General features: G+C 34.6%; 1 protein-coding gene across 2 annotated transcripts; it reads left to right on the top strand.

Moving 5' to 3' along the window:
* Positions 1-18932: 18932 nt before the first annotated feature.
* On the top strand, positions 18933-37618 carry LOC142344889 (calpain-B-like). Of its 2 annotated transcripts, none has more exons than XM_075396933.1 (5): positions 18933-19468; positions 29085-29293; positions 32946-33111; positions 34275-34540; positions 35405-37618. In XM_075396933.1, the coding sequence occupies exons 1-5, from the start codon at positions 19437-19439 to the stop codon at positions 36736-36738; spliced, it is 2007 nt and encodes a 668-aa protein (XP_075253048.1). In that variant the 5' UTR covers positions 18933-19436; the 3' UTR covers positions 36739-37618. The 2 variants fall into 2 exon arrangements, with proteins under 2 accessions (XP_075253048.1, XP_075253049.1); XM_075396934.1 differs by lacking the exon at positions 18933-19468 and adding an exon at positions 19736-19937.
* The last annotated feature ends 27226 nt before the right edge of the window (positions 37619-64844 follow it).

The raw sequence follows: 64844 nt of genomic DNA, 5'->3' as shown, positions 1-64844 counted from the left end.
AGAGGTGGAAAACGGACAGAAACTGGCATTACGTGAACTCTCTTTGATAAGTTTTTCAATTTTCGGTGCAAAAACAAAAACAGCAACAATCGTACATGGAACCATTCAGAAGGTGATCAATTCCTAACGAACTGTTTTTCAATATGGTCAAAGGAGAGTTTCAGCAGAAGTTACGTAAGGAAAAAGACAAGCTCCCTAATACCAAGAGATATGAAATTGATCTGCGGAATCAATGATAAAGAAGTTGACGAAATTCAATCTCTCAAACAATTAATATTATATCATCAGCAGTGCATACGGATCTAATGGCTCACATCATACTTTGAAATAGAAACTTTGAAATAGGGTCCAAAATAAACTTCACAGAAGGAACTTTAGAGTGTTTGGAGAACTGGATCTTTTCCTTTTGCCCCCCCCCCCCCCCAGCTTAGTGGGCGCATATTATTTGCACCCCCAGACGCACGGTCCATATTTTTACATAATGATTTACTATGTAGTGGCACGTGCTCTGAAACTTGGGGGCGCATAACAACGTACTGGGGCGGCACAAACAAAAAAGATCCGAAGAACTTATGCCCGATTAATGGCACAAAATTCCCTGCCTAGCCATATGTTCAAATAAAAAAAGGCTACTATGAAAACCATTTTGCTTGCGTAAACAGATCTTTCAAATATGAGAATTCAAGAGTTTGTAACACATAAACAGAAAAAAACTAGAAGGTAGCAGAGTCAACGTCTTCACATAATTATGTTTTGCGAATTTGTTGGGTTCAAGATTGAAAAATCACAAAGCTGTGAGCATCTGATTATTTTTTAAAATTTTTTTTGTTAACTTCTCCATTGAACAGTGGTCCACTTAGTTCTTGAATTCAATTCTTTTTTCTCTAATCAACATGCTCTTTATTCAATATTTGAAGAAATAATAACTTTTTATGGAGATAGCATTACCTTTTTTAGAATGCAAGAGTTTTTCGGTCATTTGACTGATATCAGCCAGTGTTTTCGCTTATGATCGAAGCCGTTGACAATTTTGAACAAACCGTCCGAAAATCTGAAAATTAAAAACTGAAAATACGTTTAATTTATTGACAAGTTTCAGTTTAACGTAAACTTATAATGGTGCTAAAGAAATATTTTCAGAGCTTTCTTCTTAAATTGGACGTATATTACAGGTATTCTAAATGTCTAAATTTACACAAATCTGGTTGGTTTAAATTTTGTAGTTTACGTATATTCACTCGTTTACTAGTTAGTAACGATTTTAATTTTGAGTAATTGTGTTCTCAGCGTCTAAAGGTCCGCAACAATTGTTGGAAATGGGCGCACAGAATTAGTAATTTTTCACAGAGCACGTCAGTAAGTATCAAAGAATAATTATTAAAATTATTTTTTGACACATTCGAAGAATGTCAAAGAAAAACGATGAAAATAAGGGGAAAATGGGGTAATGGAAAGTAGATTGGGATCTATTCTGTCCCCCCCCCCGTGTTTATGAACTCCAGTTACAAATTATATGTTTTTATACAGCACGTTACTATGTAAGAAAATAGCACGTGTGCCTGGGGGTCAGAAAAGATTTATGCTCACTAAGCTGGGGGGGTACAGAATAGATCCGTAAATTCATATAGATAGGCTGTCAAGAATTGGGCAAGCATTGATGCTTTAGAGGCTAAGAAGAACCAGCTGAGGGTACACAGGTTGCGAGTTCAAGGCTGTCAGTCTTCGAGTATGAGAAGCTAAAACAATGTAAGATTAGGGTTTCCAAGGGGGATAAATACGCCCTACTCTGCATTATTTTACCCCCAAAATTAACCTCTACTCTTGTACCATTATACACCCCCCCCCCCATTACTCCCTACTATTACCCCCCCCCCCCCCCACACACACACACACACACACACACACACACACACACACACACACACACACACACACACACACACACACACACACACTTGCATCGAATTATTCCCAAAAATGATGAAAGAATTTTGAGGTGAGCTTGCTAAAAATTCCACACATTACCCTCCTAATCTTACATCTTTTTGTGGTAAAAATTCGACAAGGGAAGGTCAAATTAATGCCCTAGTAGTCAAACGGGTGAGAAATCATTTTTTGCGAAACATTAGTGTAATTTGATTGTAAGCAATCTTTTAGAGCTTTCAATTCTTCCATTTTAGGTTAGATTCTGGATTCTCGTGTGCTTTTCTTGCGATTAGCTTTAAGTCAATGCCGATAAATAAATTAATGGTACAGGCCGTGTATTTAACGACTGGGAGGGCACACCCCAGTAGGTATTTGCCAAAGATATTTTGACCACCTCACCCCGGGGGTAATGTAATGCTGTTTTATTTCTCAGAATAGCCGGCCTGGTTAGTAGTAGTGAAAATGCCTGGTTTGTAACGGGGGGGGACCTGTCCCCCCGTTACAATACAGGCATGGCCTTTTTTACGTATCCTTTTCGAAAACTTGTAAAATTTCTCGAAAATTTTGTTTCTCGAGGTTGGCAAAGACTTGTAATTTTTTTGAGAATTTGGTGTTGTGAGAGTGGTGGAACTTGTAAAACTTTTGGAAAAAAATTGCTGTGGTGAATGAGTGAAACTTGTAAACTTTTTTCGAAAATTTTGAATTTTTTTTTAAATTCTGAATCCTATTTCTAGTCTAATGAGACTAATGAAGGACTGAAAAGCGAAAGTGACTAACCTGACGGAATACTGAGGTGAGGGAAGAAAAAAGATAGTTTAAAATTGATAAGTTTCTGTTCCAATGTAGGAAATTTATTAGTTTTGCGAGTCTGAGACCGCACAAGTGGTATTAATTTTATGGGTTTTATTGCCCATATATTTGAATTAACAAGCAAGTGCCAAGTAATGAAATTGGAATTTTGTTGAATTTCAAGCCTGGACAAAAATTTTAAGTAGAGTTTCGACTGAAAATAGCGCTTGAGAATGAATAGAGGACAAATTATCGTGAAAATTGACTGAAAAATAGAAGAAATTGGGGTTTAAAATTTGTCTGAAAATTGGTTAAAAAAGTGATTTTATCGCTTCATTACTGTGTCGGGAAATGCTTGATATGGGGATCAATTGAATTTTAGTGAAATTACGGGTTGAAAATAGTTTGAATGGAGCGCTTAAGGTGTATTTTTAAAGCCATTTTGCGTCAAAAACAGACAAAATTTTGAAAAAAAGTGCAAAAATTGCTGTTTTTTGGTAGTAAAAAGTTAAAAAAAAATTGTTTTTCGCCGCCAATAAGCGTTTTTATACATTTAAAAAACTGTTAAAAATGGTGCGAGAAATACTGTCAAGGAATCGGGTTTATATTAAATATTATTTAGTGATAACTTGTAACTACATTTTTTGGATTTTTTGATGAAAAAAGGCCAAAAATGTGCAGAAATTGTTAATTTTTGAGGCTAGAATGTAGAATAAAATGTTCTATGCTAGCTATAAAGGAGTGGGCAACAAAGTTTTATAAGGTGAAAGTTTGCTCGAACAATTAATAAAGAGTAATTGGGTGTTGTTTGCATGTTACTTTTTGTTAAATTTTTGTTATTTTTCGGCATTTTTTGACAAAAAAGTGAAAGAATTGATGTTTCTTGGCCGTAGAATGTAAAATAAATTAATGTTTCTTAGTTGAAATGCAATTAGCAATGAAATTTTTTTATTTTAATCACTTGGCAAAACAAATAATAGTGATTAACTGGGTGCTGATTATTTGTTTTTTTTTGTTATTTTTTATGTTTTTATTTAAAACAATCACTATTTTGTGAACCAAATGTTCTAGGAGAACGGTCGGCTAAGATAGCTAACTTCCAATTGTACAGTATTTAGTGTACAAGGTCATTTCAATCATTTGAGCTGAACTTGTGGATAAAAAAGTGTGAGAGATTAAGAACGAAAAGGGCATGATTTGGACAATTTTGCCGGCGATTAACACATTTATGTATCTATGAAGACTTCTTTGAAGTGTTCATGTATGACTTCATTACATGTTAGACAAAACTTGGGTGTGGCAACTGGGCCGAGTTTGAGTTTGAGTTCTATTTTTAGCATATCTGTGCAATCGACCATGTAAAGCCAAAGTGAGGAAAATTGGTCTTAATTAGTTTTATTGGTATTGCATTTTCTTTGCGATTCAATTCAAAGCAGGCCGCAGTTTTTTTAAATTCCTCTTACAGCGTGTTGATACCATAGAGAGTGTATTTCTTGTCCACAACAGAAACAAAGTTATGACTGAAAAATTTTCCTTTCACGATAATAGTGACTTTTTCCACGAATAAGATGAAGTGCTTTTTTTGCTAAAATTTGATACTTGAAACAAGCATATTTATCTGAGATTTCAATTATCAAATAGCAAAAATTTATAAAGTCGGCTTCACAAAAGAATGTCGCACACTCAACAAACAATATCAACAAAGGAATAAGTTTGATTTAGTTTTCATAATTGAGACCGATTCTTCGTTTCTTTGTTGCAAAACACTTGCTCACAGGTGGAGTCGCAAGGCTTCCACTGCTCGAAACATCATCTGGTTTGTTTTCAGGTTTGTTTTCAGTTGTACAGACAATTGTATCATGAACCATGGCAGGTGTTGGTGGTTCGCTAAAAGGTTCTGGGGTCTCAATATCTGGTTTCATTTTCCAAATGCTTTCAACCAGTTCAAGATCTCTCCAGTAGCCCTCTTCATTTTCATACAGGGGGATTTGTTTCACGTCATAATCGTAAAAAATTTTTCGTACTTCCTCGTCCAATGTGTCTGGCTCGAATACAAAATCTCTGACATAAGAAGTTACAAAATCCAGCAAACATTGAGCTCCTTTCATAAGGCATTTCTCAAATCAAAATGACTGAATAAAATAAAAAATCACAATAGGCACAGCCATGTGATTTACTGTAACCCACTTATCTAACTGATAGTCCTGCTGTACAATGATAATAGTCTGTTTTCTGTAAGTCTCATAAGCAATTGTTCGGCTGTCAGGCGTCGATCCCGCCTTTAGAATGATGCTAGAGGAGACATTATAATTATTTCTTTGATTATAGCAGACTTTTGGTAATCGAATAGAACAATAGGAATTTGTGGTCAAAATCCAGGAACAGTTCTGCTAATAAAATTTGGAATTGAGCAAATGAAAATTGAAGCGAAAATTAGGAAATGAACAGTTCAGTTATAATTCTGAACTAAGGCGTGTTCAATCAGTTCCTTCCATTTTTGTTGTAAAAGGTCACTCAAGTAGCTATTACACTTAAGTTCGGTACACTCAAATCCTTGTATTTTAAGTGAACCTTAGTATACTATTCGTTTTATCGTTTCCAATCTTTCCGTGCTAGCTGTACACACCCAATTTTATTACTTTCTTTTCTAGAGCAAATAATAAAAGCAGTATGTTGTTTAAATACCAAACAGCGTTGCTCTGAGGAATGCCATGTAGATCAAAAGATATGAAACGTTTTAAGTTTTGTTAATGTCTGGGACTTAACATGTGTTCTCGCAATAGTGTTTTGTTACACTCGCAGGTTTATTAAGTTTTGGAACCAAACTTGACCTCACTGCTTTTACGCTACCTTTCGTGTCTGCATAGCACTCAAACGTATTTAATACTTTCTTATCAACGGTAATCAAAAGTATAACGTTAACATTTTTGTATGCATTTGGTTTGTGTGTGTGTTTGTGTGGTTACTAGCGTATTGTGTAAATTATGTATGAGGATACATACACACTAAGACCAGCATATGCTAGGAAAATTCTTTTACTGCTTCCTTATCTTGAAACAGTTTCAAAGGAATTTGCTTTTATATGATCAAGGTTAAGTATATGCTTAATAAATCAAAACCCATTTTGTCTGTTGTTAATAAATTGTTTTCGCGACTCAATGGTCAATAATCCATTTTCTTATATTCCCAATCATTTTGTTGCGCAACCAGGCTAGCAAAAAGAAAGTATGCGTCTTGAAAAACCAATTGTATGCAGAAACTGTTTTAACAAGATCCACGAAAATTATTTATCGGTTTCATCACTATACCCAAACAACAGTGTAAGGTTAAATTGTTTTCTGGCTACAAGTGCATATTTTAGTGAAATTGAAGGGTTTGATTTTGATATAGCGCTAAAATTGAGGCCCTACGGTGGTATTATCGGCCTAGATAATTCTTCAGTAGATAAATACTTGAAAATCTCAAAAGTTTTACGTTTGCACGCTATTTTACACGACGCAGGTGGTTTCATATACGAAATATATAACCAAGGACCTGGCTACTCTTATATGCTTCCGTGGAAAAGCAGCAACTGTTTTAGCGGACATTTGTCATGAATATTGTTTTTGCTTATACATAAAGGTTTTTCATCCGTCAATTTTTCATTTATTGGAATGCTGAGTAGCAAAACAGTTGTGTTACACGTTGAAGGGTTTCGTCACAGAAACAAAAAATTTATTGTTAAAGAACTTGGTGTTTGCACCGACGACTATCTTGACTGCGTGTCCTTTTTACCTCCAACAAGTTATAGTGAGTTAACAACTCAACAAGATCAATCTTTCGGTTGGTTGACTAGAAATTTGCACGGTATTGAGTGGGACACAGGAAACTATCCTTATATTTATCTTACACAAATAATTCAAAGCGTTCGCTTGACGAATCCGGGTGCAATATTCTACGCTAAGGGAGAGGAAAAAGTAATATTTTTGTCAGACTTGCCTGAGTGCTCTATCATTGATCTGAATTCACTTGCGTGTCCTTCGATATCTGTGAACTATTTTACACAAAACTGTCAAAATAATTCAAAGGGCAAAAACATTTTCAACAAACATTGTGCAAAAGAAAAAGCCATATTCTATTTCAACTGGTTAACAAATGAGAGAGGAATTGACGAAGGTGGAAGCACCCTTGTCACCGAGTTCAACAATTTGCGCCTTGATTACGGGGGACGGGAATCTGAGTCTTTTAATTTCCAAAGACGAAACAATAAAAACTGGAAACCAGTTTTTACAGAGAAAAGTTTAATTGTTGCTGACTGATGACGAAATTTGCTCATTTACTAATTTAGTATATTATATTGAACCTTTCTTTCAGTGGAGAAAGCAGAATGTCAAAAACTCAACCCAGAGTCTGTCCTCCGATACTCTTACTGATGTCAAAACACCCGGTTGGTGAAAAAATTGACAAGAATGATCCTTCACTGCCAAAGGAGATTCAACACTTGGTGAAGGAAAAAGGGTACATAAAATTGTTCATTATGACAAAACTGAGGGACTCTCGGAGTGCTTTATGGTTCATATGAAAGACTTTCTAACTGAGTTCAGTTGCTATGAATTGTTTTATGTAAAGTGATTTTTTTCTCAATAAAATTTTTAAAAAACTTTGTTTTGTCTCGAGATGGAGGGAGTAACAGTTGATCAAGTTCACGCTGTTGTAGAAGAAAGTTTTTTTGAAAAAGAAAGTAGCAGCAAACCTTTATGGAAATTTTGCAATCAGACATCGCTGCCACGGTCAGAAGTTGTGTTTTTCGTTCAAATCTTTGTTATTTTACTGCTGATATTTCTTTGTATTGTTAAATTAACCATTTTAAAACCAAATTGTGAAGAAACTTCAGTTTGGATATCAATATTGTCTAGTTTAGTTGTTTGCATTTTACCAAATCCAAGACTATGAATAAAATTATATCTACGCAAGATAGAGTCTTCATGGCCGTTGTAGGGCCTTCAGGTTGTGGCACAACAGAGTTAATTTTTAAAAAGTTGATTGCAAACACAATTTACCCAAAATTTAACACCATCATATTTTTATACAGAGAAATGCAACAAATATACATCAAAACGGAGAAAACACTTGGTGTTACGTTTAAAAAGTACGCCAATTTAGAATTTTTGAATAGCCTTGCAAAGTGTCTTCTGATAATAGACGACTCGTGCGAAGAAATTTACAATGACAAAGAATTTGTTAAATTGGCCATTGCAGAGCGTCACAAAAACATTTATGTTATTTATATAAAGCACAATCTTTATCAACAGAGCAAGTGGTCTCGTACAATAGACTTGAACACAACACACATCATTTTGTTCAAATCAGCTCGCGATATTCAACAAGTCGAATTTTTAGGCAAACAATTGAACCTTGTTAAATTCATAAAACATTGCTATCAATTGACAACGAAAAAACCGTTTGGGCATTTGCTGATCGATCTTGATCCAAAGACTTCTGATTGTTTACGATACTGTTCAAATTTTACTGAGCCAAGCCCTTCAGTTTTCTATCTTCCATCTGATAAAGCAGAAACAACTCCTCTAAACAATGAAAGAGAAAAAATTATCTATACTGAAGCAAATGGTGCATTTACAGCCAAAACAGTTAAGAAAATATTTGCGTAGTTGTGATAGTGATGCTATACTGGTTTTGTGTTAATGTCTTCACAATGTTTTACTGGGCCCTGTTAGAGTGAAATTAAGAGACTTAGAAAATTACAGACACATATTTGAAAGTGTTCTCAAGAAAAAATTATCAACGGATAAACGGCGAGCACTTCTACTTAAAAAAACGGGTTCCGAACTGATTCAACTCATTATTAAATTTTGTTTCATCCATTTGAGTTAAGCAATTTCAACTGCTGAAGAGGTTATTTTGATTCCCAAAAATAGGTTTTTGAAGGAGCAACGATATTCCTCACAAACTCTAACTGATCCCAGAGTTCAGCATAGAGGTGCTCAACGAATGAGAAAAAATTGTTTGAGTTAAAATATACGAAAGGTCCCGCAGCTAACGGAAGCATAAAAAATCTACAAAAAACACAAAAATGAAACCAAGTAAAGTGAAGTTGTTTCTAGAGGGTAAAAATGCCCACACAAAGCATAAGAGATATAGAAAAAGATTTTCAACACTCAAAGTTATTGCTTACGACATAAATGAGATTTGGTCGCTAGACTTGGCTTATGTGGATAAATTAGCAAAAGAGAACAAAGATGTAAAATATTTATTGGTTGCGGTGGACTGTCTCTCACGTTATCTACGAGTCGAACCCTTAAAATCAAAATACGCCACAACAGCAGATGCGTTTAAGAAAATGATAAAGAGCAAGCGACCTAAAAAAGTGTGGGTAGATGCTGCTACAGAATTTGAGGGCTCCTTCAGCACTCTTTGTCAGAAAAATGAAATTGAAGTTTATAATACTTTCAGCGATAAAAAATCAGCATTTGCGGAAAGAAATATACGATCACTCAAGAATCTGATATACAAGTATTTAGAGGACAAATGGACATACTCGTATATTAATCAATTGCATAGCTTTGTACAAACCATTAACTCTAGAGTCAACAGGGTACCGAAATTGGCGCCGAATAAAGTGACAAAGAAAGACTTCCCTTACTTGATATCATTAATTTTTGATGCGTCAACAAAACTAGTTTGTCGACCAAAGTTTTACGTTGGGGACTTTGTGCGAATATCAAAAGCGGATCTTCCTTTTAGAAAAGGATACAAGCAAACATTTACCAACGAAGTTTTTGAGATTTACGATATACCTACAACAAATCCCCCTACTTATAGTCTCATTGACGCAACCCAAGAGCCAGTCAAAGGAAAAATTTATGAGTTAGAGTTGGTCAAAGTTAGAGACAACAGTAGTGAAATAACAAAACATGAATGAATTCACGGTTCACTTAGTTTCATCAGCCTCAATGAATATTTTCCCTGAAAACACTTTGTCCTCATTCAAAAATTATTTCAATGAAAAAATTTATTTGGAGGGGGATTGGCGAGTTGCATTAAGTGAAATTATCTTCCCGGCAAAAATAAATCAAGGGAACAAAAGTGATTTGAAGATATTTTCTTCTGAAGGCCTTAAGTTTTATGAGAAAAGTATTCCTTTTGATGCAGTCTCCAGACATTACGGAGGAGAACGAGCTATCATTGGAATTGGTTCCTATGAAAACCGTGACCATCTTTTGAGATCCTTAAAAACAGCTAGCGGATTGCCTCAATTTGACTATCAATTTAACAAAATCAACGGAGTTTTATTCCTCTTTTTTGGTACAAACGAAGGAATTACTTTTCCGGATAACAAAAATCCGAGCAGACTGGTTATCATATTGGATACAACATGTTGGACACTTTTGAAAATCTGACCATGGCAGATGACGAAGAAAAAACTTTTGCTGGTGATTATCCTTTTGTTTTGTCTGCAGGGAAGCAACTGATTTTTATTTACGTTAACATAATTGAATATCAATACGTAGGTGATACTAAAGCTCCGCTTATTCGAGTCATTGATTCAAAACAACGCCTGAAAAACGGTAGCCCATGCGAAATTGAGCCAACACACATAGTTGATTTCAGCAACTTGGAATACAAAAAGTTACTATCAAATTATTTTCAGTCAATTGAAATTCAATTGCGGATAGAAACAGGACAATTAGTTCCATTCGCTGGAACAAGAAAAGTTATCTTGACATTAAGTTTAAAAAATTCAACTAAATGGAAGCCTACTATCAACAGCAATCGGAATCACCATACTTTTCAGGACACTATCGCCAACGAGGAATTGGTTTTGGAGCTGTAGCAGCAGGTATTGGCAGAGCTGCCTTGCTGATTGCCTGTAGCCAAAAAGATTGGACATGAATTAATTGTTCAAGCAGCTCCTGAGCTGGTAGAGGTTGTTACAAGGAAAAAGTCTCCAAAACAAGCAATAAAATCGACTGTGTAAAAAACTGTAAGAAAACAAGTGGGCGGATCAAAAACAGGAAGAATGCGTAAATTAAAAACTAACGCGGAAAAACCAAAACAAGGCATTCGTAAGGAGAAGCCTTTGACTAGAAGTCTGTGGAATTTATTTTCTAAAGTTCAAAATGATTACTAATTTACTGGCCGCAGAGGCAACACACAACACACTTGATTTGTTTGAAAAACAGCCTCTAATTATTACTTTTTACAATGCTTTTACTCAAAAAGTTGGACCATCATATTCCCCGGACGGTCCAATGCTTGAGTTTGAATTTTTGGAGGGCGATAGGAACAATTTCATAGATTTACAAAAACTTCTCCTTGAAATTAAATGCAAAATCTCCCGAAACAATGACGGCGATTTAAGGGCAGGAACTGATGCTACAAATACAGAGGCGCCATACTTTAGCAACAACGCATTACATTCTTTATTTTCAGAATGCACTGTATCTGCTAACGGTGATAAAATTTCCAACACAAACGGAAACTATGCGCACAAAGCATTCATTGAAACGGAACTTTCTTCAGAAAAAACTGCAAAAAATACATGGCTAGTTTGTCAGGGATATTATTACGAGGATGAGCCAGCTAAAATTGATGGCACTGACGGCCGCGCGGACGACGTGGCGGCCAGAAATGCTCTTGTTGCTAATTCCCAGGAAAAACTTTTTCATTGGAAAGCCGGCGAGTGATATTTCATTTTGCGATGAACACTTACTTAGTGGTGTTACTCTGCGAATTTCATTTAGAAGATCTACAAATACTTTTGCTATATTTTCAGAGTCAAACAAACATCACAAAGTTAGAATAATTGAAGCTAATCTCTACGTTAGAAAAATGAAAATAGCGGATCATGTTTTGACGGCAATTGAGAAAACTCTACTAAAAACACCTGCCGTGTATCGCTACACAGAAGTATTAACACAAACATATTTAGCTACAACTGGAATAAGAAGTTGGAGCCATGAGAATATTTTCTCGAAAGAACCTGCACGATGTATGATAAATGCGATGGCAACAAATCAAACATACCTCGGAACTAATCGCACTAATCCTTTTCACTACCAGAAATTCAATTTGAGCCAAATTGTTGTTTGTAGAATTGGTCAACCTATTGTTGGAACTCCGGTCTCAACAAATTTTAACCACCGCATTTACTTCAATACTCTGGAAGCCCTGGATTTTCCTTGACAAAGGTGGGCATGGCATAACTCTGGAAATTATCCCAATCACTTTAATCTAGTTTTTGATTTAACTTCAACGCAAGAGGCTTCTCATGATTTCATTCATCCAGAATTTACAAATTGCTCAATTTCGGTTCAACTTACATTTGACGGAGCATTGGCTGCCCACGTAGAAATTTTATTTCTGGGCGAAAGAAGCTCAATGTTTTATGTTAATCGGAACGAAAGCTGACAAAAAACTCAATTATCACTTACCCCACCGATGGATAGTGATGAAATACGCTGTTTATTGGGAAAATGTATTCATTTGAAATATTGTCTTTACGGAGTTTTTGCAGCGGAAAATTTCCCAAAGCTAACAAGAGAAGGTTTTATTATAGTTAATGCTTCACCAGCGCAATATGAAGGAAGTCATTTGATGGTTAATTTGTTTTACGAAAACAAAGTTTATATAGCTGACCCGCTTGGAATCCCGATACAAAACTACCAAATATTTTATTCCCGTCTGACAAAGATTTACAATGAAGTAACTCGAGTACTCAAACTTAAGCCAGTTCAAAATCAAAACTCAAAACTATGTGGACTTCTATCCTTTATTGTTGAATATGAACGATAATGATTTAATACGCTTTGCTAATCATATGCTCTAAAATTTTTAACTAATTTTTTTTTGCTCAAATCTTTCTTCAAAAACAACAAAGAACACAATTATTAATTCGAAGATTTCGACTCCATATTAAAATTTATCAAAATCAAACTATTGTCAATATTGAAACAACCATAGCCACTATTTAACATATCAAGTATTTTTGAAAGCTCAACGTACAGAACGCCATTATAAATACTATATAATCTATCAATCGTACAAGTAGGCAAAAAATCAGTTTGAGTTTGAACAATATTAGTAAAAACACAATCAACGTTAGGTAATTTTCTCTTAGAGTTTGCAAAGTTCAATTGGTGTTGCTCGTTGTAGTTCACCGCTTCGTCAATTTTGTTCATTATTTCTCCACAAAAAACTGTATTTGTTAAGTTAGTTTTAATAAGTAGTTTGAAACAGGTAAAGAGACAAGGTATAATGAATGGTTTGGATGCTGTAGACTTGAAAGAATTAGGAAGTTGATCATTGGAGGCAATAACATGATAATGAGATCCAGGTACTTTACAAAAATCGTCATTCATATGCAAGCTGTAGCCAAAGTTCTGTGTTACTGTATGGTCGAATATAGGCTCACTTCGACATATAAAGTAACGATATTGTTTGGAATACTGGCGAAAATATTCCGGTGTGCGCTCAACCATTGCCTCCACCATTTTGCTAATTAATTTTCTTTGTCACTTTCATTTGCTTAATTTGTTGTTTTTTGTCGTGCTTTTTTGCTCCTCCACCTTCGCACTGAGGTCTTTCTTCAAAATCACTTTCACAAACAGATCTTTGCCTTCGTTTATTTTTCTTTGCAGTTCCTCGAGAAGATAGATCTTGAATCGTTTTTAATTTCTGGCCGAGAAGACCGAATTCAGCAGTTAAGAGAGTTATTCTTTGGTTAAAACGAAATTCCTCGGAATCTTTTTTGAAGAGTCGTAGAGTAACATATGTTCCCGTTGTTTCGTATTTTTTCACTGAAGCAACAACAATTTGTTTGCTAGAACACGAAATTTCGTGGTAAAAGTCACTATTATCGTGAAAGGAAAGTTTTTCAGTCATAACTTTGTTTCTGTTGTGGACAAGAAATAAACTCTGTATGGTATCAACACGCTGTAAGAGGAATTTAAAAAAAATGCGGCTGGCGTTGAATTGAAGCGCAAAGAAAATGCAATACCAATGAAACTATTTAAGACCAATTTTCCTCACTTTGGCTTTACATGGTCAATTGCACAGATAAGCTAAAAATAGAACTCAAACTCAAACTCAGCCCAGTTGCCACACCCAAGTTTTGTCTAGCATGTAATGAAGTCATACATGAACACTTCAAAGAAGTCTTCATAAATACATAAATGTGTTAATCGCAGGCAAAATTGTCCAAATCATGCCCTTTTCGTTCTTAATCTCTCACACTTTTTTATCTACAATTTCAGCTCAAATGATTGAATTGACCTTGTACACTAAATACGGTACAATTGGAAGTTAGCTATCTTAGCCGACCGTTCTCCTAGAACATTTGGTTCACAAAATAGTGATTGTTTTAATAAAAAACATAAAAAATAACAAAAAAAAAACAAATAATCAGCACCCAATTAATCACTATTATTTGTTTTGCCAAGTGATTAAAATAGTAAAATTTCATTGCAAATTGCATTTCAACTAAGAAACTTTAATTTATTTTACATTCTACGGCCAAGAAACATCAATTCTTTCACTTTTTTGTCTAAAAATGCCGAAAAATAACAAAAATTTAACAAAAAGTAACATGCAAACAACACCCAATTACTCTTTATTAATTGTTCGAGCAAACTTTCACCTTATAAAACTTTGTTGCCCACTCCTTTATAGCTAGCATAGAACATTTTATTCTACATTCTAGCCTCAAAAATTAACAATTTCTGCACATTTTTGGCCTTTTCTCATCAAAAAAAAAACAAAAACTGTAGTTACAAGTTATCACTAAACAATATTTAATATAAACCCGATTCCTTGACAGTTTTTCTCGCATCATTTTTTAACAGTTTTTTAATTGTATAAAAACGCTTATTGGCGGCGAAAAACAATTTTTTTTAACTTTTACTACCAAAAAACAGCAATTCTTGCACTTTTTTTCAAAATTTTGTCTGTTTTTGACGCAAAATGGCTTTAAAAATACACCTTAAGCGCTCCATTCAAACTATTTTCAACCCGTAATTTCACTAAACTTCAATTGATCCCCATATCAAGCATTTCCCGACACAGTAATGAACCGATAAAATCACTTTTTTAACCAACTTTCAGACAAATTTCAAACCCCAATTTCTTCTATTTTTCAGTCAATTTTCACGATAATTTGTCCTCTATTCATTCTCAAGCGCTATTTTCAGTTCGAAACTCTACTTCAAACTTTTTTCCAGGCTTGAAATTCAACAAAATTCCAATTTCATTACTTCGCACTGGCTTGTTAATTCAAACATATGGGCAATAAAACCCATAAAATTAATACCACTTGTGCGGTCTCAGACTCGCAAAACTATTAAATTTCTTACATTGGAACAGAAACTTATCAATTTTAAACTATCTTTTTTCTTCCCTCACCTCAGTATTCCATCAGGTTAGTCACTTTCGCTTTTCAGTCCTTCATTAGTCTCATTAGACTAGAAATAGGATTCAGAATTTTTAAAAAAAATTCAAAATTTTCGAAAAATTTTACAAGTGTCACTCATTCACCACAGCAACTTTTTTCCAAAAATTTTACAAGTTCCAACACTCTCACAACACCAATTTTACAAAAAAAATTACAAGTCTTTGTCAACCACGAAAAATAAAATTTTCGAAAAATTTTACAAGTTTTCGAAAAGGATACCTAAAAAAGGCCATGCCTGTATTGTAACGGGGGGGACAGGTCCCCCCCCCGTTACACACCAGGCATTTTCACTACTACTCTGGTTCAGGTATTTAACAATTATGTTGTTCTAGTTTAATAGTGACTTAAACTATTGGATGACAGAGGGAAAGGAGCAAGCAGCATTAGCTCGTAACTCACGAATCGAGGCAGCTCTCCGCTGTTTGAAGATGAGTTTCGGCTTTGTCAACTCTATTCTGCTAATTGTACTGATTCGACCATTTCAGGAGCCGATTCTAAAACTAAGAAGCAGGATTCGAAAGAAGATATTCATATCTTCAGGCCGATAAATGAGGAATGGGACGACGAAAAATGAATGTTTTTTTCTCACCTTTTGTATATGAATCAAGTTTTTCCTTTAATCCTCTGTTCAGCACTTGTGAATAGAAGTTTTCTGCCACTTTTTGGGATGAAAAACTATATGATTTCAAAAAATATCCACATTATCCATAGTACATAGATGAATTGATATTATGCGAATAGGAAGTTTAATAAACATTGTTCTTAACTTCCAAAGATTTTCTTGGCAAAAATATTGGCTGCAGAAAACTATTCACCCGGATCTGAGTCACATGAAATTTCAGCACTGATTCATAGTAATTCCATTATAATTTGTACTCTGCCAAGAGTTCTGATCATGGCACTTATTAGACATTTCATGGTAAAATTCATGATAAAATTCTGAAGTCTCTCTGAACATAATGACCCCTTTTTCTTTAAAAACTATGCATTGACCTGAGAAGTCAGATTTAATTAGAATGTTCAGAAGAGAAACATTTTGTGTCGTGGAACAAACAAGGTCGTCCATATAAATTGACAAGACAACGGTCCACAAGACGGCAACTGAGCACATAAATTTCACTAAGTATGCTGCATATCAGTCTAATAAATCAGAGAAATAGAGAATTTTCGAGATCTAAGAATGCAATTTAAAAATGCAATTTCAGCATCTCTCAAATTCATTTAACTCAATCGAATGCGGGCTGAATATCTATACTAATTAATTCAATCTAAACACAATTAAAGTGATGGCTGCTTTATTGTCATTTCTTTCTTAGAATTCAAGTTCATATAGTAAAATACCATCAACTGTATTCCGAGTAAAAATAACTACCATTTTCTATCGTTCATATTACTTCCGACTAATTTCTGGGCTATGAGCGTTCTCCGCCCTAATTTAGACAATTTCCTGGTTATTTTTACGTATTCTTACCTTTCTGGGACGTTTTTTAGACTGCTTTTTTTTAAAGAAAACATGCAAAACTTAGACTTTCCCAGTAGTTAAATCGACTTAACATTAGATCAGTGAGCTTTCTCTCCCTCTTTTTGTTCATGCATTCTGTTTTTTGCCACTTTAAAAATATTTGCATCTTCACAGCTTAGAAAACAGGCCATTGAAAATTTTGCTCAAATAAGTTTGATTTTACTCTCCTTAAACGCTTGTAATGTAACCCCGGAGTAGAATTATTTGAATCCACACAGGGAATGCTTTCTATAAGAATTAATACTTGATAAACGACGGTTTCTATTTAGCTACAAAAAACTGTATTCACTATAAAATTAATTGGAACTGCAAATTAGCGTTAACAGAAAAGTTGAGTTCATCTTTATTTGAAGGATGGAGTAAATTTTAAAAATAATTGGATCGACTTTTTTTATCTTGGTAAGATTATTAACAAGATAAACAGAGCTTTCATCATATGACAAAAAACATTGGTTTAGGACGATAAAACCTAATACCAAGTATCATATCTTGAAGAATTGTGCTTCCATTATACTGTCGTTTTGAATCAACTATAAAATTAAAAAATTGTTCTCAAGTATGTAAAAACAAACAACATTGTTCAATGAGGTTTATATATACATACTCAAAAAGCCATCAAAAGGCAAAAAGCCTAGTCGTGTGATGCCTTTGGGAAGCAGTTTGTTAGCAAATAGTGGTGGGGGTAGGGTGTTGATATTGGTTTGTTTTTAAGGTTTAAATAGATTGAGTGACAGCAAGTACACGTGAGGAAACAGTTGAGTTTTTGCAAAAGGATAAAAATAATTTAAAAAAATTTTTTTTGTAGACAATTGCTCAAAAAAAACTAATAAAAAAGTTCTATAATATCTTTTCCTTGTATAAAATTTTCAAGAAAAGTATGGTGGTGTGTATTAATTCCAGATTTGTATCAAATCTTTATAAGGTGAACATATTTTGAGTCGAAATTAAGTATATAATGTAGCAACTTCCTTATTCGCATTCCAATTCTCTGGGTTGATACCTGTAAATTGATTGCTAGGTTTTAGTTTCTTACTTGTTGTTCTTTTCTCATCTAGCCTCACAAGCTCTGAATCCTCAATAAACCTGTTAAAAACTTCGTTTTTATGTTCCCGCCTAATTGTTTTGGTTAAAAATTTTAAAAGCTCATAAATATGCAGCTCTTTCACCAGGAAGATTCCAAATTTTTCCCGTTCGTTCGCTGTTGATTGATGACTTTGTTTCCTGAAAATAAATCGCGTAATGTGTTTAATTTTCACTTCGATAAACGTCAGGCTTGTCTTGTTTGCAATTCCGTAAATAAGCACTCCATATTGTATAACCGGTTGAACAAAAGACTTATATACTAAAACTAAACTGTGTCTGACCAGCTGAGATTGCTTGTGAAAATGTTTTAATTGAAGAAACACATTCTAAGTAAAGCAAAAATTGACACACCTTGACAAATCTTATATTTGTCCTGCCTCAACTTGAAATGACTTAACGAGAGCTTGTCAATGAAATTCTTCTTGACAATTATGATAAAATCTCATAAAGTTCTTTGTAGCCCTAGTTGACCTAGCACGCCTATCTTGATGGAAGATACAATCGAGTTAATTAGTTGGAGGTCAGTGGATGTTAGAATCAAGTTTCTCTGGGTGAAATTTTTTTTGTATTTCTTTCGGCAGATTTAATGAATTTTTCGGAAAATTACAATTTTTTGCTCAAAACTGGCTTTTCAAATCTGAATACATGAGGAAATACACTCTAATCAAAAAAAGTTGCGAAAATGACAAGTATTATCCTCTACTTTAATTACGTAAGCGGAACCCAAAAGCAATGGTTCGGCGCAATTGGGCAAATTAAATTTAGCTACAAATCTATTTTAATATGTGGTCACATTGTTCCTTAAGAACATAAAAAATGACACACAAAAATGCTGTGTATAACCATTTCCCTCCCCAGTAGAGGTTGAAACTATGATTCTTCATTATTTATTTGACCGCTTAGCTAAATCCTGTCACAATCTGTTGAGCATCAGTTATATTTCACAAATATCACTGCTTTCCTGATAAACATCATGTGCTTTTATATCCACTTGGTCACGCTTTTGTTCCGTGCAGAAAAAAATTTATTTTGTATTTTCTCCTCTTAGTCTCAAGCTGTGTGTTAGTTTTGATGCTTGAACGAAGGAACAGTAACACACAAACCGCAGCAGAAAAACTAAATCCTTACCAAACGCTGTACAGTATAGCAATGGTTCTATATCTCTTATTTGCTTACATAAACACAATAGGAATAGGAGCCAAAATTTTTATTTGCTAAGATGAATTTTTGCAAAAAAAATAGATTTCACTCTAGCGTGTATAATTTTTATAATATAGAAAACAAACAAACAATTGGCGTTGTTTTTTTCACAAATTTGTGCTAAAGTACAGCTTTTTTTGTACCGGCTGTTGTTAATGTGCTGAATTATTTCCCCCTGATTAGTTATAGTTATAACTTTTGATCCGCTATTTGACCATAAACTTCTAAAACTGAAACGAACTTAACTTTGAAAGTTGGTGTAACTAATTAACAATCACCTTTTTAATATTGTTTCTGTTTAAAAGAAATTATTTTTGCTCTGGTATTATTACCCGATGTCGTTTGCCGCCTGAATTGTTTATATTGTTTATTATTACATTGTTAGACACAAACCGTGAAAGCCGTGCGTTCAAGTTAATAAACTGAAGTTGATTTAAAATTTTTTTGAAGAGTTTACAAGTTTAACGCAACATGAAAAGGCCGAACTTATCAGAGTCAAAGAGGTTAGTTGGTTTGTGATCAATTCTGCGTGCTTTCAGCAAATTTTATTAACTTTTTATAACTACAACCGTGTTTTATGAAAAAATAAACATTGTGTTGAAAATGCAATGCTGGCAACGATCGAAAACAAGAATGAAACAACTTTAAATTAAAACCAAAACTGTGTAATTATTGTGTGCCGCGTTTTGAAGGCATTGGTAACTTCATCAATGTATATGCATATAGTAATGAATAATGGTAAGTCGCAGGCCATAACGTGATAAAACGAAGTTTGAGCTAGCCAAAAGTAGATCAAAAACGTGCCACCATTCTCGTTAATGGACTGTATCTATAAAGTAAGAACTTATCTTAAAAGCGTACACTCATTCTTTATTAATCAACGCATACAACATACCACCTCTTTAAGTTTGATAGTTATAACTTGGTAATTTACAGACGTAGAAAGTGCACAAAAATGGAGCCTTCTCAAAGGTACGTACACTACTATACTGTTTTCTTTTTTAAAAAAAAAAGATATATAAAGGTGTGTACGTTCTGACAAATAGAATCACCAAAATTTGATACCTCTCATCCCCAAATCGCTTTTTTGATAACTTTAACCCTAATCAGGTGCCCGGTTTTAACCTTATATATGATCTCGGTTTTCTTAGGGACATCTCGAGATTAATTTGAGAAACTGTTTTGCTGGTTAGTTGATTTTTGAAACAGTTCCCATAAATAACCTCTCAGGAACCTTCTGAATATTCTACGGAAAAGCTTGGGAAATGATAAGTGGTTACTATTTTTAAAATTTTACGGCTAATTCCATCATAGCCAAAATATTTCCGGATGAAAGATCTTCGTCTTAGCAAATTTTAGAATTTGAGGGCCTGTAAAAATATTTATTCAAATGGCCATTCTTCATCATTATATAATACAAAATAGTTTATATAAGTTTTTAGAATATTTGCAAAATATTGACAAAATAAATTAATTTACCCAGAAAAATTAGTAATCTTAGACAAATCTTTCTGAAAAACTAGAATTTTTTGTGCTGAAATGTAATCGTGAATTTGAAAAAGCGAGACTGAAAGAATACCAAAATTTGTTTGCTGTCAAAAATCTATAAAACTTTCTTCTAATTTTCTGAATTTAAAACGAGGAAAATCAAAAAACCGGAAAATCAGAAAACTACTGGTTATGATCATTGTAAAAAACAATAAGTTTTAAGTAAAAAGCATCATCTGCAAGCAGCGCGAAAGTAGATATTATGAATTTTTCAAGCTGCCAGCAGGCACACAAAAAATGTACACCGAGGTTTTTGAACCGCCCTAGACGAGCAGGGATGATTATCTTACAAGATCTTGCAAGATTCTTGCAAATAGCGTTTATCTTGGAAGATCTTGCAAAATTTTTGCGAATAACGGTAATCTTGCAAGATGCAAGATCCGGACGCTTAACTTGCAAGATAGACGTCCGAAAAATTTAAAGAAAAACAATTCTAAACCCCAATTAACTGAGGGGTTCATAGTGTCTTGCAAGATGATGTAATAGTGTCTTGCAAGAAGAGGGGTGCATAGTATCTTGCAAGAAGAGTCTTGCAAGATGATGAATAATGTTGCAAGGTTCTTGCAAGATTCGTGCAAGATCTTGCAAGATAACCGTCCTCAATCAACTAGGGCGTTCATGTGTCGAAGATTGGCAGACTTAAAACCTCCAGGCAAAATTGTTTAAAATTTTGCTACTAATAGTACCAATTTCTGTCACCAAAACCACAAAAAGTAAAATAAATTTCTTCAAACTGAACTAAGAAGAATATGTTTTGGGTTAAATTTAGGGGTTAGTAGATGAAATTGGACTCAATTTAAAATTGAAATGACAAACAATAAAACTGATTAGATTTGTCCTTTAGCGTGACATTTCTCTAAAACGAAATTTTAGTTACATAGCCCCTTAACCTTTTTTATTTTACTTGCTTTTTCCGGCTGAAAAACGTTTTTTTTTAGCTTGGCAAAACATGAGGCTACTGAAATCAAATGTTTTCGTAAGGAATCATTTTTTAGATTTATTTCTTCACCTTGATGGTTTCACCAGCGTCACGTCTTTGGTGAGAACATTTGCTTTGCTACTGTGAGGTTCAATGAGGCAAAACGGTAAGAGAAGAAAAGTCAAACTTTTTTTCTCACCATGAGAAGAGCGATTGATGAAAACTCTTTTTTAAAAATTAAATTTAAACTGATTTCAAAACCAAGCAAGCATATTTTTTCCTTAATAATGTCACCATGCCCGCAAGAAGAAAACATCTGAGTGAAAATGGCTTGAAAACAACTATAGTTAAATTTGTATGAGAAAAATTTTACAAAACTTTCACGAAGGAGGTGTTTGCGAAAACTACGACCTCATTCGATGTTTTTTTCTAATCTATTAAATGTTCCCCATGAGCTTGATGCTTGTGCAAAAATAAATTAAATAAGACAATCCAATGTCCCATCAGATAGCGCCAATAAAATCAAATCCTTGCAAAAATTGAGTTTTTGGAATTTTGGTCAGATTATGGCGGCAATTAATTCAACAGTTTAACTTGTGCTGTTCAATTTATGAGCTTTAATTCACTCCAAATGCTGAAAAACTGCAAGCTAAGCGGGTTTTTGATAATTCATGGCTTTTGTATTACTTCTGTGTTCGTTAAAGTCGAAAAAAAAGCAAAGATAAAGTAACCACGTGCAACAAAAATACTTTAAAAGGCTTCCTATATTTAAAAAATTGAAATAAGAGATATAAGTTTCAAATTTTATTTAAAGAGTGATTATTGAACATGTTTATTTTTAAGTGAGTTGATAGAAGTATGACCAAAGCAATTCAGACGAAATTTTGTGATCCATACAAATGGCCTTTAATAGTCAATCATGACAAAAAATTTACCATTACTAGAATTTGATGCTGTGATTCGAATTAGCTAAGATTCCGCTAATTGTGTTTACTTTTTGGTCTTGTGGGATTATGCGAACGTTTGTGAATACGTCTCGAAAACTGCACCAAAGAGGAATTAAGAAACTTTAGTGAGATGAAAAATATGTGGCAGTAGAAATTTGAACCGTATAATTTTGGTGAAAAATGACCATGAGCAGATTGTCAGGCAAAATGCTTCAGGCACGAAGTCAGAATTCGAGAAGTTCTGCGCATAAATACTAACGCAACTTGCTTTAAAATTTGTGAATCTAGGCAGCATGATTTCAGACAGCATGATGGGAAAACGCGCGACTCTGATCAGCTAAAAAAATTGTTAAATTTTGTCAAATTATAGTTTATGTTCTTAATGTTGCACTTTCCGCAATATCTGAAGTCGGGAGCAATGAAAATTTTAATCAAAACGTCCAATAAAGCAGATGAATATCTAGAAAAACGAACAAAATCCAAATGAACATCACATTTTGTTTCAATTTTGCAAAAAAAAGTTTATGAGTCAGAACCTGTACCTTTTATATTGTTACTTGCGCTGATAAGTTATATGATCTAACTTTCTCAATTAGCTCATGGATTTAAAGAAAAATTTGAATTTAATAATTTAGTTTTGAAAAACTGGCTTCATGATTAGAATTGCAGATTTATGAGTCGAAGCAGCGGGGGTATGAGGCAGAAATATTTTTACCCTCATTCAAAATAACGGGTCTTTGGGGTCTTATTGATCAACATAGCGAGGTAATAAATCGAATGAGTGGTGTTGTCATTCCAAGTAGCGATCTAACTATTTAAAATAGTGAGTTTTATGATTCAAAGTACTGCAAAAAAGTATGATCAAAACCGTGTATTGAACTTTTTGCTAAGGTACCCCAACCCAGACAATAAATTAACGAAAAATCTGAATGTACATCGACCGCAAGATGAAATTATCTAATCTGCTTTAATTATTTTTGTTAGCATACTTTTGTGTTGTATCCATGCTTTGTTACTTGAAGGGAACTTCAACCAACTACAAAGTAAGTGCGTTATTTGTTACCCAGAGATAAATGATATGGGATATTGTTGGAAAACCTATATGAAATCTACCCTCAAATTAGAAGAGTGTTGCCAGCAGATTGTCGTGTTGCTTTTTGTCCCAAAGAATGTTTACCATTACTTGTTGAACTTTGAATTGCATAGTTCACTTTTGTTTTTTTTTCAAAAACCATCTGACTTCCCTAACTTTAATAGAGACTATGAAGGTCTCACGTGTTGTAAAGAAATTATTGACTGGACGGGAACAAATGTTTGTCACAGCGAACTGTCCACAAAAAGTAAATTTGCTGTTATTGGAAAATCTTATTCAAATTTTCTCCCGACTTGAATTTTTTGTAAAGCAATGCTCGATTACATAGAGAACAAGATGGTTGTGTTGTAAAATCTTGCAGGACCCAGTTTAAGCTGTGTCTTAATTATCAGACCAATTCATACTAAAATCAGAAATGTTCAGACTATAGCTCGTTTCACACACTTGCTCGTTTTTGCTCATTTTGCAGAAATCACTGTTTTAACTAACTTAAAATCTTTACACATGTAGATTTTGAAAAAAAAAACGGAGAAAAGTACTTAAATTTACTCGTTCAACATTTTTCAAATAGTTGGTGTATTTAAACAACCTTACTTAAGATTATTCAGCATTACTTTAGACCACTCTAGTGATGAGGGGATTCAAATCTTCCAAGAATCTTGCAAGAAAAATACAAAATCATGCAAGATTCTTGCAAGAAGAACTCAATTCTTGCAAGAATCTTTCAAGATAAATGGAAGAACTATGCATTATCTTGCAAGATTTCTTGCAAGATTCCTGCAAGATGTTGAATTCTTTGATCACTAGGGCATGCACCTCCATGCTTAACTTTGACCCTAATATAATAAAAATTAGCATTAGACTCATATTTTATATCTTTTGATTTGTCCAGGCCCTATCGCGAGGGTCTCGGATCAATATTTTTGTTTTTCGCTTAGGAAGCGCATTTAATCACTGCTGGGACAATCTTATCAACTTTTAGGGAAATTTACTTAATTTATCAGGTAAATTTACCTAAACCGTGCATGCAATTTGGCGTTCTTGTACACAAACTGCACGCACGGTGCCTGAACAGTGGCTGCCTTGGAAAAATTTACTTGAAATTGGAAAACACTAGGGCAGGTTTAAAACAATTGAAATTTGAAGTCTACATTCATTTGAATTATCCGAAATCTTTTTTCTATTGACGTTTTCAACTAAAACGCAAAACAAAAACAATTTCAATTTAATCGGTCCAATAAATTTTCTTTAGATACTCCAGAAAATTTTACAGCAAACCAGACATTTGTTTTACCAAACAAAGAATCTGGCTCTTCCTAAATAGTTGACTTAAATGCTCCACTGTACAAGGATGACACCGGCTGATCCAGCAAAAACGTTCGATTTTTAAACCTACCACAACTTGTTGATCAAAGTGTCACCAAACAACAAATTCAGTGTATAAATTATTTTTTTTCTGTTTCTTCTCTCACGATCAAAAATACTCAGTTATGTTTGCGTTGAACGAAAACAAAAATAAAGCAAACTGTCTCCAAAATTAGTGAAGTTTCAAATATTTTGCCAATTTTCAGCTTTTCCTATTGAGTTTTTCAGAACCCCTCTTGCTCTAACTTCCTGGTCTCCTTTTATTGCTGTGTTTGTTCCAGCCTACTGTGTGCAACTCATATATGATCTAATTACAGTTGTGACTTCGAACTTTTCAAAGCTGGAAAGAATTAAAGTTTTCACTTTGTCTCAACTGCGGTCACTACTTAGCCAACGAAATAAGCAAATAGGATGAAATAAAAAAAATGATCGACGAACTGATCTGTAATTCTGTGATTTTGTTTCTAATTTCGATTTAATCGAATCAATTCACCGCTTTAGACAGTAAACAATGAAAGTACACGGAACAAACACAAACAAACAAACAAAAAACTAACGCTGTATAATTATCTAGAAAAGCTTACAGTGCTTAACAAAAAATGTGCCAATAGCTGCGCAAAATTAATAATGGTTCTGTTGCAGCAGAAGTCTTGTCTCAGGATGCGCGCTTGAGGTCAAGTAAATAAGTTTTTTTTTCAATAAATGCATAAAAGGCGTCAGTCAAAGTTGATTATCTTCAATCTAAGAGCAAACATGTGATCAACAGACACTTTAGTGAATGCCAAAATAAGTCTTGGCGAACCAAATGATAAGCTAAGCTCCCCTAAAATGAGGCCTTGAGACTAATTATAGAAAGCTTTACTCACAGTACCATGCGACAGTTTTAAAGGCTGAGAAATAGCAATACAATGATTTGAAAAATAACTTTTATGAACGTCATACTAGCACCCTTTTTTGATAAAAGACAAACATTTGGGACAAACGAAGTCTGATCAATTTATGTGAGGCCCATTTTCACTCTATACAAATTCATATTTTTTTAATTTAGCTTTTTCAAGTACCAAAACGTCAGTTTATTAAAAAAAAGTTTCATAGTTTAGCATGGGGAAGCAATCCGAAATGACCTGAACTACAGTGGTCCACATAAGAAATTATTGTCAATCATGGCTTTTTTTCTAGAACCAGTTTTTTCATATCAATTTATGATCTCTCACGCTGTTTTCTTAGCAAACTGTGGTCGAACAGGGTCTCTTCATTGGTCGAGCAATTGTTGTTGTCACAAACAATGGATTCCAGAGCGATTTTTTAATGGGTCTCGGAATTGATTGATTTTGTGATCAGCAATACTCTCGTTTCTTATCTTCTTCGACACCAAGAAGCTATCATTGCAACAAGCAATTCAAGTTAGAAATCAGTTGAATTTCTTGTGGAGAAATCTAAGAAACAATATTTTTAAAAAAAACAACAACAGTTGTTTTTTCATCAATAAGAATTTTGTATGATTATACCTGTTATGATTGAAAAATATGAAACCTTTAATATTTTTATAAAGTTTTTTCTTCTTTTCCTTTATAAATTCCTGAATTTTGGAAAATTGAAGGGCAATACCTCTTGACCAGAATATATGCAATAAAGGAGTCTGCAACTGCAAGTGAAATTTTTTGGTCCAGCTCAAGTCCAATTGGGTCCAGCTGAAGTCGAGTTTACATTTGAGTCAAGCATAGGGCCAGCAGAAATAACGCTGGTCGAGCTACAGTCGAGCTAACCATAAAGTCGGGCTCAAGTTTTGTCTTGGACAACTTGAATTGAGAAAGGTCTTGTCATAACACCAGACCTAGACTATGGTCATGAAGCGCATTCGAAACAATTTCAAAGTTGTGCCACATTCCACAATTATACAAGAGGAAACCTTTACAGTATACCTAAAAACAACACGTGACAAAATTGATATTTGGTTTCCAAACGAAAATCGACTGTACAGAATTGTTATTTTTCAAGACATAATTTCAACGTTGCTACCATAACTTAATTGTTTATTGATTTTGTTTTTACGCCTTTGTGTCATATTTTTGTGGCGAAGAATTTGTATTTTTCTCTTTATTGACTCCCTCTGATGAAAAAGTCCAGTGAGTGAGGGCTTTTGTGAATATGTCGTGGTGAATTATTATTCTGCACCAGTGCTGCTGACTGTTCATTATTATTTGACCGAGTTCGTTCTTTTATTTAATCTCTGTCTGTTGAACATGGTTTCAAAGTCCGGTTTCGGTTTGAAAAAACCACGTGGGGTACTTAATTTTTGATAGGAAATAAACCCTCATCGAATACTTCCACGGAAATAAACAATCACTTCGGTGTTAAAGAGCCTCGTATTTATCGCGTTTCGCCATAGCCCGTAGGCCTGTATATAAAACTTTCATAACCGAAAAAATTATCGCGACCAAAATTAAATTTTCGTGATATATTTACGTGGGTGTTTCTTTCTTTGGGGGTTTATTTCCTAAAACCTTCGAAATTACCATTTGTTTGATAACTTACACCTAAAATGTAAAATTACGTGGCTGTGGCTGTATTTCAATCAAATGTCCAATTTAAAAACGATTGGATTGACAACTATCTCGGTAAAAAAACTCCTTTTTTTTTAAAAAAAAGTAAATTGAAATTATAACCCAAGGGTTAAATTTTACAAGTTCATAATAATTTATAAAAAATTGGTACAATGTTAAAATCAAAATTAGTGGTTCTGTTTTTTAAAGGTAAAAATAACTTTTGAAGCCACCAACGTTCCTTTCCAACGGTACAAGTTTGAATTGTTGTAGCAGATGTTTTTTTAACATGCGTTTAAACTGTGAGCGTGATTTGATAATCCGCACTTCACGCGGAAGTTTATTCCATTTTGGATGCTTTTTTGCAATGATCGACTGCTCGACCCTAAGAGAATTAGATGTTCAGTTCTGTTGTTTTTTCGTAATAAGACATTACAACTTAGAAAAAGAACTTTCAGTGCCATCTGACTTCAGTAATTAGATATCATTCCTAAGTTTTGAAACGCTCATCTGGCTTATGAAATGTTTGCAGCAAAACATCGGATTTTACTAAGAGATCCCATTTTTCAATTGAGGAGTGAATGCATTGCGAAGAAATTCAAGTCCTGAAAAAATAGAGAACTGAAAGTTAAATGAGAAAGGACTAGGGATTTGAATAGTATCTATCGTGCTTTCAGAGGTAACTGATAACGTATTAGGTATATGGATCTGATCCCTGTGGCCATATTTGATAGGACTTTGTTGAGTTGTATATGAAAGTTTAATTTAGAATCAATCATTATACCCAAGTATCTGCAGTGACTTTGTGACTTACTTTACTGTCCCCGACAAACTATTGGATCAAAAATTTGATTTTTTTCGAGACGCAAAGAAGTTCAGTTTTAACAGTATTCATGATTAATTTGTTTTGTTTTAGATAATTAGTTGTTTTCTCAAGTATTTCAGGCACACATTTTTCCAGTTCGGCGACATTGTTTCTGCTAGAATGGAAACTTGTGTCATCAGCAAATGGAATTATGTCGAAAGTTCCTTGTACTTTTTCTCGAAATTTATTTTATTTCATTCCAAATCAGTTCATTTGTCTTTGACAGCTCATATAACTGGCTTTTCTTTTAGTTTGTTGTAGTTTTCAATCGGGTCTTCAATTAAATTTTAGGCAGTGATTTTTTTTCCATTTTCAAATGATCAAGGAACAAAAAAGGAAGTTGCCATAAAATCTACTCGATTTTGTTATTTACTCTCAGGCGAAGTTTGAGAGCCAAATTTTTTTTGCATTTTTTTGCTCGATGGTCGTATTTACGTCTAACTGGATTGTCTTTTCTTTTAAATTAGCCAGATAAGCTGGTAAAACCCGTTGGCATTAAGCGATTGTTTAGTTCCATAAAAATTTTGTAAGTCTTTAATGGGAGGTCTTATCAAAATTCTAAGGAATTAATGACGCATAAATTTTAGTCTGACCCCACCACCCCCCTCTCCCACTCTTGTGCTCCTGTACCTAGCTACAACTACTTTCAGCCCATGCAAACTGTTTGAGAGCATTAATTCTTGGTTTAGTCAGTTTCTGTTATTACCGCGGAATGTTGCATTGTAAAAATAATTGATGTTTGTTAATTGATCTATGCCACAAATTTTTATTTACAATTAATTGAATTCTTCGTTTTCTTTCGAATATTGAAATTGTGATAATATTTTCTTCAATTTCAGATTCAAGCAGATCAAACACCACCACCTGAAAAACAGGACTCTCTTTGAAGACCCAGAGTTCCCTGCCGACTCCAAGTCTATCGACCCTGGAAACCCCGGAAAATATGATAAGTATGGGATTGAATGGCTGCGCCCTGTGGAGCTGTTCGAGCACCCTGCCATGTTCGTAGATGAAGCTAGCCAGCTCGACATCTGCCAGGGCATGCTAGGTGAGTATTTTTTGAGCTGAAATATTTGCCCCTATCATTACAAAAAATGGCCCGTCTTTGTCAGTTTTTCGCCGAATCCAATCAAAGCTTCTCTTTTGTCGAGTTGAGCGGTTTTTATCAATTTCAAACAACAAAATCAATTTATTTCGATTTCGACGATGCTTCTGACAGCAAACTGAAAAAAAAGTCAGCACTTCTTAAAAACAAAACCAGTGACAATGAACAAACATAACCGACTAACGTCGAGCGAATTGCTCTCAAACGACCGGCGAGCGGTTGGCTTCGTCAGTAGCTAGCCACGGTTTAGTGAGGCTAGCTTTAGCTTAATTGAAAAAAATGAGACACTTTAAGAACATGCAGCTATGCTCATTTTCCGTAACTCAGTCTGCGCTTTTCAGTTAATTCTGGCCAAAATTATTATCAAAATTTAAAATCAAATTTTAGCCAACAAAAACTGGTGACCATAATGGAGCTGAATTGAGAAAGAATACAAACAAAAATTTCTGACTTAAGAATTGAGCACTTCTTGTACTTCTTTAAAAAATGTATGAGTATTGCGATATTTATCATCACCGGGATATCAAAGTTCGGAGCGAAAACCATATATTGAATAACTCATAGAGGCTGATAAACATAACCGACTGAATTCGGGCGGATTGCAAAAAAAACCAAAGATAGGAAGGACCCATTTAAAAATGAAGTTACGATAAAACGATAAATAATTAAGAAAACACAATTCCTAAATACAAAAATTTGAAAGATTTTGAATTAAAAGCAAGATTTTGGGTCTGCTCCATATTATACTCCACCTTATTGATTTCATATCTTGAATAAAAAAGAGTTACTCCTGTTTTGTACAAATTGCGGAACGAAAGCAATGGAAACATAGCCGACTAACGTCCCGCGAATTGCTCGCAAACGACCGGCGAGCGGTTGGCTTCGTCAGTAGCTAGCCACCGTTTAGTGAGGCTAGCTTTAGCTTAATTGAAGGGGCGTAATTGAGCGCAGCGGGGGGGAGATGCACCGGAGGGCTGATGGGGTGGCAACAGTGGGTGGGGGGGTCAACCTCTAAGAACAGCCCTTCGCACTATAAGTGTAAGTCTCCGAACAGATTCTGTGAATCGCATACTTGAAGACTAGTGAGCTGAAAGACTCTAAGAGTATTTAATGCCCGCTGGGTGCTACCTGTTTATCCCGTTTTTGAGAACGAAAAGTCAAAACCTCAGACAAAAAACTGGTCAAGTGAAATATCGCATAAAAAAGACCCACAGGACTAATATAATTGCTACAAACTTCGTTTGAGAACAATTAAAAATGGATCAGAAACATCGTTTCTTATTCGCCCCATTTTCTCAAACGCTTGGTACAATTTTCCAGCCTACTTGCCCTACTGAACGTTTTGTTTTTTTGCGAATAAACTATCATCAGAATTAAAATATAAATGATAGTTATTAGATTTAGATGTGTTCTTTATCATTTTAAGCAATCTGTTCCAATTGGAGACAAAGAGCTGCTATAAGCTGCTTGCAACCAAGTTTGATTTTGTTTTGGTGGATAATTGCATGTTTCATTTTGGTGAATTTTTTGACGAATGAAGAATGTACCAATTTAGAGAACTCAAACAGTTTTTTTGTAAACGTTGAAATCTACGTGTTAAAAATCAGTAAATGAAAATCTTTGAATAAATTTTAAAATATTCTACCTTAATTTGACGAGTTCACTAAAACTTTGTCACTAAAACTTTGGTTCAATAAAACTTTGTCAAATTCTGATTAGCAGGGCTCTAGCATGTTGAAAAATAAGTTTCCCTATTCATGACAACAAAATTTTTTTTTATTAAAATATTTCATGGTTCAAAAAAGAGACTTTTTAGTACTATTGATCTTCTAGTGCCTTGTTTTTGAAAAATTCTGAAAATAAGTTTTGAACAAGATAACAAGAGTTTCTGAAGCCAATAAGATCTCATCTAAAAAATTGCTGCAGTTCTTTTTATATTCAATGGTTTTTTTTCTAGGTCCGATTGTGAGCCTCATGACAATTTCCATGAGGCGTAAAACTTCAAAAGAGGAACCCTCATCATTTTAGCTAACCAAAATCAATTAGCTAACCAAAATAATAGTCCAGTTTTGTCCAATATTTGTAGCATTATATGCTGACATTAAATAAAATTTTAATCCAATGGGCCTAAAATGGTATATAATTTCAAGTGAAATACTTCACTTCAGTGAAGTGTAGTTGCAGGTGTTGGTGGGTTTTTTTGCTAATCCTAATACGTTCCTTGCAACGTTTTAAGACTGTAGTCATCGTCCTGCTCAAAACGTGCATCACCCAAAATTTCAATTTTTTTTCGAAATTTTCAAAATTTATTATGATTTTGCTATGAACATCATGGGAACCAAAACCAAGAATGCTCAGTCTATTTTCAGAAAAAAAAGTGTATCTATGCGAATATACTGCACATAATGAGGTAGCAATATACTCTTAGGATACACTGATAAAGTACTGGGCCGACGATATGCAATTGGAATCCAATGTTTCAGCACTGATTCACTATGGCAATAAGATCCGGGGTTCAAGATTTTGAAATTGCATTTAGTTTAATGTCTACGTTGCTAATTGCGTGTTGCATTTGCTTTTTCGAGATCTTTGTGAGACCAAATAGTCAAACTATTTAATATTTAAATATGACCGATGACTCGCTTTTTGTGTTATTATATCTCCTTTTGTGGATAACTGATTTCCTTTTGCACCGTATAGTGACAACTCCGTTGTGCACAATCTCAAAGTCTCAGGCTTTTGAAATCGAACTGTTTTTTTTGTTTCTTATTTACTCTCCTGTAAACTAGTATTCCGAAATATTGCGCCTTTGTTTGTTAGTTTATGGTAGGGACGAGCATGCTCTAATTTCCCGCGTGAAAGGCAAGAAAACAAATGAATTTTTTGTGCAAAATTTGCAGATTGCACCCGAATGGAAATAAAAATTGCGCCGCTATAAGAAACGAGATCGTTTTTTAAAATCCAACTGAATTTTGATATTTGGGAAAAAATACGAGTCGAATAGATACAATATAAGTATGCAAAAATTTTCTTAAGGAAGCGGGTTTAATTGCTGAGTATTTGCAAGTCATTTTGTGTATTTCGATCGACCGACTAATATTTACAGTTGATTACTTTTGATAACTAAATCAGTTTGTCAAATCACTCAAAAACAATTCATCTCTCAAAATGATCCAATTAGTTATGACATCCATATAGCTACAAAATGACCCACACAATCAGAACATACTGACTCTAAGATGAGCGGAACAGTCATGCAAGTTCAATTCTTGCGTTGATTGGGTCACACACTTAGAAAAACACATTTGTTTATTTGAGTTTTGATTATGAGAAAAGTAACCCGGATCATAGTAAAATTGTAAATAAGCACTGAATCAGAGTATTTTCACTCTGTATTTTACTATGAACAGATTATAATCATTTTCGCTGTTCAGACAAAAAATCGTAGAAAAAATTTTAAAATGCTTATTGTGGATGAAAATTTGTTTAACCAGTTGTACCTGTTTTTCACTTTCGGAATACCAGGTTTTCATTTAAAAAAACTGAAATTAATTTTTTCACCAAAAGAAAACATATTCGTTTATTTTTTTCCTAGGTGACTGTTGGCTGCTGGCTTCGATTGCGAGTCTTACGCATGACAAGGAGCACTTGAACATGGTGGTGCCCCCTGACCAGGGCTTCGAGAGGGGACAGTACTGCGGGGCATTCCGATTCTGCTTCTGGCAGTTTGGAGAGTGGATGGAGGTCATCATTGACGACAGGTAACCATGCAAGGATAATCTCGAGTTGATCAAACTTGCATACCGTAAAATAAATCATTTATGTTGCACAATTAAACATAGAACCGTCCATACATGGTCCATCAAAGGTATATGGAATGCCGATTATGTTCTTGCTATGCTTGGCGAGGTACCCCGTATGGTCCGTTTCACGGCAAATAAGTTTCCATAAAAAATTAGATCAATTTTTCAGCTTTACCATATACACATAAACGGTACTTTTATATGAAAAAATATATATATATGGATGTACATGTAGCGTTTTATGGAAAGTAATTTAATGCGTCTTTTGGATAAATTATCGGTCAAACTCTAAAATTTTTGCTATTGATTTATGGTGAGTTTCTGTGAAATCTATACCCTGGTCGCGGTTTGGCGGTGAATTTTCGCAAGAAATTCGGTGAAATGCGGTGAAAAAAATGTCACCGCGTATTTCTTACATCTTTTTGCGGTTAACTTCTTATTCCACTGCGCCAACAGTCACTTGATTCTATGACATTTCTTGTGAATTTAAATCAGATATAATAAACGTAGGAAGACAAATGCGGTGAGTTTTTGTAAGAAATGCGGTGAATTTTGCGGTGAATTTTCTTAAAAAATGGGGTGAATTTCAGTGAATTATTTTTTTCCACCGCATACACGGCAATCATCGCATTTCTTACAAAATTCACCCGAAAACCTTGACCCAAAAACCTCAAAGTTCTTTTCATGGCCGTCATTGAGAGGTATTTAAGATCACAGTAATAATAAATTGTTTCCAGCAACCATTCAACATCTTCAAAATCAGTTATACAAATACATTCTCCAATTTTGACTGTGGTAGGTCACTATCGGGTAGTAGACCATTCTCAAGTTTGTCACCCGGTTGGCGAATCAAATTTTAAAAAAAAATTTTTCTGAATTGTTCGAATCGGTATCAGAACTTTTGAAAAATAAAACAAACCTTGAAAAATTGAATAAATTGTTTTTCACCCAGGTTGAGGTCCAGACCGAAATGGTCTCTGATCAGACCGTCCCATACAAAGCTGATCTCTGATCTGGCCATCCAGTACCGAATTGACCTCTGGTCAGACTATTGAGCGCTCCAAAAATTTTATATAGTAATTATCATCTTTGGAAGTGCAATTGTTTATTTTTGTTTACAGATTGCCGACGTACAATGGCAAACTGATATTTGTTCACTCCGCCGACCATGGCGAGATGTGGTCTGCACTTCTTGAAAAGGCATACGCGAAACTCTTCAAGAGCTACGAGTCTCTTAAAGGAGGCCAGATTGGGGAAGCTCTGGTCGATTTCACCGGGGGTATTGCAGAAGATATCAAACTGGACAAACCACCCCCTAACTTGTACAAGAGGGTGAAGAAAGCCCACGATAGGAAATATCTGATGGGTTGCTCTGTCGATGCAACAGGTTATAACATAACTATATTATAATATTAAACATTACAATATTAGACATTCGAACCCTATTTGGTTAAATATATAAAAACAATCCAAATAATAACATTTTTCAGTTTATGATAAAACCGTTTAAAATGCAATATGAAATGACATCAGGTTGTGTTGTTTGATTTTTTTGATATTTTGAATTCACTCCTAAAATTTATGTTCCCGTTCTTTATGGTGAGATTTAGACTCACCTTATCAGGACTGAGACACATAATGATGATTTGCATGATTTTTTCAAAACCGTTTTTTTCAAAATGTTTTTTTTCTTTTGATCGTAGGTGCAGGGCGCAGGCTTAACTTGTGAGGTTTTCCACCTGATCACAAATTTTACTAGCTTTCTCTATTAAGTTACATCTTACTTATTGTGATAGTAACTAATAAAAAAGTTTGGTGTTCAAACAATAATACTAAGCTTCCTAATCTGAATTTAACATTGGTTCGTGGATACCTGTTATCATGGGTTAAAAGGGTTGGGTAAGTTGGGTTAATCGGAAAATTAATGGGTAAAATAATGGGCAAGTTGAGTAAATGGGTTGGGTTAATTGACATTGCGTAAAATGGTAGTGGGTAAAATGGCAGGTTCGGTAAAATGGTAGTGGGTGAAATGGCAGGTTGGGTAAAATGGTAGTGGGTAAAATGGCAGGTTGGGTAAAATGGCATTGGGTAAAATGGAATTGGGTAAATTGTCCTGACACCGTTAAATCAACCCATAAAATTACATAAAAAATAGTTACATAAAAAAAATTTTATTGTTTTCTGTTAGACGTTATTTTTGTTTCGATGCCACAAAAATTAAAAACAAAAACAAGCCCTTATAATTTTGCAGGCGTAGTTGAAGAGAAAATGGACAATGGTCTGGTAAAAGGCCATGCATACAGCGTCACTGGGGTTTCGACCGTAAATGGAACTGACCTGATCCGAGTTAGGAACCCTTGGGGCAACGAGCGAGAGTGGAATGGACCCTGGAGCGACGGATCAGACGAGTGGAATCAGGTATCGCGTCGTGAGAAGGAGGCACTCGGAGTCACTTATGATCACGATGGTGAGTTCTGGATGGCATTCGATGACTTCACTCGAGAGTTCAGTCGCATCACAATTTGTCACAAGGCCTCCTTCGACTCAGATTCGAACACGCATTTCAACGTTTCTGAGAACGAGGGAAGTTGGGTGAAGCGAGTGACTGCTGGGGGGTGTAGAAACTTCCCCGAGACGTTCGGGACGAACCCTCAATACCGGGTGATTCTGACCGATACCGATGATGACGATGACGATGTTTGCACATTGACAGTATCCTTGATGCAAAAGAATTCCAGGGGGTTCTCCAACTCTGCTTTGACGATCGGGTTTATGATCTACCCGATTGCCGAAGACGTGAACAAGTATCTCGAAGACGGCAACCGTCTAATCAAGGATTACTTTTTGTACCACAAATCTTGCGGTCGCTCGGCCAGTTTCGTCAACTCCCGGGAAATTGTCCAGACATTCACACTTCCTCCCGGGGAATACGTCATAGTTCCTAGCACCTACAAACCCAACGAGGAGGGCGACTTTTTCGTGCGTCTGCTCACTGAGACTTCGGCCAATCAGGGCTCAGAGTTGAAAAACCAGATTGATGTCGATGATCACATGGATTCCTACACCGACTACGATAACGAAGACCCAGAGATGGTAAGGAGACTTCGACCGACGTTTGACCAGCTGGCGGGCGAAGATCGCTTCATCTGCACTACTGAACTTTTGACCTTGCTCGAGTTCATCAGCGCTGACGTCAGCGAAGAAAAACCTGACATAAGTCACGCTTACGCTCTTATGGCTCTGTTTGACAAAGACAACAGTGGGAAATTGGATTTCCACGAATTTATGAAGTTGTACCGATACTTTGTAACATGCAGCGAAGTCTTCAAGAAACATTCGGAGGATGGAAAAGCCAGTCCTCTTGAGCTGGACAAAGCACTGCAAATCATGCATGTTAGGCTTCCGAGGAAGATCTTGGGAATCGCTGTGAACAGATACGGCGATGAAGAGTCAAACATATCATTTAGTGACTTCATGGCCATCACTAGCAAAGCGAAGAGCATCATCGGAACCTGTCAAGAGGACTCTTCAGGAGTTCCTTTGAAAGTTATAGAGAAGCTGCTAATGGCTACTCTTATCATGTAAATATACTCAAACAAAAGGTTTCTTCACTTAATTCTGACAAACTGATGTTGACAACTTTTTCTATCTTCTTTCTATCGACCATTTATTTACTGATTTACGATGTAAAATAATAAGATAACAATAATTGATACACCAGACACTGATGGCAACCGAAAATACTCAAAACTGATCCTGTGCTTCCAGTTTTCACAATTTGGGACTGTTTCTTTAGTTCTCAGATACAACATTCCATGCTAACTACCTTAGGAAAAACTTTGAAAAATTAGTAGGCCTTATACGGTGTAATAGAAAACTTTGTACAGTGCCATAAAATGTCTGCTCACATTTTATAAGATCTCATTTTTTCACATTTTTCTTGTTGAGACTTTATAACTTACAAATCTTTACCTGGTCGTACTACGGCCCGTAGAAAATTTAGCAATATTTTAGAGTTCCATTTTCATCGATTATAGACTTATGCTGTACCGTATTACGGTCTTAGTAATTTTCCGATTATGATAAACCGGGGCTGTTACAAGTATATACAATAATTATCATAATTATTTTAATTAAATTAATTAACAGCACTTTTTCGTAATTTTGGATTCATCCAAAAATTATCATGGTAGCAGAACGCGTTATATTGTTCACTCATGATTACTCGACCTAAAGTTTTAAGAGACAAGCGATGGACAACAAGAAACAGTTCCAGTAAATTTTCTGGAAAAGATGTCATCATTGATCTTCTCTAATCTGTACCGCTAACCAAATAGATATAATGCATAATTCCTATTAACAATGTTCTGGCGAAACCTTAAATAAAATGAGTGTCAATAATTATGTATTTCGAATTTATACAAAATATTTCATTAATTAAATTTGAAATTTCTGCTAAATAAAAGTTTTCTGCTAAATAAAAGTCTGAAACACGAAACACTATCCACTATTTTAGAGAATGTTCTAAAGAAACACTTTGAGCCCAATGAAAGTGCACAATAAAGGCCATTCAAAGGCGATTCAAAGGAGAACATAAAGTGGTTGATTGTTCTCTAGTCCTGGCCTTAACTTCTGTTATACTCATACACAAGGAGTATAGTCAATTGAATCGCAAATGGCTTTGCAAGTACTGAGATAGGCACTTGCGTCGCGAATGGCAGGTTTAGTTGTGACTTTCAACTAAATTCTTTCTAGATTGGGCAATCGCGGTGCGATTGACTCTAACTGAACTACTCAGTTAAAACGAGAAGTATTTTGCAAGGATTAAATTAAACTGAGCGTTAGCGCTGCAAATTGGAAAATGAAAGTTAAAGATAATACAGATTATGAAAGAAAGTTTGTTCAGGTTTTAATCATACATAAAGGAAGCAAAGTTTGATTTGTTTATAACGTGAATGAATATATATCCGGTACAGACAGGATGAACAGACTTAACTGCAAAAATGGGAGGAAGTATATAGCACTGAACTAAAAATGGCATTCGCCCTTCAAAAGGAACTTACAACAATAAATTAGTTTAAAATACGGATATGGATACATGAACGGTATCCATTGTCGTATGACATTTCCCCCTCTTGGGGAAAAATTAATTTACTAGATTAAAATCAGAAAATTAATAAATATTCACCGGTTAGTAAGTAATAAAATATTAAATAATAGATAGAATAAAAGTTTATGAAAGTTTTCTTTATCAAAGATCACTCGCTGTCGCTATTTTCAGCAATTTCGGCCTGGAGAACTGTCATCTCCCTTGGTTGGTTTTGCGAGTACTCATCTCCTTCATTTGATCCTCCCGCAATGCCAGTGTCTTGGTAATCAGTGTAACCTTCTGTGTTACGGACTTTTTCGACAATTGTTAGCGATTTTTGGGATTTCTTTTTCAATGTCCTTTTGCTTTTTCTAATAGAAGACGTATCCGAATCCGATGTATCACTGACCGTGATTTTGCGTTTTGAAGTCTTCCGCAAGATGGGCGTAGGTTGTTTTTGAGCTGAGGAGGTTGTTTGTGTTCCAGATGGCCCTGCTATATCAGACGATACCACTTGCGGCGCTATTGGACTAAAATTTAATATTTGTGTAAGGTCGGGTCGATTTTGGAATGCCTCATCGTATTTCGGGTTTCTTTTTGGTACTCTCATCTTCAATGATCTTGCGACATTGCTAGCTGTAGATATACAAGATCGTGCCGACGAAACGACACTTACATCGTCTGTGTTTTTTCTGTTTCGCTTTATCTTTTTCTCTCCAGTATTTTTTCGGAAAAGATCTCTTTTGTGCTGTTGAATTTTTTGTTCAAGAGTTTTTTCGTTTATTTTCTTTGGGCGTCGCTCTATGTACTGTGCTAACGTTGTTTCCCGTTCAGCTCGCGTTCCAAATTTTGCGATGTCAGAATTCCTGACCCGTACTTCAGGTTTGGAAGGTTCTTTGATGACACTCGTCGTTGGGCTTATTTTGCACACTGTACTGCCAGGTGCTAATACTTCGTAGAGGCCGTCCAAGTTTTTCTTTTGGCGCTGGTTCTCAGGTATTTTGCGGGCCAACTTCACTTGAACGCTTCGTTCGGAGCAGGGAATTGCTTGGTGAATGACATCTGGTTTTATAAAACGATCTTCCCCGTCCTTCCTTTTCTCTTGTTCTGTTCTTGCGCGGGCACTTGCGGCGCAAATGACTCGCTCAATTTCCGTGTCGGAACAAAGAGCTGTATCCGCCCACTGTTCATCTGTAAGATAGGAACGACAAGGGATTGTATCCTCGTCTAAATAATAACTAAATATTGCATTATAGTTGAGATTTTTACTATCAGATTTAGTTGTAATATTTGATATAGGTGTGTTACATTTTCTACCGAAATGTGCCTCAAAGGGCGTGGTTGTGATTGTTTTTTGTTTTGATATTCGGAGTCGTTGTATTATTGCTTTGAGTGAATTTTCTAAATTGAATTTTTTATTTAATTGTGATTTCAAGCAAGATAATTATCGTTTAATTGTTTGAATGATACGTTCTACTAATCCGATTGCTCTATGGTCATTTGCAGGTGCATAAATAGGTGTTATATTATTTTCGGTGCAGAATGTTTCAAATTTCTTTCCTGTAAAACATCCAGCTTGATCTAATCTAATAGTTCTAGGCACTCCATGATGATATATATAATTATTTAAGAATTTGATTACATTTGGGCCTGATGCGTTATGTACTATTTCTGCTGTGGGATATTTAGAGTATCTATCTATACTAGTAAGAAAATATTGTTCTATTCCTTTCTCATTTAAAATTGGGCCACCAAAATCTAATTGTATTTCGTCATTTGGTTCACTACATTTAGGTAGAGGTGTCCATTTGCGGTGCGAAATCACTGATTTTAGATTCTTACCAATATCCGTGCAAGCTTTGCACTCACTGGCCTTTGCCAGAATGTCTCTGTGGATGTAGGGCCACCAGATATTTTGAGCTAAGGAAAGCATAGCGAAACTGCCTGGGTGTGTGGAGTGTATGTCCTCCAACACCGCATCTTTAATGGATTTTGGGATTGCAATTCTTTCATCTAGGCGGACACACCCGTGCTTCACGCTAAGATCTCTCCAATATGAAGAGAGATAGGGACTGATTTCTTGTAAACGTTCTGCATCATTTCGAAGTACACAGTCCCTTACTTCTTTCAATATTGCGTCTTTTCCAGTCAGTATTGCTAGGAATTTTCTACTGAACACTTTGTTAAGGGTCTCGGTGAACATTATATCCTCAGCTTCGTCTATCATACTACCAGTTGAGGTTTCAGTATGAGTTGTTGCATTTGATTCGGGTGTTGAAGGTGTTGTGTCGGAGAACGTTACTCTTGCTTTAGTAGGGGTCGATTTAGAGCGGGTTGCTTTAGCTTTTGACATCGTGCTGAGACTATTTACTGAATTATTTGATATGAGAGGTTTATTGAGTTTATTCACAAAGTAGTTTTTCCTAGGCAGATTTTGTGCAAAAAGCGAGTGATTTTTGGGTGAGTGGTATTTATACTTGGGGATTTGTGTTTTCGCGCTTAATTTAGTGTTGTTAGGTGTATTACTTGACTTATTACCATTAATAGGCAGCATTAAGGATAATTGTTCAGATTGTTCACATTCTTTACTGTCTAAGATTTGCACCTCTTTTGCAGCGAATTTGTTAATGGAATGTGAATTATTTACTTTACGGTGATTTGGTACAATATGTAATTTTGTAAATGTAGGTGGCATTTGCGACGCAAATGGATGTACAGAATACGGATTAAGTTTAGAATTAGCATGTGTTAATTGCGGTGCGAATGGAGGTTTCAATGATGAACTGGTTAATTGTGAGGCAAATGCTTTATCGCAATTAGTTGAATTATTGCTTTTTGGTATGGTTGATCGCGATGCAAATGGTTGTGTAACTTTTAGTGAAGGCAAATTCGACTTTAATATGTTTCTAAATTTTGTAGTTGCAGTTTGTCTATTGGTAATTAAATGTCTCATTGAATCACGGATTTTAGAAATTGTTGCTACAACAAAATGCTCGTCGTATGTAGATATCTTTTTAGCTCTTGCAAAAGGGTTTCTAGAAATGTAATCAACGAGTCCCATTTTTGCACCTGGCATATGCTCAATCGTGAAATTATACGGTAGCAATCTATCTATCCATCGAGACAGTCGACTATTGTATGATTTATTTGATCGGTGTTCTTTAAGTATTGACAATAGGGCTCTATGGTCTGTTACTAGCGTAAAGTTTTTTCCGTATAAGTAGTATTTAAAATAATCGATTGACCAAACTATCCCCAATAGTTCCAATTCGTTGACGCTGTAGCGTTCTTCCGTTGAATTGAGGAATCGCGACGCGAAGGCTATGGGTTTCCAACCGTCCGGTGTGTTTTGTTCCAATGCTGCCCCCAATCCTGAACGGGAGGCATCACATTTTACACGAACATCCAGTTTGGGGTTGTAATGGCTATTTTCTGTACTATTTGCTATTTTTTCTTTAATCTGATTAAAATGTTTAGTATGTTCGTCTGTCCAGATGAATTTTATTGATTTCTTTAGTAGTGGTCTAAGTGGATGACATAATTGTGCTAGGTGAGGTATAAATTTGCCAATATAATGTACCGACCCGAGAAATGATCTAAGACGTTTTAATGTTGTTGGTGGTGGTATTGTTAAGATTGCGGCTGTTTTGCTTTCTAAAGGTGATATTCCAGTCTGTGTATATTTGTAACCGAGCCATTCTATTTCAGATTTAGCAAAATGACATTTCTGGAGGTTAATTCTCAAGTTATCATCATCTAATTTCTTTAGACATTTGTGAACGTAGGCTAAATGGTCTGCTTCAGTGCCGGTACTAACGATTATAATATCGTCCAAGAAACAATATGTGTTTTGTAAACCTATGAGAGTATAATCCATGGCTTTTTGAAACTCTGCCGGCATATCTGTAAGTCCATAAAAACCAGTTTTGAATCTATATGTACCTGTAGATTCTCCACATATGATGTTAAAATTACAGTGTTTTGCTGTATCGTGATGTAATTTTAATTGACTGTATGCATATTTGAGATCTAATGTGGTGAAATTTGCTTGTTGACCATTTTGTGTATCTGTGAGGTGTTGTGATATGGTGTCAATTAGCATTTCAATATTAGGCATTTGGTATTTGTTTTTATGTATCGCTTTATTTAATACTTTTGAATCTAATGCGAGTTTTATCGACTGATCTTTTTTCACTGTGATTACAATCGGAGAGATGAAGTGTTCGTCAGAGCAACTAGATAGTTTTTCGATATGACCCTCAATCTGTAGTCTTTCTAATTCGCTTGATACTCTAGGTTGAAGATTTATCGGAACACGTCGACCTTTTTGATGCTTTGCTGTGAACGTTTGATGAAACTTTGACTTTGCTACATGTGTTTTAGATAAACCAATTCTCGATACTAGATGTGGAAATTGCGTCGCGATTGACTCTTTAATTTTACATGTAGGATTATTGATGTTATAAACACATTTACCAGTTTCTGGTTGTTGTTGGACAACTGCAAGTCCCAAAGTAGTGAACAGATCTCGTCCGATGATATTTTTGTGTCCATCATCTACCACAGTCAATATTGCTGATTTGTCTTGCCATTGATTGTAGACTACTGTGGTTTCCAAGTGTCCAATGACTTTGATCGGCTCATTTGAAAAAGTTTTCAAATTCCTTTTTTCCGTCGATTCTATCCATTTAGCTGAGTTTGTAGATCGTAGGATTTTGTTTGCTAGACTTTGTGTGATGATGCTCACAGCACTTCCAGAGTCGATCATGGCAGATGTTTGTATTTCTCCCATTTGCACTTCCACGTTTAAGGTTCTAATTGATGAACTGAATCCGAAGAAATCGCTGCTACGTAGTCGTCAGAGTCGCTATCATAGTTTGAATCGTACACCTGGTCGTACAATTGTTGATAGCTCGTTATATAGTTTACTCATTCTTCGTCATCACTCTTTTCCGGCATCTGATCGATTTGGTTTACGTTTGATTTTTGAGTTTTCTGAATTGGATGCTGTGACTTTTGGTTTCCGACATTTTCTAGCGAAATGACCCATAATACCACAGTTATGGCATTTTTTACCATTCGCGGGACAAATCTGCTTATGGTTGTGGCTCCAGTGAAGACCACAATCCATACAAATACTCGTATATTGATAGTTTTTTGGGATAGATGCGTAGCGAGTGAAGTCTCGCTTTGTTGAAGGTCCATTCGCGTTGCGATTGCGTATTGAGTTATTATTGATGTAATTCACTGAAGTATTACCTGACATCAAGTTTTGGTTAATTTTCTGCTGGTTCTGGGCTCCCATCTCCATTTGTATGGCGATCTCCAATGCTTTTGGTGGATCTACTGTTTCCTTCAACAACTCTTTCTGAGTCTCGTGATCAAGCATATTTAATATGAATGCATCACGAATTAGTGTAGTTTCTTCACTACCAAGATTACAATTCTCCGCCAATTCTATGAGGCGGCCGTAGAAACTTTCTAACGATTCTCCTTTTTGTTGTTTACACGAGTAGAAAACGAAGCGATCGTAAGTTATATTACGAACCTTTGTGAATGAGTCCTCCATTGCTCGCCACAAATCTTTAAAAGGTTGTTTCTCGATCTGAAAATGAGGGTATTTGCTCTTGAAGATCCGTCGTCCCTCTGTACCGATGCTTAGATATAGCAATGATATTGTCTTCTGTTCACAAATTCCCCATGGTTTGTCGCCACAGAGGATCCCGATTTCTTCAATCTTTGCACAACGATTTTTCCAATTGACTTTCAGTTGTTGGTTTCGGACTTTACGATCTCTTTCCGTTGCCTGTGTGTGGTTCTCCACCGGTGCTTCATAGGTAGGCTCAGGCGGGTATGTCACTGTTGCTGGTGGATCATTCAACAGGGTATCCAATTGGATCCCTTCCTTAGCAAGTAGAGCTAATTTCCATTGCTGCGTCCATTTGATCCACGTCAGGGAAGGTGTTGCTGTCGGTTTCTCCCAAAATGCTTCTATATGGAGTGGTGTTTTCTTTGAGTCCGCTGCTGACTGCGCCATGTTAAACTCACACACAAGGAGTATAGTCAATTGAATCGCAAATGGCTTTGCAAGTACTGAGATAGGCACTTGCGTCGCGAATGGCAGGTTTAGTTGTTACTTTCAACTAAATTCTTTCTAGATTGGGCAATCGCGGTGCGATTGACTCTAACTGAACTACTCAGTTAAAACGAGAAGTATTTTGCAAGGATTAAATTAAACTGAGCGTTAGCGCTGCAAATTGGAGAATGAAAGTTAAAGATAATACAGATTTTGAAAAAAAGTTTGTTCAGGTTTTAATCATACATAAAGGAAGCAAAGTTTGATTTGTTTATAACGTGAATGAATATATATCCGGTACAAACAGGATCAACAGACTTAACTGCTAAAAATGGGAGGAAGTATATAGCACTGAACTAAAAATGGCATTCGCCCTTCAAAAGGAACTTACAACAATAAATTAGTTTAAAATACGGATATGGATACATGAACGGTATCCATTGCCGTATGACAACTTCAAAAGAGCGCGCTCGACTTAAATAGTCTATGAAAAGTACTTAGCACGACTTTAGTGGTTATCTCTAACTTGGTTCTACCCGGCTATTTTTACATTCAATTTAAGAGCGGACTAATGCACATAATGTTGTAAAAAGCATTGCCCTTGGTTTTTCAATGTTGAACAAGTTATAAAAAAGGAGTATGTCAATATGAATGACATTTTTTTCTGCAGTCAAAACTGCTGAAAAACTATTACATAAAGTCAATGCTCATGAAGTAACATTTTTTTGAGCAATGCTAGTTAACTCCAATCACCTGTACGACGTTTCAAACCCTAGTCTATTACCGTCGGCTATATTGCAAGATCTTGCATGATTCTTACAAGATCGTGCAAGATAGCAGTGGGATATGCAAGAATCGTGCAAAACCAGCCTCGATCTCGTAATTTTCTTGCAAGATAAGCGTCGGAGACTGGCAAAGTTCTGCAAGATAAGCGTCGATCTTCCAATAAACCTACAGGACACTCGGTTGAAACTTGCAATGGTCTTGCAATGTAGGTGTCGGCAAATCTTGTCTGAAGTTGAGCGTGCGCCTTTTTATCTTCTTTAATGACTAGAGACGGTGCATTACTGAGCCTCAGAGGGACAACACCTGAGCTAGCCGTAAAAAAACTAAACAGCTAAGACTAATGCACGATGGGGCCACAGAGAAAGGCGGGCATTATCGCGCTGCAGAAACAAACAGACCAAAATAAGGAAAACGAGCACTGACAGGGGCGGGGTTTTTGCTCCTCAAAACCAACAAACAAACATAAACATAAACATGTACATGCACCAATATGTGGGAACGGAGAGGGGTTGGGGCTCGCGCTAAGCAAAAGAAACGTGTGATAGAAAAATGAAAACTTGCTAAGGTAATGGGAAAAAAACGAGCGAGCGCAAACTGTGCGAGAAACGAGCATGAAACCGAGCGATCCAATTCGCGCAGACGTCAATCCTACAAAGCGAAAAGAAGAATTTGGCAAAAAGCAACGAAAAAGAGGAAGACAGAGAAAGAGAGAGAAAAAGAAAGAAAGAGAGAGAGGGAAACAGAGCAAAAGGGGAGCAAGAAATACGGAGAGAGGACAAAAAAGAGCGAAACAGCTCGAGGGGAAATAGAGTTAGCGAGAGAGAGAGAGAGAGAGAGAGAGAGAGAGAGAAAGAGAGAAGTAAACAACTGGTGAGAGCGCAAAGGAACACACGAAAACGACTTGTTTTTAACTCTTATAAGAAATTCTGGTTATCGTCTTTCCAAAACTATGAATGGCTTCAGCAACTTTCTTTTGAAAAAATTCAACAACACCTGTTAACTAACAAGTCATCAATGTTGCGTACACATTTAATCTATAAAAAGACGTTAATTTATTGATGCGGAAAACAGAAGATCAACTTTTTTGCGTCCGACAAGTGGTCTAGTTCAGCTTACCTATTACTTTTATGGTATTCATACTCAAGTGCTTATTCATTGCAACTGGAGTCAGCAAAATTATTTGTTTTACAAGAGAAGAATTTTGTGAAACGTTATAAACACCACGCTGGACGTCTCTGGAGACTTTAACATTGCTTCTTATTGTTCCTCTTAACTTCTTCAAATTTGATGTAAGAAATGTAAATTAAAAAATATTGATAGAGCCGTTTTTTGGAAACCAGTGTTTCAAATACGACGTCACCGGAAAAGTACATTTGCATTTGACACTACCTGTTTGGGGCACAGAAAAATTGCTTCAATGCATAGATATTTGAGACCCCCATTTTTTTCGTTTACCTGTATATAAGCATCATTGGAAGCATTGTTCTGCTGAAGAACCAGTTAACAACGGATTGCAATATTGATAATAGTAAACTTTTACGATTTTTGCTATGTACGCATTTAATCAGTGAAAATCATTAAGTTTTTGCAACCTATAACGTACGATTGACTTTTTGCATAGGCTATGTGTTTGTTCACTTCGACTGATTACTGACAGTTAGTTTCGGGTGGTATTTGCCAACTAACTAACAATGATTAGAAGCACAGAGACGTTTTATTTAAAAAAAACAAAGAAGTCAAATAAAAAATTGTATATCAAGAGATTAAAGGTACTATCTTCTTTTTTGTGACATTTTTAGTTTTACCAACCTATTCACACATGATTTGGACAAAAGTAACCATTACAGCGATCATAAAAATTTTTCTTAGTGCAAGCATCTCAAACACGTTATCGACGGTATAATTTGATATGAACGTTTGTGTTTTGAAATTACATCTCAATTCTATGAACGGAACTCATAGGAGAAAGTGATTTCTGAATGAGTCTATCTTTGAATTCGGAATTTTTTGTCTAATCTTTCTGGATGTCTATCTTGCAAGCTCTTGTAAGCATCGGAGTTGGACTAGAGAAATAATTGCGGCAACGCAAACATCTTGAGTGTGTTCATTTTCTCCTATGTTCTTCGGCAAAGTTCTAACTGTTTTCTAAATAAGACATCATCTCGTCCCACGTGTAATTTAAAAAATTTCTATGCAAGTAACGGTCTTTCAAATTTCCATTGATCGGAAAGTTTAGACAACTTTAGAGAGTGATCGGGATTTACAGTTTAGACACAACGCTAACGACAGGACGACAGGACGTTTGCTGGAACAAAGCTAAGTGTTTCCGCTCAGTCTCACAAACTGGCAAAAAAACTACTTGCAACAACTGAAACACTATAAGAGCTCAATAATTGTTCAAATTTTTAGGCAGAAATCTAATCTTAGTTCAGAACAAAATCTCAGCTCCACAATCATAAAAGCAGTTAGCATGAAGCAATTGTAAATAATTGGAAATTTAAAAGAGGGTAAACTCTATGTAATTTTTTTTCTCACCCTAATTCAATACTTTTAGAACTAGAAGACAAAGAAGTATAATGTTTAGAGATAGCTCAGTTTTTAAGTCTCAGCTCCTTAGTAAAAGATAAAAGAATTTAGCCCACCAGTGCATTTGTTGTGACAAAAAATTAATAATGAAAACGGACTCACATATTCAACCACATGGAATAAAATTGAGTATCTATTGTACGCTTTGTCAAAAAAAATTGGTACATTTACAAGATTTCCGTTATCTGACTTCGAATTACATTTTAAAAATACAACTAAGGTTCCATATTTTCTTCAATGAGTATCAAAAAAGCGATTATTTAAAACAAAAATTTTCCACCTTAATTTTGAAGAACAATTATTGATTTTTTATAAAAATTTCTCCTCTTGATGTCCGCTACGGTATCAGTCCATACTTTTTGATTGGAACACTGCGTTTTCTGAGAACAATTTGCGCTTTTAGAAAATTTATTTTAGAAAATAATCAGGAAATTAATAACATCTGGCCTGGTTAGCATAACTGTTATTATATTAAGCTAATAATTGCTGAAAAAGAATATGAAAAACATTTAATCTGGAATCAGGATTGAACGATTTAGTTCAAAAATTGTTGGAAAAACGTCTTTTATTTCTCAATTAGTTGTAGAAAAGGACTGATCAAGCTCGTTAAAAATGCAAAAAAATTCAAACTATAAGAGCTTCTGTTTTTTCACAACGCATTTAGGTAAAATCTTTTGATAATATTTATCTTATTTTAATTGGTAATAAATTGTTTGTAATTAAAAGTCGCTCAGATTTTTTGGTTCCTCTGAAAACTCAAATTCTTTTACCTGATGTCTCTGTTTCAAAGTTCATGTCAAGTTTCAGCTGTATAACTTCAGTTTTGTCGGAACACCGTGATAAAAACATGTTTGGTGCTAAAACAAACGTTTCCGAAGTTTCATTTTCGATATATTGATATATGTTAAGCTCTCAGAAGCGACTGTGAAAACATTCTGTGCGACGCACACAACCAGCCCAAGCCCTCTTGTAGGAATGTATAGTTTATTTAGCTTGTAGCGCTCTAGAAAGCAACAAAAGTTCAAATTGCAAAGCAAAAAAGCGGGGAAAGCTATTGTTTTTTGAATTGTTCAGTTGAAGTGGTCAGAAATGCAAAAGAGACACAGGGGGAACTCTGAGATTTATGTAATATTTGAACGTGAGCTAAGATCAGAAAAAGACTCCTGTACCGAGGATTACAACAAATCGAACAAATAGAAAGCTGGAAGAGTGCTCAAGGAGGTGATGGAGTAGAGTCAAAGTCAGGATCTGCATTGCTTGTGGAGACAGTTCTCTGCGTCCTGGTTTTTGGACTTGCTGAAGGAAAGGACAGCAAAAAAGTCTAATTTAAAACTGTGAAAACACTCGAAAAATTTAGAAAAAACAACAAATATTTCACATTTTTAGAAGAGTTCAACAAATACTGTGGGCATTCAATGAACAACATCTATACGAAAGGAGCCACGGTGTAACGAAATACTTGAGAGCTGTAACGGAGCTCTGTTGGGGAGGGAAAATATTTGCTCATTGAAAGAAGAGCTTCCAAAATGATGTAAGGAGCGTTAGATATTGGTGCAGCCAGGATCACTTTTAGACAACGAGTACAAAAATGCGAAGCAGAGTAAATTTGTTAAAAATTCAAGACACTTAAAATGTATTTAAGTTTATTTTTTTAATGATTCTAGTAAATTATGCAAGAAACTTCCTGTCAAACCGCAAATCAGGCAGAGTAAATGAAAGAATATGCGTTATACTTCATTCGAAAAGGGAAAATTAGTATACAAAATTAACTCATGCAAGGTTATGGCAGTAATTGAACAAAATTCAAGGTGACTGAAGTTTGCTTAATTCCTGGTAAGACGTGAAAACTTTTTTTGTCTTTAAAATACCAGAGTTAATTGGTTTGTCCCAATTGAGACGAATTCTGTTTTTTTATACAGCGTTGCACAATCAGTAATCATACGCACGTCAAGCGAATCAACCGCTCTGCTGTCAGCTCGGCAAAAAGATTGCGCTTTTAAGGCTGCCAACAAAAAAAACGAATTTCATCACGTTTTAACTTACTTAGCTTTTAACAATATTCTAAGAAACAGTTCTAAGGAACTGAAAAGAATCCAATTGTCAATTAAATTTTTGGGTGTTTACTGATTTATCAGGATAAGGTTTTGCTCATGATTTTTATACAATGGTTTCAGAGTGAAAATTTCTTCAGGGCGAGCTCAGTCATTAAGGTTTCTTAAAGGTTTCATGTAAATATTGTAACTGGGCTTAGTGTGTAAAGAAACATGAGATTTTCCTGTTAATATTGTTTTCGGTAATCATTAGTTTACTTCTGATGCTTTGGCAACAAAAAATATTTTCAATTTTGTACATGGCGAAATAGATTTCTTGAAAAATAATTTTTTGAAAAATAGTTTTTTGAAAAATGTCATTACAGAAATGATTTACAGAATCCAGTAGAGTATAGTAAGAAGAAATAGGATGAAAATGTCCAATTTTCGTTTTATAAAACTTCATTTTTTGGTTTTTTTCTTGTTTTTGAACTACTAGTTCATGTGTCCAACTTGAATTTTGATTCGAGTTAAATTCCAGCATCACATTTTGGGTCAGGACAGATAAGATGCGGTCCATTTTTATGTCCAGCTGTAGGGCCCTTCCCATTATAGTCACCCCAGTTTAGTGGTCAGATAACCCCCCTCCTTCTATCATGGTATTCCGAAATGAGGGCCCGTGTTGAGAATTTCGTTGGATTCAAACATATGAATTGTCGCTTTTCGTCTGTTTTACTTCGCCAAAACCGATCGAAGCCCTTCATTTTTTTTCGTCGTTTTGATCGGTTTTCATTGGTATTTAAACGTAAGAATTGTCAATTTTTGACGTTCTAAAAATCTTACAAAAATGACAGTCCCTGTCAGAATTCGAAACTTCGACCCCTAAATTACTTTCCAACTTCTCCTCCACTGCACCACCAGTCACTTAATTTTTACCCTACTTCTTTTGTATTTAAAACAAATTTAGACTGACAATGACGACATAAAGCGACGATAATTGTTCCGACCCTCTTGAGGGGGGAGGAACTATATACTCAACTGGGTTTTTTTTTTTTTGTTCAGTGAATTTTCGCCGCTCGATATATTCATCGTAGAGAGTTGAGACTGGTATCATTAGAAAGCTCGTCCAGCGTAGAATATGGAATTAAAAAGATTTTTTTAATTTTCGTTTTCTACAGGGAGTTATCGAGGCTTAAACTTCTGAGAAAAGAAGAGTGAATTCACGTTGTTTTTATTCACATTTTCCGGAATTTTTGCCTAAATTTTCCTCAATTTTGCTAAAATTTGTTATAATTTTTAAGAATAGTGTCGTTGATTTCATTTTTGAAGACGAACAAGCATTTTTGATTGTTTTGATTTAATTTTTTGGTCAAAAAATCTGGATAAACATTTCAAAATTTAGCCTTTTTCATCAACAACAGCACGAAATAAGCTACTTTAGTCCACTTTGATTAAATTTGCCTACAGTACACCCCCAAACAACACTCATACAATCTTTGTAGACTCAGAGGGGGGCTATTTCTACTTCAGAGTCCGCAGAGAGTGCCTTGTAGTTAAAACTTTGCCGTTTTTTGCTAACTTTACTCGTTGATTATCAAAAATGCAAAATTTATTTTGAGTTTCAACTCAGAAATTATCTATATCTACAACATTTGAAAAATCAATTGTTCTTAGCGGACAATAAGTATTAACAGGGGTAGTTTTGGGCCATTCTTGGACTGTTACAATCCAAAAAAAATCGGGTTGTAATCAGTCGGTCTTTTTTTTTAAAAAAAAGACTTTTTTTTAATAATAAAGAACAGAACATATCAAATCAAAGCTCAGAAGTGATAGGTCCAACCAATTCGCTTGCGAAACAGCTCCAGGCTAATTCATTTAGTTTTTTAATTGAAAGTTTATGGTCGTTTTTTTTAAAAATAATTGACTTTTCAATAAATAATGGCTTAATTAACTTTTCCTCTATTTTTTTCTTAATTTGTTCAACTTCCAGCTTAGTGTCAGCAAAAAAAGACTGCTTCTTCTTTCTACTGAGTTAACATTTATTCTCGGTTGCAGTTTTAAGCCTGAAATTTTTGTTTTCTGGCTTTGATACTACAAGATTTTAGATTTTTGTTTGTTTTGATATTTGCCATTTTTTCATGTTTTCTAATTTTGTCACATTATCACATTATTGACAGTTCTCATGTCACCTTATTAGCATTCAAATTAAAACACAATTGAACATATTAAAATCTTGAAAGATATAAATCATCGTTTTAATGGCCTCGACGCCTCTTTCTTGAAGAAATCAATTGAATTTTTTAATTTTGTCTTAACTGTCATCTATACTTTGTCGTTTCGGTCGTATGAAATTTCCTGTTTAGTGATAGCTTTCATTGGCTTTTCATGGAAGAATAGAAAAACCGATATTCTGATATTAGCAGATAGCTGATGGCTTTTATGACTTTCAAACCCATCGTTTTCCAAAATTAAAAAATAACTTTTTTAACTTCGCAATTTTGTTCTTTTTATGTTTCTTTTTGTTACCTAATCTCGTTAGTTGATTACAGGTCAAATATGACATTATGGGTGTCAAGGGAATAAAAGGGATTAGTGTCCAAAAATCTTTTTTTTAAAGATTTTGTTATGACCTTACTGGCTTCGACACCGCTTTTTCACAAAAAAAAATTAAATTAATTTGATTTTTGTCATATTTGACGTTCTTTTTGTAGATGCAAGAAATATTCTGGATAATTACAGGTCTCGAGGGCTTTTTTTTGAATAAAGAACCCTATTTAAATAGCTCTTTTTGTTATTAATGCCTTTCATGACATTAAATGTAATTTTGTTTCGAAAAAAAATTACATACTTTAGCACTTCGCTTTTTTTGTCTGCTTGTTACCTAGTCCTACTAATGAATAGCTACGTACTAAATTATAGCTGTTTGAAGAAGGCGCAATCAAATGTATTTTTAGTGCCAAAAATTGGCTTGACGGTTTTGACAGCGTTTTCTGGCAAGTTTCAATTGAAATTTTGTTTGTTCTTTGATGTTCTTTTTAGCCGCTTTAAAAAATGAATAAGGTCAGGTCCTAATGCCCTTCTATAGAAGCAGTGGTAATCGCAAATTTGTGGTAATATTAATTTATTCCTAATGGTATTTATTACTTTGAAGTTAATTGTTTCAAAAAAATAAGTTAATTTTTTTTACTTTTCTGTTTTTGTTCTTTTTTGTATAATTGTTACCCAACCTTTCTATGGACTGGTCGCATATGTTTTCTGGTGATTTTTAAGTTATTTTTGTTTAGTTTCAGGTTTATCTGACGGTATGTTGACTTTGTTATTAAATTTAGTTTTTAAGAGGGACATAAATTTTTTGACATAATTAATGTTTGTTGTTGTTGTTGTTTGATTTTGCTGTTCGTTTTGACTCGCTTTCTTAATATTGACATATTACAGCAATCTAATGCATCAATTTTTACTCCACTGAGTTATTTGTTTTGGAGGTTTGGTAGGTCCAACCAATTCGCTTGCGAAACAGCTCCAGGCTAATTCATTTAGTTTTTTAATTGAAAGTTTATGGTCGTTTTTTTTAAAAAAATAATTGACTTTTCAATAAATAATGGCTTAATTAACTTTTCCTCTATTTTTTTCTTAATTTGTTCAACTTCCAGCTTAGTGTCAGCAAAAAAAGACTGCTTCTTCTTTCTACTGAGTTAACATTTATTCTCGGTTGCAGTTTTAAGCCTGAAATTATTGTTTTCTGGCTTTGATACTACAAGATTTTAGATTTTTGTTTGTTTTGATATTTGCCAGTTTTTCATGTTTTCTAATTTTGTCACATTATCACATTATTGACAGTTCTCATGTCACCTTATTAGCATTCAAATTAAAACACAATTGAACATATTAAAATCTTGAAAGATATAAATCATCGTTTTAATGGCCTCGACGCCTCTTTCTTGAAGAAATCAATTGAATTTTTTAATTTTGTCTTAACTGTCATCTATACTTTGTCGTTTCGGTCGTATGAAATTTCCTGTTTAGTGATAGCTTTCATTGGCTTTTCATGGAAGAATAGAAAAACCGATATTCTGATATTAGCAGATAGCTGATGGCTTTTATGACTTTCAAACCCATCGTTTTCCAAAATTAAAAAATAACTTTTTTAACTTCGCAATTTTGTTCTTTTTATGTTTCTTTTTGTTACCTAATCTCGTTAGTTGATTACAGGTCAAATATGACATTATGGGTGTCAAGGGAATAAAAGGGATTAGTGTCCAAAAATCTTTTTTTTAAAGATTTTGTTATGACCTTACTGGCTTCGACACCGCTTTTTCACAAAAAAAAATTAAATTAATTTGATTTTTGTCATATTTGACGTTCTTTTTGTAGATGCAAGAAATATTCTGGATAATTACAGGTCTCGAGGGCTTTTTTTGAATAAAGAACCCTATTTAAATAGCTCTTTTTGTTATTAATGCCTTTCATGACATTAAATGTAATTTTGTTTCGAAAAAAAATTACATACTTTAGCACTTCGCTTTTTTTGTCTGCTTGTTACCTAGTCCTACTAATGAATAGCTACGTACTAAATTATAGCTGTTTGAAGAAGGCGCAATCAAATGTATTTTTAGTGCCAAAAATTGGCTTGACGGTTTTGACAGCGTTTTCTGGCAAGTTTCAATTGAAATTTTGTTTGTTCTTTGATGTTCTTTTTAGCCGCTTTAAAAAATGAATAAGGTCAGGTCCTAATGCCCTTCTATAGAAGCAGTGGTAATCGCAAATTTGTGGTAATATTAATTTATTCCTAATGGTATTTATTACTTTGAAGTTAATTGTTTCAAAAAAATAAGTTAATTTTTTTTACTTTTCTGTTTTTGTTCTTTTTTGTATAATTGTTACCCAACCTTTCTATGGACTGGTCGCATATGTTTTCTGGTGATTTTTAAGTTATTTTTGTTTAGTTTCAGGTTTATCTGACGGTATGTTGACTTTGTTATTAAATTTAGTTTTTAAGAGGGACATAAATTTTTTGATATAATTAATGTTTGTTGTTGTTGTTGTTTGATTTTGCTGTTCGTTTTGACTCGCTTTCTTAATATTGACATATTACAGCAATCTAATGCATCAATTTTTACTCCACTGAGTTATTTGTTTTGGAGGTTATCTTATCGTTCATACAGAATTTTTTGAAAAAGACTTGGGCTTTTTTGGGATTCGCAAAAAATAATTTTTGGGTTTTTCTATCTGTTCCTCATTTGGTCGCCCATCCACAAAATTGTGGATGGGCGGGGTCGGAACCTTATGTGCCATTGCACATTACCGAGCCGCCTTGTTGACACTTCTGACAATCGACAATACCGACAATACCGACGAAAGAGCCGGTAACCGACATTTCCAACAAAAAAAAAAGAAGAAATCGACAAAATTCGCCAAAAAACGACGCTTCTTGAGTCGATATCGTCGCATTTTGTAAACCCGGGGGGCTACAACTTCGTATTTGAGGGAAGGGACTATAATGGGTAGCTGTAAATTAAAGTAGAGGTAAAATCTTTTCATAGACCATTGGGGGCGAGCAAAACCTTTTCATACCACTTTTTGCGAGCTCTGTCTTTTCATAAGTCGAGGTCTAGACTAGGATGGGCGCGATGCAACGTCCTTTGATGATTCGTTTATGAACTTTTATATTTCATCAAAACTGTCAAGTCATAACAAGAATTCTTTAATCTTACAAGTATACCGACAAGAAACTAGACGCAAATTTAATTGAAAAAATTTTAGAGACCCCCAGACTGTTTTGATAGGCCGACAAAGAATCTGAACTGTCTATTTGTTTTCAACCAAAAAGTACAATAAATTAAGTTCTGTCTAGGTTTCATGCTGTCTGATTATGAAAACTGCCACATACAAATTCACAATGGTCATAATTAGTGCTAATCAAAAATGCTAGCTAGACTAATTTTTTTATTAAAAAAAGTTTTCATTTTTAATGCAATATCTTGAAACTATTGTGGCTATGCTTAACCCTTTGTACCATTTTTCGCTTTTCTTAATCTGATTGCTGCTGAAAAGAGATCACCTCAATTTTGACAATTGATATCCTTGCCGTTGTCAAAACTCAATTTTTCTTGTTTTTCGAGGTCTAATATACCTACCTGAGCTCTAAAGCTTGCATACATTAAAATCTATTAAAAGGGACTGAAAAAAATCAATTTATTTGTATTGAAACTAACGAGAGTCACAAAATACCAGTGATATAATTTAGTTTTGCTCCCATACCAAACCTTCACTGAGAACCATTCCTGTGAAATAAAAAGAAATTCAGAAATTTTATTCTTAAATTCTGATGCAGTACTGAATTATCTCTGGAATTATCGGACGGGCTCCTTCAAATTGCTAGAAAGTATCAACGATCGTCGTTCTCGAAAACACAAAACTGATCGTCGTTAAATAAGTTTATTAAATTAAATTTCAACAATGTTTCATTTATTTAGTTGTTTTTGAAGTTTTTAAAAAAAATTACCAGAATATGGAAAGTTTGTTCAGCTGTTCCGAATATTCATCTCTCCACGGGGTTGATCACTTTGTCCGCGCTGGTCTCCGCAAATACGGATTTCGAGTTTGTTGGGCTGCAGTTTTTGTCCTGTTCACAACCCTGTTAGCCTATTTTCAGTTTAACCTATTCAATGAAATAGTGGTAAAGAAACCGACTGTAATCGAGAGATATTACGAGAGAACCGAATGGCTTAACTTTCCGAATGTTGTCATTTGTGATATGAATCAAGAATTTGACAAATTGAAGAATTTAGCTGAGACAACATACGGCAATATTACCATTTTAGTTCTGTTAACAATGCAACTGTCTGTTAGCTTATTGTACGAACCAATCAGATTGAAGCTGAGAGAGAATACTTCACTGGCATTGGACGAATTTCCAATCCTGTCTCAACAGTATGCAGATGGATACTCGCATGCAGATCCCAATTGGATAAAAATTTTGAGTTTGTTTGCACTGTTTTGTTCTTTGAATTTAATACCAAACAAGGAGGCTCGGTAATGTGCGATCGCACATAAGGTTCCCACCCCGCTCCTCCACAATTTTGGCATAGTTGTCTACCAAATGAGAAACAGATGGAAAACCCCAAAAATTCAAGTAATTTTAAAAAAATTGGTGTATGAACAAAATGATAGCCTCCAACGCAAATAACAGTGAAGTAAAAAATGACGCATTAGATTGATGAGATCTGCCAATATTAAGAAAGCGAGTCAATACGAACAGCAAAATCAAACAACAACAACAACATACATTAATTACATCCAATAGCGTCAGATAAAACTGAGACTAAACAAAATAACTTGTACTTCACTAGAAAAGATATGGGACCAGTCCAAAATAAGGCCTGGTAGCAATTAGACAAATAAGAGCAAAAACAGTCAAATGAAAAAATTTGCATATTTTTTGTACAATAATTAATCATTTTTTTACAATAACAATTAATTTCGAAGTGATTTAGAAATCAACTGAAAAATACCAAAGGTTTGCGATTACCAATGCTTCCATAGAAGGGCATTAAGAAGAGCAAGTTATTCAGTTACCTAAGCGGATACAAAAAGAACAACAAAAAGACAACAAACAAAATTTCATTTAAAACTTGCCAGAAAACGCGGTCCAAGCCGAAAAGCCACATTTTGCGCATCAAAATTTGTCAGATTGAGCCTTTTGAACACCGGAAGTATATAATAGAATAATATAATGGTATGTGACCTCTAGATAACAAGCAGACTAGGTAACAAAAGGCAAAATTAAGTAATTTTTTTTTGGTATTTTTCCAAAAAAATTATTTCCAAAGTCAAGAAAGCTGATAATCATAAAATGAAATAATTAAATAGGTTTGTTTTTTTGTCCAACGAAGCCTTTGAGACCTGAAATTACCCAGAATGTTTGTTACGTCAGCAAAAAGAACATCAAATATGACAAAAATCAAAAATTGATATATTTTTAATTGAAAAACCCGAGTCAAAGCCAGTAAAATCATAACAAGTTCTTTAAAAACATAAGATTTTGCGACAGCAATCCCCTGTGACACCTTCCTTTGAAAACAATAATATCTTACGAGACTAGATAACAAATAGACAATAAAAATGAAACCGTGAAATTAAAATGTAATTCTACTATTTTTGAAATTATTGTTTTCAAAGTCATGAAAGCCATCAAAAATCTAATAATATCAGAAAATGCGCTCAACTATTTGTTTCAAAAACCCAGTAAAATCTGTCATAAAGCAGAAAATTTCATACGGCTAAAAAGCAAAGCAAAAATGAGAGTTAAAGAAACATTTAAAAATCCAATTAAATTCTTCGATAAAGTGGTGAAGCCGTTAAAATAAGTTCAATTATGCCCTAATTTAAAAGCCAATGATGTCATATGTAAGCTGTGAGTAATTTGATAATGTGACAAAACGAGAGGACGTGAAAGATGATCAAATGCCTAAAAATAAGAAAAATTGTGAAATCTAGCGGTATCAAAGGAAGAAAGCCATAACTTAAGGTGAAACACAGTAATAAAGATTAAACTTTATTTCAATGGAAATAGGAAACATTTTTATTTGCTGGCACTAAGCTACATGTCGGCAAAACTAAGAAAAAAAACACAGCAAATTTCAAAAAGTCATTGTTTAAAATGGTTTTAAAAAAATTCAGATATTTTCAAAAGTCAAAACAACCATAAGCTTCTAAATAAAAAACAAGATACATTAATTTTTAACTAATTAATAAGCCGAATAAATTTATCACTAGTGAGCTTTGAACTGAAATGTTCTGTTCTTTAATTAATATAAAAAAGAAAGTTTTGTTTTTTTAAAAAGACCGAATGATTATAATTCGAATTATTTTTCGATTGTAACAGTCAAAAATGGGCCCAAAAATAACCTTTCTAATTCTGTACGTCCATTAAGACACCTACTTTTTTCGATGTTATCGATATAGACAATTCGTTAGCTAAAAAATTTAAAGAAGAATGCTGCGTTTTTGATAATTGACGAGTAAAGTCATCAGAAAACGGTAAAATTTTAATTTAGGAGCAATCTCAAAATAAGGCGATTGGAATAGCCCCTTTTGAGTGTCCAAAGAGTGTGTTAGTATTTTTTGTGTGTGTACTTTCTGCAAACCCAATCAAGGCGGACTAAAGAAACTAGTCTTCTGCTGTTTCTGATGAAGAAGGCTGAATTTTGAAATTTTTCGCCTTGCAATTCAATAAAAATAATCAACAAGTTTTTTGTCGTTAAAAAAATCAACAAAAATTTTTTCTAAAAATTCTACAAATTGTAGCAAATTGGACAAAATTTTAGGGGAAAATTTTTAATTCCATATTCTACTCTGGACGGTCTTTTTATTGTAAAAACCCAATTGAATATATAGTACTTCCCCCCCCCCCCTCATCAAGAGGAGTTGAAAAAGCAAGGTTGCCAGCTGAAAGTGGCTGCTTTGCGTTACTCTTGTTTTTATGCTTGAATAAACAATTCCATATTTTGAGCCTTAGCTAATTTATTAATATCACTTTTGAAAAAAAACAGATTAAAATCTATATTTTTTATGATGGACCTAATCTTTATTTTCGAATTGTGTAGGAGATAAAAAGCAAGCCTCACTTAAAAAATCTGGTATTTCCAATGAAATTTTCGAACAATAATAGATTCACTTTAAGAGTTACTGTCTATCAAATTTGTGGTACAAGTATAACCAAGAGGAAGAAAACTAAGCATACAAATACCAGTAATATCAACACTGTAAAACTATATTACTAAATCAAATTAGCCGAACGGACTTAACACCCAGGTGTATCTAGTTTATGCATTAAACCTAACTTCCGTTGCAGTTTAGTTAATTCTCACTTGTGTTAACACTATCTATAGCGCTGACAAGTATTGTCTAGTCACGCTTCTAACTCAGCACAGCTGAGAATGATTCACCGCTTTTTGCCTTTTGTTGAGCAAAAAATAGTTGATCGGCGATTAAAACTTTTAACTGCTCTTTTTGACTAACCACATTGAGCAGTCAGTAGTGGCAAAATCTCAGACCTGAGCAACCCTATTCTGGGACAAATGACCTCAAAAAAACGTGGTATAGGAAAAATGGTTGGGCACAACTAAACTAGCGATCATCACAAAGGAAAGCATACAAGTAGGTAAACTACTAAAACCACGCCCCACAAGCGCAGAACTAGAATATCCTCAACAACCCATCTATGAGCCACCAACATCGGATGAGATACCTGCAGAGAAAAAAACAGAGGGAGCAACGCAACATTAAAAGAAAGCTGACTGGCAAAATCAGTGCCAATCAATCGAGGAAAAATTTCCCTACGTAGACAACATCCATGGGATGAAACCGACACAAAAATAAAAAGCCTCATATATCCGTCACTAGAATATGAAGCAGCAAACAACTTCCATCAAAGGAACCCCCACACAGAAATGTCAAAATGCATGACAGATGCATTCATAGAATAACTCGATGAAACATTTCAAGGGGTCAGAAACAAAACATTTGACATATTTCAGTTCTTCAACTGCAAACAAGAAGTCAACGAGCCATTGGAAAACTCCACAGAAAAATTATACAGAAAGCAGAACTATGCAAGTGGGAAGAACTAGAAGACAACCTAGTAAAAAGCATATTTTTTCCAAGTAATGAGAAACCCCAAATACAGATGGATCTATTATCAGAAGCAGAAGGTAGAGACCCAATCGAGACACTGCACTGGCACGAAAAAGAGGCAAGGAGAATCAACAGAAAAAGACAAATAACAATAGGAACAATAACGACATACACCCAATTGGGAAAACAGAAGTACACTATATAAGTTGTAACAACATACAACAAAGAGCAGGAATCCTATCAACACCAAAAACCGGCCCTATAACAGACTGTTGGAAAAGGGGGTACAAATTTGTGCCAGACCACCTAAACACACGCCCGACAAAAAAAGAAAAATGTCGAATGTGCAAGAAAACAGGACATAACGCAAAAATTTGCAAAGCAGAAATGCCACACCGACCAGAACAAAGAACACGGTACCGAAACAGCACACAAAGCCAGAGCATAACAAACACCCAGATTTACAGTAACAACCAACAAAACACAAGAAAAATTGGAAATATCAACATAACACCAGAGGAAAACTTATCACAAGCAGGAAGCACACACTCCGCAGAGTATGAATCCGTAGACCCAGAAAGCAAACGCTACACCCGGCAAATTATGGAAGACTTGAGCAGTTAACCTCATAAAACATAACTGGACAGAGACAAAAATCAACATGATAAACAAAACACAACTCGGCGAGTACTGAAATAGAAACCCACACAGGCAAAACCAAACTACAATGGCTGGACACAGGAACCCCTCGAAGTTTTGTCTCACAAACAACAGCGAATAAGTTCATCTCAAACTTCGGCAAAAACTTCACAGAGACCACAGTCCAATTGGGCGAAGTCCACTGTTTTAACAATAACAAAATAAAAATACAAGGTGCATCAACAAAAACAACGCCGCAACGAAATGCCAGATCTTAGTAGTACCACACAACATGGTGAACCTCTTGGGCAGAGACGTCCTCCAGACACTGGGAGTACATCTTTCACAAAAACAAAAAGATGAGAAAATATTGATTATACAACTAAACAGAAGTCAACAATTAACACATAATGTGTTCAAAAAGTAGCCATACCTATGCACTCGCTTGGAACGCTCAAAAAACCATAAAGACAAATCTACTTTCGAAAAAAATTCAAAGCAACACAACAGAAAGGACGAATTGTCCCACTTCACTTAATCGATAAAGTAGAGAAAGTTTTGAAAACACAAATAGACCAAAAACAAATCATCAAACTAAAAAAATTTTCAGACGAATGCTTCATCAGTCCTGAAGTAATCACAATCAAAAGCGATAATTCGATTAAAAAAGCAATAGACTAAAAAGAATTCAATAACTCTATCGAAAAAAAAAATATCAGATGCAAAGCATCCACCATCTTATGGACACAAAATCAAAAAAAATATTGAATTAAAAAATGTACACGGCACGCTATACTTCTCAAAAAAAGACTTAATATACGCCTTTTGTCTTATCCCACTACATAAAGTTACCCAAAAACATTGTAACTTTAACATTCTAGTAGGAAACGCCACAGGCACATACAGATTTATAAATGGATTCTTCGGACTAACAGACATGCCGGTAAGATTTCAAAAAGCAATGCACTTCACACTAAACATTATAAACTTCGATTTTTAATGTTTAGTGTCTTTGATTTCATGCAGGAACCCTTCACTATTTTTAACTGACCAGCACTTTACTTGGTTTCTTATCTATTATGAAACCACAGAAATCATACACGATCTCTATATGAGATCTGAACTGTCTTATATGAACCCTGCTTGAAGTCGGGTGCATGGTGTCTTGTCATCGTATGAGATCTTAAATCTCAAATGTTGTCCTTAAAAAACTTATCAAAATCGTATACAATTTCTAAAAGATTTTTGTAGGGTGACAATGAAATTTCTTTCAGAAGCATTACAACATTATATATCAGAAAATATTTTACCTACTAATGCATATGAATGCATTTGAACAAACTCTCGAACATCGTATGTTGTTCGAGTGTGAAATGAAACAAACGAAAGGCACTTAGCATGTATATACTAAGTATGATAAAAAGAAAACAGAAGCAAACATTTTTTCACTTACCTATTATCAATCCCAGAGAGAGGACAGGATATCAGAAAAAGATACCCAATTCTGCAAGTCAAAGAGAAATTTATCTATCCATGAAAAACTTAACATGAAAAAATCAATCAAAGTTATCAGTTGCAACTAGAAACATGAAAATTAGCTTGCTGCAAAATTAATGAGTTGATCTGAATAAATCAAATCAATATTCAAAATAAATATACCCAATTTTGACACTTGTATAGTGTTTCTTAACTTCGTAAAGTTCTTTTCAATTTATGTTTTTCCGGCAAACTTTTGTCAAAATTTGATTTCATACCATTTTCCAACTGACACCTTTGAATTCCTGCGCAATATTTTTCATAGTAAAGGTGTGCAATCCCAATACCTGATTTCCAAAAAAAGTATGAGCATAGCTAGGATAGTAAGACTTTCAAAATTTTCATCACATTCTCTTCGTTTTTCTTCTTTTCTTTTCTTTTTGTTTTTTTTTACAGTTTTCCAAGACTTTAAAAGGTTATATAAAGAAAAGTTAACAAACGTTTGAAACAATTGGAAACAGTGGCGTCTAATACACACATAAAGCCCCGTCATGTTCAACGCTGATAATGAGTAAAAAAATACCACAGCAATCTAAAGCCACTCTTTTAATCAAATAAATTAATTGAAAGATTAATTAATTGCACTTAATTAATTGCACTCAATTAGTTGCAAATTATCACATCTTTAAAATGACTTTTCCATATTTTTCAAAATATGATCTTCGTAAAAACAGTTACAACTATCTGCACATTCTACTAATCTCTTTAATGTAAGTTCAACTTTTCAGTCCATTTCATCTTCAAATTGCTTTTGTTCAGATTATGGTGAAACATTGAAAGAACAACTGAACCAATACTACGATCCCAATTTTGAAGATGATATGATGAAACATGCCAACTGGGAAACTGTGTTTGATTTTGTTTCATCCAAATACAACTAATTAGTCGTAACTTGTCTCTGGAAGGGGCAGAACTGCCTCAAAGATGTCTTTTGGAAGATGATTTCGACAAGGAACCTCATTTGTCTGGAATTTACCCCTCCTGACAGAAAAATTAGAGTTCATGACGAACAACTCCGACTTGTAGTTGGTAAGTTTTGCCAGGTATGCGACTGGGTTATCGGAGATCACAGTGAATCGAAACTTGATATAACTTTATTAAAACATGTTAAATCTTTCCAAGATTTGGCTTGATATTTGAAGTATTCAGCATTTTTGCATTATCTTAGCAAGACGATCTTGGCACGAAATATTAACCATGGCATTTCAAGCATCGCCACGTGTAAAAGTTAATAAATATAATTAAATTATTAAAGATTTCATTGCTAAAATTTAGCTAGAATTATCAACAATAATAAAAAAAAATGAAAAAAGCAGCTCCAGTTTTTTTATTATCCAACAATTGATGACATAAACAAAACAATTTGACCTCTTTGTGGTCTCTTTATATCATTCAGCAGACTTTTAGGGGTATGAGGTTGAAAATCGTGCAGTTCTCTAGTTATCATAGTTTTAAAGTAGATCATTAAAGTGAAAGTTAAATTTTTTTATAGATTTTTTGTGATAAAAAACTATGCTAGAACAAACTGCTACGATGCTACGGAGATTAACAAAAAAAAATTTTCAAGAGCTTCAAGAAAACTTTTTACCGATAGAGGTGAGTGTTTCAAGTTTTTTGGCAAGATATTTCAAGATCTGCCAGAGAGGTCAAAAAGATGATTACATAATCAATATATATCAAAATTTTCAACTCACTGCCATAACGAAAAGTAGACCTGTTCTTTTTGCCCTGTCTTTTTTATAATTCCCATTACAAATATTGTAATTCTATATAGCACGATACAATGTGAATTGCGCTGGGGGCTGAAACAGAAACCGACGGGTTATTGATGCAGTAAATTTATGAAACAGGTGCAATGTTTTAGTGGTTCCTGATAATTGATTGAAAAAGGCTCTGAAAGAAATATTTGCGCCTCAATTAGATCTATTTAAATTGTTTTTTATATGAACCTAACTTCTTTTGCTTCTTTGTTCTGAGAGTATAGACGATAGAGTTGAAACCGGGCAAAGGTGTGTTGAAGATGTGTGGAGTCCGGCATTAATCAATGAGATCTGAAAATTAGCTCTCGTATTTTTACAGACCACCTATCTGAACAAACAAAACAGGAACGATTTGTGTAAAATTTTCAAATCTGAAGACTTCCATTTCTTTAGCAACCCAAATACTTCAGTAAAATAAGGCTTTTCTTAATCAGATTGCAATGAAGTCAAGAGACAGCCTTCACATTGGAAAAGCGGATAAAAGCAAGTGATTTTCTACACAAGAACAAAGTTTTGAGTCTAAAATCATATTAAGCAGAAATTGCTTTATGGAA

Source organism: Convolutriloba macropyga, chromosome 8 (genome assembly GCF_964194025.1).
Source record: "Convolutriloba macropyga chromosome 8, txConMacr16.3, whole genome shotgun sequence".
NCBI lineage: Eukaryota > Metazoa > Xenacoelomorpha > Acoela > Convolutidae > Convolutriloba > Convolutriloba macropyga.
Note: the sequence above shows the minus strand (reverse complement) of the source record. Positions and strands in the feature narration are given on the sequence as shown.

Bases quoted from the DNA above. Each gene is read 5' to 3' on its own strand.
- LOC142344889 (XM_075396933.1), top strand. From the start codon at position 19,437: ATGAAAAGGCCGAACTTATCAGAGTCAAAGAG. The intron at 29,294-32,945 runs GTGAGTATTTTT...TTTTTTTCCTAG, and splicing joins CATCTGCCAGGGCATGCTAG to GTGACTGTTGGCTGCTGGCT. The intron at 33,112-34,274 runs GTAACCATGCAA...TTTTGTTTACAG, and splicing joins GAGGTCATCATTGACGACAG to ATTGCCGACGTACAATGGCA.